Here is a 72,089-nt window from a genome sequence, read left to right as displayed (position 1 = left end):
CGCCAAGTTCAAATGTGCAGGCGCGCGGAACAGCAGGAGACCCGGATGGGGAACCAGCTCCTAAAGCCCGCCGGAGGGAGGGAGAAGGCTCAGGGGAATCAGCGGGAGAAGAGGCTAGAAAGGGCGGAACCCTGGCGGGCAGGCGGACCCAGAGGAGGAAGGAGCAGCGGAGAAGGTGGAGCAAGGCTAGAATCTTAAATTGGTGTCAAGGGGGAGGAGACTCAGACGGAGCATCAGCGGTCTGACACTTGAGACGTGGAGCTGCGCGCTGCGGGTCTGGAAGTGAAACTGAACTTCAATAAAGACTTTTATACTTAACAACGAAGCAGCGTTGGTCCTTTGTGAGCTGGGACCTAGGGTAGCTCTGACAGTTATGAATTTATTCCATTCCTTAATAAACTTTCTTTCTTTCTGATCTCTGATTTTTTGTGTTATTTTTACCAATTCTAAGTATTCGAATAATTTACTTTGCCAATCTCTTACCGTTGGGATACTTATTGACTTCCAATTTTGTGCTATTAATATTCTAGCAGCTGTTGTTGCATACTGGAATAAAGTCTGGTCCTCTTTCTTAATTTCATTACCAATCATCCCCAGAAGGAAGTTTTCCGGTTTTTAAACAAAAGTGTATTTGAACATTTTTTTAAATTCATTATAAACAAGCTCCCAAAACTTTTTAATTTTTTTGCAGGTCCACCACATGTGGTAGAAACTTCCTTCCTTATTTTTGCACTTCCATCACATTTTGTCTCCAGTCTTATAAATTTTTACTAATTTTACAGGGGTGATGTACCATCTGTACATCAGTTTTTCCATGTTTTCTCTTAGTGCGACACACGCTGTAAACTTCATATCTTTATTCCAGAGCTTTATCCAACTATCATATTCCAAATTGTATCCCAGGTCTATCACCCATTTCACCATGACTTCTTTTATCTCCTCGTCCTTAGTATCACATTCTAACAATTGGTTATACATTTTTGATAAAAGTTTTGAATTTCCTTCCAATATTTCTATCTGAAATCTGGATTTTTTTTCGTTCATCCCAATCTTTTTATCTTCTGTCCACAGTGCGTTAATTTGATGGAATTGTAACCAACTCGTTAATTTATCTCCTAATTCTTCATAAGGTTTGATTTTCCAACCTTTTTCTGTTCTAACCAACAAGTCTTCATATGTCCATCTTTCACCTTCTATATTTACTTTTTTGGTTGTTAAAATATCTATTGGTGACAGCCACCAGGGAGTGTTTCTTTCAAGTAAATTTTTGTTTCTTTCCCTTACCTCTATCAATGGTCCTCTGATAATATGATTGGAGAATCCCTTGTGTACTTTTACTTTGTTGTGCCACAAATATGCGTGCCATCCGAATCTGGTATTGAAGCCTTCTAGATCTAACAGGTCAGTATTTTTTATGACAATCCATTCTTTAATCCAACAGAGGCATATTAGGATATTTCCGTTCCACCTTAAAAGGGAGCAGGCTTTGTGAGTCACAGAGTCTGCGTATTTCCTGTTCACAGGATGTTTCTGTTGTGTCTTTGCTTTCGTTTCTCTCTCTCTCTGCCTGAGCAGACCGAAGCAGGCAGTCATGTTTTTTCTTTGTTCTGACCAACGCTGAATAAACTTGGAAAATGCTCTCCTGCGTGCATCTTTCGCTGTGCGAATTCTGCTGATAGAGCGTGCATCAGTTCTGGAATGTGGCAAGCTATTTTCTGGAGCTCGTGTCGCTAATTGCTGATACTGTATCTACGGGAGGTCGATGGATGTCCGGAGGCGATGTGGGGGCCATGATGGACTTTGTCTCTCTGGCAGTATCCCAACAACAGGTTTCGGGCCCAGATTCACAGCACTTACAGGAGAGTAAGACTGCGACAGACTGCTGAGGTATGTGTGGGAAAAGCGAAAGCAAATAAGGCTTTTCTGTTTGCCTCTGCAAGAGTCTCTGATGTCCGGCTGGCCTAATTGGCCTGGGAGCCAAGCCAAGCAGGCTTCATGATTTATGGGTGCCAAGATAAGGAGTCTCTGAAGTGAAAAAGACTCACGGCTCAAGTAAAGAGCTGGAATGGAGTTTTTACAAGCTTCTGAAGCTGCTGAGTTCCCAAAGTTAAATCGGCACAATTATGAGACCTGGGCAAAATGGTGTGAGAGTTTGCTGCGTCAGTTTGGAGTGTGGCATACTGTGTGTGAAGCCCCTCCAGTTCCTCTGACAGATAGATGGAAGGCCCGAGATTCGAAAGCCATAGACGTAATAGTCTTGTCCGTCTCTCTGGAGGAAATTGCTATGCTAGCTGGCAATGCAACAGCACGTCAGATGTGGAATGCTTTGAAAGTAGCCCATCTGCCAATCATCCAAGCCCAGAGTTTGACTGCGTCGGAGGTCCTGGCTGTTTCCCAGAATGCGAGTGAATGCAGGGATGCCGAGGGCACCAGTTGCAAGCTGCAGGGGGAGCTGACTGTGATGTCATCCCAGGCAGGATTCCAGTCTCCAGGGGGAGCCAAGGAGTCGGCAGCTGAGAGCTCTGTTTCTCATGAGAACCAAGGTCATCGTCTTTGCAGGGGCTGGAAGGCCAGAAGTAAACAGAGACAGATGCCTGCAGATGGCCCGAAGCAGAAGGGGGGTGAAAAGCCCACGCCAGTGGAAAACAAGGCTTTGTTTGCTGGCACAGCTTCACCAAAGGCTAAAGGCAAGTTTGATGGCCAGGAGCAGGGGGGCAAGCAGCAAAAGCCCATGCCGGTGGAAAACAAGGTTTTGCTTGCCAGAAAAGCTGCTCCAAAGGCCAAGGCCAGGTTTATTATTGACTCTGGAGCCACCCGCCATCTAACAAAGGATCGGCATCTTTTTATCTCCTTCACACCTCAAGAAGGAGAGATCCACCAGGCTGATGGAAAGACGTTGCGAATTGCAGGAGAAGGGACTGTGAAACTGGCAAGTCTGCACACTATCATCAGAGATGTACTTTATGTTCCAGGTGCTGCAGACAATTTGCTCAGTGTTCCACAGCTGACTGGGCGTGGCTTTGAGATTTCCTTCAAGAGGAGCGTCTGTGTCATCAGGAAAGGCAAAGAGGACATTTTGCATGCAAAGTTTATAAATGGTTTGTTCTGTATAACTTATGATGACAATGGTGCTGTTGTGTCTAATGTTGATTCTTGTTGTGTTGCACAAACTAACAAAGTTCTTCATGCAGGATGTATTCATGAAGCACATCAAAGATTTTGTCACATGTCTTGGCAAGCGCTGGCCAAGATGCCTGAGTTGGTTGAGGGTTTGAACATCAAACCCTGTAAGTTTCACATGAAATGTGTATCTTGTGCAGAGAACAAGGTGAAGGTTGCTCCAAAAGGCAAGGAGTCTAGCAGGCAGGCTTCCAAACCCTACCAGCTAGTGCACGCAGACCTGGTTGGTCCACTTGCGCCCTCTTTGGGTGGAGCAAGGTACTTCATGGTTCTAATTGATTCTTTTTCCAGGTACATTCATGTGTTTATGCTTGAGCAGAAATCGCAAGCGTTTCCTAGGTTCAAGGCATTCTGTGCTTGGTTGGAGAATGTTCACAGTAAACGTATCGGCTGTTTGTTTACTGATCGAGAAGCTGAATTCACTTCTCGGCAGTTTGAAGCTTTCCTGACTGAGAAGGGAATCCAGCATAGCCTCTCAAGTCCTGGATCCCCATGGGAGGTTTGTGAGCAAGCAAAGCAAACATTGCTTCAAGGCATGAAAACCTTCTTGCATGATGCCAATCTCCCTGAGAAGTTTTGGGGGGAGTCTTTGAACTCGTATGTTTACACTTTTAATCACAGACTGTCATCACCTATTGGTTGTACCCCCTATGAGAAGATGTTTGGTAAGAAACCTAACGTCAAGCACATGAGAATCTTTGGTTCTGACATGTGGGTACACACCCCACAGAGCAACAAGCTTGGGAAGCGTGGGGCACATGGTTTGTTCATGGGGTACGAAAAAGGTGCATACAGAGTATGGATGACTGACTCTAAGTCCATTAAGTTCACAAAGAGTGTTGAGTACAATCCTAAGTGGGGGGAAAATGTGGGAATTTTCCAGAGTTACCCAGAGGAGGATGAAGGTGATGTGAAAAAAGCAGATGATGTTGAGGAAGTTGAGGAAGCTGAGGATGATGATGATGATGATGATGATCAGAGTTCGGATTCCAGTTCAGTGGGCGGCGCTGCTGCTGATGTCAGCGACAGTGATGACACAGCAGACTACAAGAGCGCAAAGGCCTCAGTCAGACCATCTGATGCGTCTGACAATGAACTGGAAGAACCACTGTTCACCATTGGTCACTTTTCTCCTAAGAAAGAGGAGATGAGTCCAGAAGACTTGCGTCTAGTACGCAGGTCTGAAAGGGCGACCAAAGGCAGACCTCCAAAGAGATTTGCTGATGAGTTTGCTAAGACGGCAACTGCTGTTCTTAGTAGCTCAGAGAAGGTGTGGGAACCTTCAAGCTTCAAAGAGGTTCAGGAGTTAACCTCTAAAGATGCTGAGCCTTGGCTTAATGCCATGAAGGCTGAAGTTGATTCCTTGAACAGGAACCAAACTTGGGAGCTGGTACCGGTAGTTCCAGGAATAAGATTGGTTGGCAGCAAATGGGTCTTCAAGGCCAAGACAGACCAGAATGGCAGGGTTGTCAGACACAAAGCCAGATTAGTTGCCAGAGGTTTTTCACAGGTACCAGGACAGGATTACCACGAGACCTACTCTCCCACCGTCAAATATGAGAGCATTCGGCTGATGCTCAAGATAGCTGCAGAGGAGAAACTGCATGTTTCCCATCACGACATTAATACAGCTTTTTTGTACGAGATTTTGGGGGAGGAGCTGTACATGCTTCCACCTGATGGAATGCAGATACAGAAGGGAATGGTCTGTAAACTGCGGAAATCCTTATATGGTCTCAAGCAGAGTGCCAGGTGTTGGAACACAAAACTCACTGAGACGTTGCTTTCTCTAGGTTTTCACCAGGGCAAAGCTGATCTGTGTGTGTTTGTCAAGGAGGAGGGGCAAAACAAACTGTATTGTTTATGTTTTGTTGATGATCTTCTGATGTTTTGGAAGAATCAGGCTTTGTACCAAAGCACCCTAGCTCAGCTGAAGGAGCACTTTGACATGAAGGATCTTGGTGAGGTATCCAACTATCTTTCTCTGCAGGTGGAGAGGGACCAAGCAGGTAATTTTCTGGTACACCAAACACAGAAAATTGCTGATGTATTAACCAGGTTGAATTTGGTTGATGCAAACCCAGCAGACACACCGATGGTGACAGGTTACCAGGTAGATAGTACTGCTGAAGCGTTTTCTGACACTACGCTGTACAGATGCATTCTAGGCAAGTTGAATTTCATTGCTAGATGTTCAAGACCTGACATAGCTGTAAGCACTAACCTGCTTAGCAGACATGCTAATAATCCTACTGTTCAGGATTGGAAAGCTCTGAAGCGCATAGCCCGCTATTTGAAAGGGACTATGCACTACAGGCTGAGGTTCACCAGTCAGAAGACTGAAGGTCTTGAAATCTTTGCAGATGCTAGTTTTGGAAGTGACACCACGGATGGTACAAGCACTTCTGGAGTATGCTACATGTACAACCACTGTCTGTTTGACTGGTTGTGCAAAAAGCAGACGACAGTGAGCCTAAGTTCCTGTGAAGCAGAACTCAATGCTCTGTCATTTTCACTCATGGATTGTGAATGGTTGATGCAACTGCTTAAGGACATCAGAATTTCTGTGAAATGTCCTATACAAGTGTATCAAGACAATAGATCCTGTTTGGCTTTGCTGAACTCAGAGAGTTGCAAGCAAAGAACCAAGTACTTGCAGATTAAGCTACATCGTGCAAGAGAGTGTATTCAGAAAGGACTCATTCAGGTGTCCTACATGGCAGGAAATGAAATTCCTGCTGATCTGTTGTCTAAGGTTGTTAACAGAGAACAACTTAAGGTTTATGTACAGAGGTTGCAATTGGGTTGAACCACAGGTACTACAGGTTACACGGAAAGGGGGAGGATGTTAGGATATTTCCGTTCCACCTTAAAAGGGAGCAGGCTTTGTGAGTCACAGAGTCTGCGTATTTCCTGTTCACAGGATGTTTCTGTTGTGTCTTTGCTTTCGTTTCTCTCTCTCTCTGCCTGAGCAGACCGAAGCAGGCAGTCATGTTTTTTCTTTGTTCTGACCAACGCTGAATAAACTTGGAAAATGCTCTCCTGCGTGCATCTTTCGCTGTGCGAATTCTGCTGATAGAGCGTGTGTCAGAGCTGCCCAAGGTCCCAGCTCACAAAGGACCAACGCTGCTTTGTTGTTAAATACAAAAGTCTTTATTGAAGTTCAGTTTCACTTCCAGAGCCGCAGCACGCAGCCCCACGTCTCAAGCTTTAGACCGCTGATGACCCTTCTGAATCTCCTCCCCCTGTACACCAATTTAAGACCCTCGCCTTGCTCCACCTTTTCCGCTGCTCCTTCCTCCTCTGGGTCCGCCTGCCCGCCGGGGTCTCGCCCTTCCTAGCCTCTTCTGACGCTGATTCCCCTGAGCCTTCTCCCTCCCTCCGGCGGGCTTTAGGAGCTGGTTCCCCATCCGGGTCTCCTGCTGTCCCGCGCGCCTGTACATTTGAACTTGGCGCGCGGGCCCAGCCAGCAGTTTTCCTCCTAACCGTTTCACTGCTGCTGTCACTGCTTCCCCCTTCGGGTGGGCTAGCTGCAACTGACCTCCCCTCCATTCCCCCACTCTCCGATGGAGGCGTGGTCAGCCCAGACTCACCTTCCCTCCCCTCCGGAGGAGACGCTGGCCCTGACACATGTGACTCTTCCCCCCCACTATGCTCTGGTGGGGAAACTGGTCCCGATCCTCCACTGCTGCTTTGGGGTTCCCCTCTGGCTCCTTGTTTCTGGTGCGTCCCCCCTGGGACCCCCCTTGCCCTGACCATCGGAGCCCCCTTCTGGGAATCTTCTGATTCGCTGGGGAAGCTCATAGAATCTCTCGGGCCACTGTCATACTCCCCTACGCTGCCCTCGGATTCTTCCCCTTCGCTCTCCAATTCCTCTCTCCCCAGTGCTCCTGCTCCTGATTCCCTGACATCCATCCCCCCCCTCGAAGCCCCCCCTTCCCCCCTCCCCCTCTTCGGGTGTGGGTTCCGGGTGCTCCAGTGCTGTGGGTGTGAGTGCGGGATACCATTCTTCCCCCCTGGTGTGCAGCCCGTCCGCTGGATCCGGCCAAACCGCAACGGGCTCGTCGACGTCGATTTCCTCTGCTTCCATCTCTCTGCTGTTGTGCTCGAATCCAGGATCCTCCCCCAACACGTCCATGTCCTCCCCTCCCCCGGGTACCTCTGGTGAGATTGCGTGTAAAGGTCCCCGCAGCAGCTCCCTGCGCCACCCCACCTCCGGTTGAGTGTCCCACCAATAGGAGCGGTCTGTGGCAAACCCCGAGAGTGACCCCTCCGAGGAACTTGTTTCCGGCGGCGTCTGCTCAGCCGATGAAAAACCCTGGAACGTGCTGGCTGAAAGTGTGGGTGTGAAAAGCCAGTCGTCGAAATACTCTGCCGGGTTAGGTCTGTGTGGGAAGAGTGCATGGAACTCGTCTTTGAGGTAGTTCTCCTCCACGGCATAGCACGGTACCCACCTGTTGGCGCTGGCTGGGGTACCTTCCCTGGCGAGGAAATATTCCACTCCCTCTTCTCCCAACCTCGAGTCTAAAATCTCCGTGACCTCGTTGAGTGACGTGGCCCTCTGTGACCCCTCCCTCTTCGGAGATTCGTTAAGTGGGTCTGGCGCGTTCCCTGGCGCCTGAAACCTGTGGGGTGCCCTGTAGGGTGTGAGCACTGACCTATGAAAGACTGGGTGCATTCTGGAGCCCTCCGGGAGTGTCAACCGGAAGGCCACTGGATTGATTTGCGCCGCGACCTGGTAAGGCCCCAGCTGCTTGTGTTTGAGCTTCCTCTTAGCTAGCGTCCTGGCCGGCACTGCCTGGGCTGCTAACCAGACCCAGTCCCCCACCTGGATGTCCTCCCCGACTCTCCTGTGCTTGTCTGCCTGCATTTTGTAGGCGTGTTTCGCCAGCTCCAATTGCCTTCGGAGTTGCTCGTGGACCTCCTGTAACTCTGCTGCTAAGTGCTCTGCTCCCCTTGGCTCCCCCTCCCCCCTTGTCTCCAACCCTGGGAAGGTTCTGGGATGCCGCCCATTATTGGCGAAGAACGGTGTCACTCCTGTAGACCCGTGTTTCGTGTTGTTGTAGGCAAACTCGGCCAGCGGTAGGTAGTCCACCCAGGTCGAGGGTTGTTGATTGGCGTAGCATCGCAGGTACTGCTGCATGATGGCGTTGACCCTCTCCGCTTGTCCGTTGGTCTGCGGGTGTCGTGCCGACGCTAAGTTGATCTTGACATTCAGGATGCCCAGCAGCTTCTGCCAGAAGCTCGAGACGAATTGGCGACCCCGGTCGGACAGGATGGACCGCGGCAAGCCGTGAGCTTTGAACACGTGGTCTATGAACAGCTTGGCGGTCTGTTCCGCTGTGGCCACCTTTGCGCAAGGAATAAAGTGCGCCATCTTGGTGAACATGTATACGACCAAGAGTAACGCTGTTTTGCCTCGCGAACTGGGCAAATCTGTGACAAAGTCCAGGGCCACTTTCTCCCACGGTTCGAGCGGCGTCTGTAGGGGTTCTAGTAGACCCGCCGGCTTCCTGTGTACTGGCTTGGCCCTTTGGCAGGCGTCACACCTGGAGACGTAATCCGCGACTTCTCCCCTCACCTTGGGCCACCAAAAGTCTCTGGTTACTAATTCCGCCGTTTTGTCCTTGCCGAAGTGCCCAGCGCTGGGCGCGTCGTGTAACTGCTGCAGGACTTTCGCGCGGAGGTCGTCTCCGGGTATGTAGAGAGCCCCTTTGCGGATGAGCAGTCCGTCTCGTATCTGGAACTCGTCGTCCTTCGCTGTGCCTCTTCGCACCTCCTCCATCTTGGATTGTGCGAACGAATCCGTCTGCAACGCTCGACGCACCGCGTCCAGGTCCACGGCGGCTGAAGCGCACGTCCATGCTTTCGGTGCAAAAATGTGTTTGGCCGCCACCGGTGCCGCTTCCTCGAGATACTGCGGTTTCCTGGAGAGTGCATCCGCCATGACGTTGTTGTCTCCCGGGATGTATTCCATCCGGAAATCGAAATCCGCAAAAAACTCCGCCCAGCGGATGTGTCTCTGGTTCAGAAACCGCGCCGTGCGCCAGTACTCCAGGTTCTTATGGTCCGTGCGCACTTGCACTGTGTGTCTGGCTCCGACGAGGAAGTGCCGCCACGCCTTGAAAGCTGCATGAATGGCAAGCAACTCCCTGTCCCAGATGGTGTAGTTCTGTTCCGCCTTGCTGGGTTTTCTGGAGTAGAATGCGCACGGCCTCCAGTCCCCTTGCGGATCTTGCTGCAACAGGACGGCCCCCACCGCTCTGTCCGAGGCGTCCGTCTCAACCCTCATTGGTCTGCTGGGGTTTACATGTAGCAGCTGTTCTTCGGACGCGAAGAGACGCTTGAGTCTCCGAAAGGACTGCTCCGCCTGGTCCGTCCATATGAACTTCTTCTTCTTGGAGCTGAGGGTGTCCGTGATGGCCGCCGTCTCCTTCGCGAACCCTTTGATGAACTTGCGATAAAAGTTGGCGAAGCCGACGAACTTCTGGACCTCCTTCCGATTGCGCGGGCTCTTCCAGTCCAACACCGCGCGGACCTTGGCACTGTCCATGGCGAGTCCCTTGTCGGACAGCTTGTAGCCCAGGAAATCCACCTCCGTCATGTCGAACTGGCACTTCTCTAGTTTGGCGTAAAGTCTGTGCTCCCGTAGCCTCTGCAGGACCTCCTTGACGTCCCTCTCGTGAGCCTCCTGCGATTCCGAGAAGATCAGGATGTCGTCTTGGAAGCAGACCCACTTCTTGTAGAGGAGTCCCGTTAACACGTGATGCATGAAAGCTTGGAAGGTATGGGAGCCATTTTGCAGAGCAAAAGGCATTACGCGATATTCATAGGTGCCTAAAGGTGTAAACATGGCCGTCTTCCACTCATCGCCCTCCCGCATGCGTATAAGGTTGTACGCCCCTCGTAGATCCAACTTGGTGAAGAGTCATCCCTTCCTCACCGTCGCGAGCAGGTCGTCGATCTTGGGCATGGGGAATGCTGTGGGCTGTGTCCTGGAATTTATGAGCCTATAATCAACTATGAGTCTGCGTTGGGGCGTGTCCTTCTTCTTCACGAAAAACACGGGACTGCCCCCCACTGCTTTGGATTCTTGGATGAATCCCCGCTTCAAGTTGTGCTCTATGAACTCCCTGAGTTCTTGCAGTTCGTCCTCAGACATGGAATACAGTTTTCCAGTCGGCAGCGTCGCCCCCGGCAGGAGGTCAATCTTGCAGTCGTAAGGCCTGTGGGGAGGCAGCTTATCCGCTTCCCTCTCGCAGAAGACCTCCAAAAACTCCTTGTACTTGTTGGGTACCGCTTGCACAATGCCTAGGTGTAACTGCGCTTCATCCTCCTGCCCCTCGTCCTCCTGGCGAGTCCGGATGCAGTGTTCTGCGCAGTAGGAGGAGCAGAAGGTCAATTGCCGCTGGTACCATGCTAATGCCGGGCTGTGCCTATCCAGCCAACTCATACCCAACACTATGGGTGTGTCCGACAGGTGAGTGACGTTGAAGCTGATGACTTCGCGGTGGTTTCCAATTTGCATCACCATAGGCGGTGTTTGCTGTACCACCTCTCCTCCCAGTAGCTTCCTGCCATCGACCGTGACAACGTTTAGGGGCATGGTGGCTGGCAGGAGTGCTATGCGGTGTTGCTTAATGAAGTCCACTCCTACAAAGTCTGCGTTGCTCCCAGAGTCAATGGTAATTGGTACTTCCAGGGTGAGCCCATTGGGCAGCTGGAGCGATGCGGTGAGTTGCACCACTGGTTTGGGTGGGAGAGGGTCTGTGGGCTGTAAAATCTCTGGGGACTGCTTCACTGACTCGCCTGGTTGGGCCCCAGTGGCTCTGTTTCCAACCAGGCTTCTTCTTCCCCCTGCAGCTGTTCTGGCTGCTGACCTGTTCCCTTTACTGTTGCTGAGGCTGCAGTGTGCTTCTGGAGCCTCTGGGGACACTCTTTGGCCATGTGCTGTGCACTGTCGCAGATGTAAAACTTCCTGGTCCCTCTAGGAGCTTTCGCCTTGACTGCTCCCGGTGTTTGGGCTCTGCTGGCAGTCTGAGCCCTGTCACCACCTATCTCCATCAGCTCTTCCCCCCTCCCCAGTGGAGGCGTGGATAGCGCCCGCCCTGTCTCTCTGGTTAGGAAGGGGGTTGTCCTGGCTAGCGTGCTTGCCCTACGTCCTTCCTCCCTGCTCCAAGGGCGTTCTTCCAGGCGCACTCCAATCGCCAGCGCTCTTTGGGCAACTTCTTGGGTGCTTTTGGGTCTTTCTCCTCTTGCCAACTCATCTTTAACGGCCCCATTTAACCCCTCCCAGAACAGGTCTCTGACGGCAATGGAGTCCTTTTCCCAACCCAGCACGTTCACCAAAGCAAAAAAGCGTGAGTGATATTGTCTCACCGTGGCTTTCCCTTGTTGCAGCCCATGCATTTCCCTCCGCGCCACATCCACATCTACCGTTGATTTAAAACAAGCGTCCATAGCTTTGATAAATGCATCGGAATCTTGGAGGGCGGGGTCATTTTCACGCCACAAATTCCGCAGCCACGCTTTAGCTTCCCCATGCAGATGAGTAATTATGAATCCCACTTTCTCTTCCTCATCTCTAAAGTCTTTCCGAAGCAAATTGAGCGTGTAAACTATGTCGGCTCTAAAGTTAGGGTATTGCTGCAGGTTCCCGTCGAAGTGGGCTACTATGCTGCCCCCCCCTCTTCCCGAGGCCAACTCCCTCCGGCTTGGATCCTGGCAGCCCCTCTTTGCCCCAACGTTCCCACCTGGTCCGCAGATCCTGGCAGAGCTCTACTGCTTCTTCTTCTCTTTTCCTGGATGCTGCTACTTCTGCGTAAAGCGTCGTGACTGCTTTTTGCAGTTCTGTCACCTTCTCCTCTGTAGTCATCTTTGCCTATCTTCGTGAGCTCGCAAAACACCAAGTCTTTCCCCTCGCTGCACCAACTCACGCTGCGAGGTTTAATTCTGATTGTAGAGAAGGGTCATACTGTCAGAGCTGCCCAAGGTCCCAGCTCACAAAGGACCAACGCTGCTTTGTTGTTAAATACAAAAGTCTTTATTGAAGTTCAGTTTCACTTCCAGAGCCGCAGCGCGCAGCCCCACGTCTCAAGCTTCAGACCGCTGATGACCCTTCTGAATCTCCTCCCCCTGTACACCAATTTAAGACCCTCGCCTTGCTCCACCTTTTCCGCTGCTCCTTCCTCCTCTGGGTCCGCCTGCCCGCCGGGGTCTCGCCCTTCCTAGCCTCTTCTGACGCTGATTCCCCTGAGCCTTCTCCCTCCCTCCGGCGGGCTTTAGGAGCTGGTTCCCCATCCGGGTCTCCTGCTGTCCCGCGCGCCTGTACATTTGAACTTGGCGCGCGGGCCCAGCCAGCAGTTTTCCTCCTAACCGTTTCACTGCTGCTGTCACTGCTTCCCCCTTCAGGGGGGCTAGCTGCAACTGACCTCCCCTCCATTCCCCCACTCTCCGATGGAGGCGTGGTCAGCCCTGACTCACTCTCCCTCCCCTCCGGAGGAGACGCTGGCCCTGACACATGTGACTCTTCCCCCCCACTACGCTCTGGTGGGGAAACTGGTCCCGATCCTCCACTGCTGCTTTGGGGTTCCCCTCTGGCTCCTTGTTTCTGGTGCGTCCCCCCTGGGACCCCCCTTGCCCTGACCATCGGAGCCTCCTTCTGGGAATCTTCTGATTCGCTGGAGAAGCTCATAGAATCTCTCGGGCCACTGTCATACTCCCCTACGCTGCCCTCGGATTCTTCCCCTTCGCTCTCCAATTCCTCTCTCCCCAGTGCTCCTGCTCCTGATTCCCTGACAGCGTGCATCAGTTCTGGAATGTGGCAAGCTATTTTCTGGAGCTCGTGTCGCTAATTGCTGATACTGTATCTACGGGAGGTCGATGGATGTCCGGAGGCGATGTGGGGGCCATGATGGACTTTGTCTCCCTGGCAGTATCCCAACAGCCTCGTAGTACAGTTTCAAATTCGGTACCGCAAATCCTCCTCTTTCCCTTCTATCTGTAAGTAATTTGAATTTAATTCTAGGCCTTTTCCCCTGCCAAATGAATTTGGATAGAATTTTTTGCCAATCTTTAAAAACTGCGGTTCCCCTTTTCACCGGAATATTTTGGAACAAAAATAGCAGCTTTGGAAGTATGTTCATCTTAATTGCGGCCATTCTTCCTGACCATGATAATTTCATCCTGTTCCAGATATCTAGGTCCTTTTTGATTTCTTTCCAAGTAACTAAATGATTATCCGCCATTAAATTTATATTCTTCATAGTTAGCCAAATTCCTAAGTATTTTGCTTTTTTTACCGCCTTAATTCCAATTTGTACCTCTAACTGATTTTTCACAACTTCTTCGATGTTTTTAGTCATCATTTTAGTTTTTGATTTGTTTAACTTAAAACCCAATAACTTTCCAAATTCTTCTAATAATTCTATTACCCTGTGTACACTTTTTTGTGGATCTTCTAATGATAGCATCAAATCATCAGCATATGCTTTCAATTTATATTCTTTTCCCCCGCTTTTAATTCCACGTACTTCTGGTGTTGTTCTTATCTTATTCGCGATAATTTCTAATACCATTATAAATAGAAGAGGAGACAGAGGGCATCCCTGTCTCGTGCCCTTTGAAATTTCAAAAGAGTCAGTTAAGTCATTATTGATTATTAATTTTGCTCTTTGGCTTGAGTAGATAGCTGTTATACCCTCCAAAAAGGAGCCCTCTATCCCTACTGTTTCCAAACACCCCAAAAGGAATTGCCAGGATACATTATCAAAAGCCTTTTCAGCATCAATAAAGATTATTGCTGCAGGGATATCATTCTTGCAGTCTAGATATTCAATAATATTTATTATGTTTCTTATATTATCTTTTAGTTGTCTATTGGGTAAAAATCCAACTTGGTCTGTATGAATAAGGTTTGTTAAGCATTTCTTGAGACGATTGGCCATTACTTCTGCGAATATTTTATAATCATTATTTAATAATGATATTGGTCTATAATTTTTCATGTCCAACTTATCTGTATCTGGCTTAGACATCAATGTAATATAGGCTTCCTTCCATGAGTCTGGTGTTTTACCTCCTCTTAAGATGTTATTTGCTACTTCGCATAGTACCGGGGCTAAGTATTCCTCTAAAACTTTATAGTATTTAGCAGATAAGCCATCAGGCCCTGGAGCTTTTCCCAGTTTCATTTTTTTTATCGCCTCCTGGATTTCTTCCATTTTTATAGGTTTATTTAATTGTATTTTCTCCTCTTCTGTTAATCCTTCCATTCTATTTACTTCTAAGTACTTTATTCCAATTATGTCTTCTTTTTTCCTTTTATATAGTTTTTCATAAAATTTAATAAAATTTTCCTTTGTTCTCTTGGGGTCTTCCACAATTTGATCTTCTATTCTTATTTTATTGATCACATTGTGTTTTTTACTTTTTCGTAGTTGCCACGCTAATAGTTTCCCAGTTTTGTTTGCTGATTCAAAATATTTTTGTTTCCATACCTTAATTCTCCATTCTACTTCTTGACCTATTAAAACTGAATATTGTGTTTGAAGTATTCTGTAAGTTTGTTTGATCTGTTCCTCACTTGGGTTTATTATTAATTTTCTTTCGCATTCTCTTAATTGATTAAGTATTTCTTCTTTTTTTTTGTTCTCTTAACTTTTTCCTGTAGCTATTCTGATTAATTAGGAATCCTCTTAGCACTGCCTTACTGGCATCCCAGACTGTATTAATATTTGTTTCTTTGTTCATATTCATGTCAAAATAATCTTTTAAAGTTCTTTTGGCCTTCTCAATTATCTCCTCATTTTCAAAAAGGAATTCGTTCATTCTCCATCTGTATGTCCCTTGTATTCTACTTTTTAACTCCAAGGTTACTGAGCTGTGATCAGAAAGGGTTCTAGGTTGGATTTCACATTTCACTGCTCTTGTTGTTAATTCTCTTGAAACCCATATTTGGTCCAACCTAGCCCAGCTTTGGTGTAATTCTGAAAAGTGTGTAAATTGTTTTGTTATTGGATTTTTATGTCTCCAGATATCAATCAGATCTAAATTTTCCACCAGATTATTAAATGTTCTTGGTAATTTCCCTTGCTTGAATTTTCTTCTTTTCGTACTTCTATCTAATTCCGGTATTGGCACTGCGTTCAAGTCTCCGAGTAAGATCAACTTGTGATTCTCCAATTCTAATAACATTTGTTCCAATTTTTTAAAGAACTCTGCTTTATTTATATTTGGTGCGTAAACATTTATTACGTTAATCTTTTCTCCCTGGTGATTAATTTGTACTCCCAAAATTCTTCCTTCATCATCTCTACATGTTAATATTGGATCCCATTTCTCCTTCACATATATCACTACCCCTCTTTTTTTATTAGTATCTGAATTGACAAATTCTACCCCTAACTTTTTATTTGATAAAATATGTTTGTGTTTTTTGTTTTTTTTAATAATTTTTATTAACTGGCCAATCACATCAAATTAAATCACATCACATAAATTCCAAATTACAAAGCCAAATTTTTAAATTTTGTTGGGGGAACCCATACTTCAAGATCCAAAGGGGGATTCAAATCATCTTCTTATTACTGCGTTAGTGTCCAAATCAGTCCCAATCAGTCCAGACAAAGTTCATAATTCTATCCAGTCTTATCTTGGTGTTTCCACATCATATCTTGTTCATATAATTTCTCTTTTTCTTTTATGATCTCTTCTGTTAGTCTCCTTAAGCCGATAAGCAAATATAATAATCCTGTGTGAATTTCCCGTTCTTCCAATCTAAGTCCAGATGGTTTCCATATATCTCCTTCGTAGATAACATCACTCTTTCCATCATAAATCAGGCATTTTTCGCTCTTAAGTCCCACAGAGGAGTTAATCCACGATATGTAAACAGCTCTATTTCTCTCTTTCTCCTCCCAGACCCAAGAGCTCCAACAATGCCTCCCAAGATGGCGACGGCATTTTTAACTGCGTCATTCCAAAACTCTTAACTTTCCAGCTTCGTCTTGAAACATTGCTTTGGTTCGAAAGTTTATCTCCACACAGCCTTAAATCACAGCTTAAGTCCTTAAAGTTCTAACTCATTAGGGGAGGGGATTCTTGTTTAATCACATAAAGAGGAAAGGAAAGTTTTTTCCCCCTCCCCCCTCAGTCATTTGCAATACCGTATCTTGACGTATCTTCTCATATTTTGTTCTTGCCTTGTTATCAGAGATCTCTTCTGTCAGCAGTCTTTACTCCCCCTTTTTCCTTGAAGTATGTGCAATTTATCTCGTCCAAATTGTTTCTTTTGAAGATTCTTGCAAACTAGAGGCGCGGATCAGAGACAGCATCAAGGAGTGCCGGAATCCCACAGGAGGGCTTTGTGCCTAGTGCCCCCACCCCCACAAATTCGGGGGTGGTATAGGGCACAGCAGGCAAGGGCCGTCCCCCCCATAATCCTGGGGGGGTTAAGGAGGCTAATTACCCCCATCATAGCCTCCAAATTACCTCGTGTGGGTCGGAGAGATGTTATTGTCAGCCATCTTCCGATGCGCCACCTAGTGGCCCCCTCAATATGTTTGTGGTTTTTTTGCCACGTGTGTTTCCTGGTAACAAATCACATCATAATTTTTATTCTTTAACACCTTTTCAATTTTATTCCTTTTAGATTTTTCGTTCAGACCATTCACATTCCAAGACAGTACCTTTAGCGTCATTATACTGTTTAATTTTAATTTTATATTCTAGTCAACCTCTTCTCCGTTAATTCTTCCTCTTTCACCTCCTCTTCTTCTCCACCTACTGCTCCTTCCTCCTCCACATCCTCTTCTTCTTCCTCTCTCCCTCTCTTTTGTTTCTCTATGCTTTCTTCCTTCTTTTCCTTCTTTCCTTCTGTATATCTCCCTCCTCCCCCATACCTTTCTTCCACCTTTCCAAGATCTTTCTCATACCTTCTCAGGAATTTTTTCACTTCTTGTGTATCTGTCAGTCTGAATCTTTTATCTTTTTTTAATAGAAGGAGATTCCTTCGGGGAACTCCCATCTATATTGTATAGTATTTCTCTGTAAAACACTTACTATTTGTCTATATCCTTCTCTTTTGTGCAACAGCCTAATTGGTATTTCTTTGAATATAATAATTGGTCTATTTTCAATTATTAATTTTTTTCGGTAGCTCGTTCTTAGTATTGTATTTTTCATCTCAGTTGAATTAAAAATTACCAAGCAGTCGCCGGGAAGTTTTTTTGATTTAAGCTGTTGGGATTTCACCCTAATTCTGAATGCATTTTCTACCGTGCAAGCTACTTCTTCTTCTCTTACTTCCAACCATTTTCCTAGTTCTTTTATCATCTTTTCTTTTACATTCTCGTTGGTTTCTTCTCCTACTCCTCTGAATTTTAAGTTAAGTTGTTTCTGTCGCATTTCTGTCATGGCTAAACTATCTTCAATTTGTTCTTGTGTTTTATTCAATTCTCTTATTTCCTCCTTCATTTTTTCTGTCTCCTTCTTGTGTTCCTTCAATTCTTTTTGAATTTTCTTATTTGATTCCTCTATTACTTTTGACCTGACTGATAAATCTTGTAGTTTATTAGTAAGTTCTCCTACAGCTCCTTTGATTTTTTTTTTTATCTATCTGTTCCTGCACCTCTCCTAATTTGTTTTCCGTATGTAACTCACTCTGTTTGAATTCTTCTTTGATCTTTAGCCACAAAATGTCTAGGTCTTTAATTTCCTCCTGTCGTGAGGCCTTTCTGTCTCCAGGAGTCCCTCCTACCTTTTCTCTGATTTTCCCTGACATTTTGTGATTATTTACACAATAGTCTGTTAATTTTCTGTCTCTCCCCTGAGGGGCGCACAATCTTTTTTTGTTATTCTTATTTTTCTATGTCTTAACCACTCTCCTTTAATTTACCTTATTACACCCGTGCGATTTTGTTTTTCTTATTTTATATTCTTGCAATTTCTTTTATATCACTTACTATTGTATTTCCTTGTTTTCAAACAGAGTATTACCTTTAAAGTCAATTAATTCAACTGTATCCTAAAGTACAGCCATAATATCTCTGAGTACCACCAATGTCTGCTAGAAAATATGTACTATTATATATATATTTTTTTTAAATATTTATTGGTATTTTCGAAAAACACACAACAAACAAAAACAAAAAATAAACAAAATAAAAACAACACAAAAAAGCATATTCGAAACTAAACAGAAAAATAGAAAAAACACATACAGTTTCTGATACTTATTTTCCTCAACCTTGTTTCTCAGACCTCCTCACACCTCCCCTTCTTGTATTCCAATTTAAATTGTCAATTCAGCAAGTCCTTAACTTATTTCTTCACCTTAACTTAAACATTTATTCTAACATACTGTTATTTTACTTTACTTCTTTTTTCCATTTCCTCCATTTATTTTTAACAGCCTTATTTTCACTTAATTTTAAAAAAAAAAGAAAAAAAAAACCAATTTCACCTTATTAAAATTACACATCAATACTTATACCTCATTAATTTATTCTTAAACCTTTTTCCTAAGGTCGACCAAAATTTCCCTTCCACGGTTTACCCAATTTCCTTACCACTAACAAAATATAAAACAAACAAAGCAATGCAAATTATCCTTATGTACCCTTTGGATTCCCAACCTCCACCCACCCTTCTCCCGGTTCCAGTCCCCAACCAATATCCATCAGTCTTTATATTATTTATTTAGCCTGGAGATCTCAGGTCCGAGGCCCTTATGTCTCTCTCAGTTCCTTTCTGCCGGTCTCTTTGATAGACCTTGATGTTAAGCCCCAGGTCTCGGAGGGGCTCCGGCCCAACAGAATCGATGTTGCTTCTAGCCAGTCCTCCATACTTAAAAGCAAAAGCAAAGCCTATGGGGTATTCCAACTCTTGTTTCAAATTTCTTTCAAATCCAAATGTCCCCACAGCTCCAGCTTCCACCTTCAACAAATTTATAATCCTCAGGTCTTCAGATCTCCTCAAAAGAGGATCTCTCCATTTTCCAAACTCCCAATCAAACCAGGCTTTCCGCATCCAGTTTTTATTGTCCTTTTTTATCATCATGTCAGGCCTCATATTGTAGCTCTCCTTTGACTCCTGCAAACCTCCATCTCCTCCTTCGTTTTCTTCAAAAAGAACATATTGCTCCATCGTGTCTACGCTTTCGGTTTCATTTATTTGTTCAGTTGAATAGGCTTCCTGTTTCAAATCCTTATCAGACTCCAAGCTGTTGTTTACTGTCCAGTGTAATAGCGATACCTCTGTAGACAAAGCATCGTACTCATCTTGTAAGTTTCCCAAGAGAACAAGTGCTCTGTCCAATTCTGCTTGGAATTTAGACACTCCAGCCATTTTTGTAATGTAGTATCCTTGTTACCCCTCTAGGGGGATTTAATTCCTTGATCTTCCTTTCAGCTCAAAAACCAAAAGTCCAGTTATTTTGTATCAACCTTATTTTCAACAAGTTATCCCGAATAAACCAGCAAAAACAGCAGAAACAATGTTCTCTTTTTCCAGCTGACAACTAGCTGACTAGCAGCTCACTTGACAGCTGTCAAAATCTTCCATGCAACAGACTTTCTCATCGGACGTTCCCGGGTCTAGGGGGGGGTGTAGTTTCAGCTCCCAAAATTCTTTTTATCCTCCAGAATATCTTCTTATAATGTCCAGACCGTGAGGTCAGGATCTTTTATTAAAAAAAGCAAGAAACAGATTCTCTCGACCTTAGCTGCCCAGTCCTTTGCTTTAAGTTGTTTACAAAGAGGGGGGGTGGACTTCCTTTTTAGCCCCTTCCCGCTCATTCCAAATCCAAGATAAGAAATTTTTTTAAGTTCCAATCTCCGTATTACTCACGGGTTGATGTTTTAGAATCCAATCAATCTTAGAAGAAGTTGGCGCTCTCTGTCAATGGCTTGCGGCTTCACTCCGTAGACGAGGGAGTACTCTCAGCACCACGCCTTACCCTGCCTCCGTTCCGAAGCCTTTAAAAAGGCTCCGTCGCGGATTGGGGGGGCGCAAATGGTGCCCGCCGAGTCTCTGTGTTCACAGGCATCCGCGCCTGTGATTTTAAGGGTCCCCGCTTCGCCGCAGCGGCCAGACCCAGACGCTACGGAGCCGATTCCCTCCGGAGCTCGGAGGGAATCCGCCATTAAACAATGGCACCAACCCGGAAGTCGAAAATATGTACTATTATAATATACAGTTACAGATCCAGTTGGATAAGATAATGTTCAGAAATCAAAGAAAATAGCTTCACTTATAATCCCAGTATATCTCGACCTTGGTAATCTTAGAGTCTTGTTTATACACCTTAGTACCTTCCTTAGGCTCTTGTTTTTTTTTCAAATGATTCCCCCCTCCTAGGGTATTATTAATAGTATATGACAATATAGTTTGTGTTTTCCCAAACCGTCCCTTAAAACATTAACACCCTCTGAAAGTTTGGTAAGTTTCTCCAAGACTCAAATAATTATTACTTATGTATGAGTTATTCCTGTTAAAGTGGTTTTCTAAAGTCCACGTAGATTCTGATGGGAGAGCAGTAGTTCCTTTTTTAAATTAAATAATTAATTAATTAATGTTCAGTTCCGATTTCTTTTAATTTCTTTAATCTTCTGCCACTTGTCGGCTTAATCCATAACGTGTAAAGGATATTCTATAACTTAGTCCATGTGCTAATCCAAGGTCTAGTAAGGCTAATAATTCAGGCTTTAATCCACTATCTAAATCAGACCTGGAAACCAATTAAATCCCAATGTCACAAAATCACTGGTCCAGTCTCTATCACGAAATCACTGTTTCAGTCTCTGTCCTTGAAGAAAAAGAGATCACTGGTCCAATCTCTATCACCAAATCACTGTTTCAGTCTCTATCACAAAAAAGAAATCACTGGTCCAGTCTCTGTCACCAAATCACTGATCCGGATTCTGTCCCAATTTCCTGTTTATATTTTCAAGTCCATAAGAAATGTGAATGTCCAATTCAAAATGTTGTAAATATCCAATTATAGTCTACTGGGGTGTAAAACCCCCTGTTTTTAACACTTAAAGTTATTTTCCAAATTTTCCCAGGATTTATCGGGTGATATTTTCCGCATTCCAATTATTTCTGGTATTTTCTAGCTCCAACGCTTAAACGTAAACCTTTCCCAGAGAGAAAAAAACAATGGAAAAGAAAACGGGAAAGAGGGGGTTAACTTAAGTCCAGTTTTTCAGCAGTAAGGAGCGAATGAGTACCCAAGATCATTGCAGTCAAATATAACCTTTTTTCTTACGTAGTTCTTATGTAAAAGAGAAGAGACGTTTCTGCCAATCTTCCCTTATTCTTGTCTTTACTGTAACTTTGTTGTCTTTAATGCAGCTTCCAAGCTTTCCCGGTTTTCTTTTAAATTAAACTTCTACTAGTCGTCTCAAGCTGCTCTTTCAATCAGCTCTGTGGTTATTACGTTTCTAATTATTTCTCTCCCCGAAAGGGAACAACAAAGTTTCTGAATAGTCCTTAATCTGTTACTTTGTTTTACAAATTCAAAAGTCTATTTGCCTTGACAAAAGCTGCCGTGGGCTTTTGTTATGTACTCACACAGTCAGGCTAGAGGCTGCTTCCTTCCTTTACCCCTGCGACTTTGTTCCTGCGCCATTTTAACTCCGACACCGGGATGGATTCCTTGATTTAATCCTTCAACATCCAGCGTTCACTTAGTGTGTTCTTCAAAATTTTAATTTTAAAATGCTTCTCTCACACTAAGGGTACGTTCTTAAATTTTTGGAGTTTCGCCGCTTTCTCTAGCGAGAGCCAGAGACATCGCAACACAGGATCGGTGCCTACCTCCTGCGCTTGCGATCCCGTCGTCTTCAAGCTCTTCAAGAAAAAAACCCCGAAAAAATGGCCGGACCGCTTCCGCGCTGCTTGTTAGCCATCCCTCAAGGGTATCCCCCTTGAGATTTTTTGGGGGTGCAGTGACTTTACAACTCCCCCAAGCCCCTTTGTTGTTCGGAAAACCCCGACGAGGCTTTCCGCGCCCCCTTTCTGTACGCGGTGGAAATCGGAAGTCTCCACCCAAAGGGTTAGGGTGAATAAACACCGAAAGAACAATCTAAGCTTATACGTCCTCTTTCTATTGAGATGGAACCAAAACACCTATGCTTGATTTGGGCTGATAACAAACATGTCACTCTGAGATTTTTGAGTGAATGTGCATTCTAACCCCAAAAACACCAATTTGAAATAAGCCCAATCAGAGCTTTATCATCTTCTTTTTATGTAGATGCAACCCAAAACACCTTTTTGCTTTGGTTGGGGGTGATTCTGGTGCACACCCAAAAAACACCATGCGAATTGAAATAAGCCCAATCAAAGCTTATTCGTCGTCTTTCTACGCATATGGAAGCGAAAAGACGGTGTTGTGTTATTTTGGTCTCATTACACACACTTTGCGATTTCTGGGTCAATGTGCATTAACACCAAAGAACACGACTTGAAATACGCGAAATACAAGAATCTTCTTTCTATGTAGCTGAAACCCAAAACAACCTGTTAGGGTTAGGGTTAGGGTTAGGGTTAGGCTGAATGAACACTGAAAGAACAATCCAAGCTTATTCGTCCTCTTTCTATTGAGATGGAACCAAAACACCTATGCTTGATTTGGGCTGATAACAAACATGTCACTCTGCGATTTTTGGGTGAATGTGCATTCTAACCTCAAAAACACCAATTTGAAATATGCCCAATCAGAGCTTTATCGTCTTCTTTTTATGTAGATGGAACCCAAAACACCTTTTCGCTTTGGTTGGGTTTAATTCTGGTGCACACCCAAAAAACACCATGCGAATTGAAATAAGCCCAATCAAAGCTTATTTGTCTTCTTTCTTCGCATATGGAAGTAAAAAGACGGTATTGCGTTGTTTTGCTCTCATTACACACACTGCGATTTCTGCGTCAATGTGCATAAACACCAAAGAACATGATTTGAAATTAGCGAATTCCAAGATTCTTCTTTCTATGTAGCTGGAACAAAAAAAAACTGTTTATCTTTGTTTAGGCCTAATAGACTTCGCTTTGCAAGGGTTAGGGTTAGGGTTAGGGTTAGGGTTAGGGTTAGGGTTAGGGTGAATGAACACTGAAAGAACAATCCAAGCTTATTCGTCCTCTTTCAATTGAGATGGAACCAAAACACCTATGCTTGATTTGGGCTGATAACAAACATTTCACTCTTCGATTTTTGGGTGAATGTGCATTCTAACCCCAAAAACATCAATTTGAAATAAGCCCAATAAGAGCTTGATCATCTTCTTTTTAGGTAGATGGAACCCAAAACACCTTTTTGCTTTGGTTGGGGGTGATTCTGGTGCACACCCAAAAACAACAACAACATGTGAATTGAAGTAAGCCCAATCAAAGCTTTTTCGTGATCTCAGAACCACTGGCAGTCATCTTTGAGAACTCCTGGAGAACAGGCGAAGTCCCGGCAGACTGGAGGAGGGCAAATGTTGTCCCTATTTTCAAAAAGGGGAAAAGAGAGGACCCAAATAATTACCGCCCAGTCAGTCTGACATCAATACCAGGGAAGATTCTGGAGCAGATCATTAAGCAAACAGTCTGTGAGCACCTAGAAAGGAATGCTGTGATCACCAATAGTCAGCATGGATTTCTGAAAAATAAGTCATGTCAGACTAACCTGATCTCGTTTTTTGACAGAATTAGAAGCCTGGTAGATGAAGGGAACGCAGTGGATGTAGCCTACCTTGATTTCAGCAAGGCATTTGACAAGGTGCGCCATGATATTCTTGTAAAGAAGCTGGTAAAATGCGGTCTTGACTATGCTACCACTCAGTGGATTTGTAACTGGCTGACTGACCGAACCCAAAGGGTGCTCATCAATGGTTCCTCTTCATCCTGGAGAAGAGTGACTAGTGGGGTGCCACAGGGTTCTGTCTTGGGCCCGGTCTTATTCAACATCTTTATCAACGACTTGGACGATGGACTCAAGGGCATCCTGATCAAATTTGCAGATGACACCTGTCAGGGAATCAGGAGCAGGAGCACTGGGGAGAGAGGATTGGGAGAGCGAAGGGGAAGAATCCGAGGGCAGCGTAGGGGAGTATGACAGTGGCCCGAGAGATTCCATGAGCTTCTCCAGCGAATCAGAAGATTCCCAGAAGGGGGCGCCGATGGTCAGGGCAAGGGGGGTCCCAGGGGGGACGCACCAGAAACAAGGAGCCAGAGGGGAACCCCAAAGCAGCAGTGGAGGATCGGGACCAGTTTCCCCACCAGAGCGTAGTGGGGGGGAGGAGTCACATGTGTCAGGGGCAGTGTCTCCTCCAGAGAGGGAGTCAGGGCTGACCACGCCTCCAACGGAGGGGAGGTCGGTTGCAGCTAGCCCCCCCGATGGGGGAAGCAGTGACAGCAGCAGTGGAACGGTCAGGAGGAAAGCTGCTGGCTGGGCGCGCGCGCCAAGTTCAAATGTGCAGGCGCGCGGAACAGCAGGAGACCCGGATGGGGAACCAGCTCCTAAAGCCTGCCGGAGGGAGGGAGAAGGCTCAGGGGAATCAGCGGGAGAAGAGGCTAGAAAGGGCGGAACCCCGGCGGGCAGGCGGACCCAGAGGAGGAAGGAGCAGCGGAGAAGGTGGAGCAAGGCTAGAATCTTAAATTGGTGTCAAGGGGGAGGAGACTCAGACGGAGCATCAGTGGTCTGACACTTTAGACGTGGGGCTGCGCGCTGCGGCTCTGGAAGTAAAACTAAACTTCAATAAAGACTTTTATACTTAACAACGAAGCAGCGTTGGTCCTTTGTGAGCTGGGACCTAGGGTAGCTCTGACAACACCAAACTGGGAGGGGTGGCTAACACCCCAGAGGACAGGATCACACTTCAAAACGACCTTGACAGATTAGAGAACTGGGCCAAAACAAACAAGATGAATTTTAACAGGGAGAAATGTAAAGTATTGCACTTGGGCAAAAAAAATGAGAGGCACAAATACAAGATGGGTGACACCTCGCTTGAGAGCACTACATGTGAAAAGGATCTAGGAGTCTTGGTTGACCACAAACTTGACATGAGCCAACAGTGTGACGCGGCAGCTAAAAAAGCCAATGCAATTCTGGGCTGCATCAATAGGAGTATAGCATCTAGATCAAGGGAAGTAATAGTGCCACTGTATTCTGCTCTGGTCAGACTTCAACTGGAGTACTGTGTCCAGTTCTGGGCACCACAGTTCAAGAAGGACACTGACAAACTGGAACGTGTCCAGGGGAGGACAACCAAAATGGTCAAAGGTCTGGAAATGATTCCTTATGAGGAACGGCTAAGGGAGCTGGGCATGTTTAGCCTGGAGAAGAGGAGGTTAAGGGGTGATATGATAGCCATGTTCAAATATATAAAAGGATGTCACATAGAGGAGAGAGAAAGGTTGTTTTCTGCTGCTCCAGAGAAGCGGACACGGAGCAATGGATCCAAACTACAAGAAAGAAGATTCCACCTAAACATTAGGAAGAACTTCCTGACAGTAAGAGCTGTTCGACAGTGGAATTTGCTGCCAAGGAGTGTGGTGGAGTCTCCTTCTTTGGAGGTCTTTAAGCAGAGGCTTGACAACCATATGTCAGGAGTGCTCTGATGGTGTTTCCTGCTTGGCAGGGGGTTGGACTCGATGGCCCTTGTGGTCTCTTCCAACTCTATGATTCAATGATTCTCTGACTGGGCTTATTTCAAATTGGTGTTTTTGTGGTTAAAATCCACATTCACCCAAATATCGCAGTGTGAAATGTTTGTTATCAGCCTAAATCAAGCATAGATGTTTTGGTTCCATCTCAATAGAAAGAGGACGAATAAGCTTGGATTGTTCTTTCGGTGTTCATTCACCCTAAAACTAACCCTTACCCTAACACTAACCCTAGCAATGCGAAGTGTAATAAGACTAAAAAAAGCCAAACAGGTTGTTTTGGGTTCCAGCTACATAGAAAGAAGAATCTTGTATTTCGCTTATTTCAAGTCGTGTTCTTTGGTGTTAATGCACATTGACCCAGAAATCGCAAAGTCTGTGTAATTAGACCAAAATAAGTCAACACCGTCTTTTCCATTCCATATGCGTAGAAAGAAGACAAATAAGTTTTGATTGGGCTTATTTCAAATCGTATGGGGTTTTTTTGGGTGTGCACCAGAATCACCCCCAACCAAAGAAAAAAGGTGTTGTGGGTTCCATCTACATAAAAAGAAGATGATAAAGCTCTGATTGGGCTTATTTCAAATTGGTGTTTTTGGGGTTAGAATGCACATTCCCCCAAAAATCGCAGAGTGACATGTTTGTTATCATACCAAATCAAGCATAGGTGTTTTGGCTCCATCTCAATAGAAAGTGGACGAATAAGGTTGGATTGTTCTTTCGTTGTTCATTCACCCTAACCCTAACCCTAATCCTAACCCTAGCAAAGCAAAGTGTAATAAGCTTAAAGAAAGCCGAACAGGTTGTTTTGGGTTCCAGCAACATAGAAAGAAGATTCTTGCTTTTCGCCAATTTCAAGTTGTGTTCTTTGGTGTTAATGCACATTGACCCAGAAATCACAAATGTGTGTAATTAGACCAAAATAACACAACACTGTCTTTTCACTTCCATATGCGTAGAAAGACAACGAATAAGCTTCAATTGGGTTTATTTCAATTCGCATGGTATTTTTTGGGTGTGCACCAGAATCACCCCCAACCAAAGCAAAAAGGTCTTTTGGGTTCCATCTACATAAAAAGAAGATGATAAAGCTCTGATTGGGCTTATTTCAAATTGGTGTTTTGGTGGTTAGAATGCACATTCCCCCAAAAATCGCAGAGTGACATGTTTGTTATCAGCCCATATCAAGCATAGGTGTTTTGGTTCCATCTCAATAGAAAGAGGACGAATAAGGTTGGATTGTACTTTTGGTGTCCATTCACACTAACCCTAACCCTAACCCTAACCTTAACCCTAACCCTAAACCTAAAGCTAACCCTAGCAAAGCGAAGTATAATCAGCCTAAACAAAGCCAAACAGGTTGTTTTGGGTTCCAGCTACATAGAAAGAAGAATCTTGGATTTCACTTTTTTCAAGTCGTGTTCTTTGGTGTTAATGCACATTGACCCAGAAATCGCAAAGTGTGTGTAATGAGACCAAAATAACACAACACCATCTTTTGCTTCCATACGCATAGAAAGAAGACAAATAAGCTTTGATTGGGCTTATTTCAATTCGTATGGTGTTTTGTGGGTGTGCACCAGAATCACCCGCAACTAAAGCAAAAAGGTGTTTTGGGTTCCATCTACATTAAAAAGAAGATGATAAAGGGGTGGCTAATACCCCAGAGGACAGGATCACACTTCAAAACGACCTTGACAGATTAGAGAACTGGGCCAGAACAAACAAGATGAATTTTAACAGGGAGAAATGTAAAGTATTGCTCTTGGGCAAAAAAAAAAATGAGAGGCACAAATACAAGACGGGTGCTTGAGAGCACTACATGTGAAAAGGATCTAGGAGTCTTGGTTGACCACAAACTTGACATGAGCCAACAGTGTGACGCGGCAGCTAAAAAAGCCAATGCAATTCTGGGCTGCATCAATAGGAGTATAGCATCTAGATCAAGGGAAGTAATAGTGCCACTGTATTCTGCTCTGGTCAGACTTCAACTGGAGTACTGTGTCCAGTTCTGGGCACCACAGTTCAAGAAGGACACTGACAAACTGGAACGTGTCCAGGGGAGGACAACCAAAATGGTCAAAGGTCTGGAAACGATGCCTTATGAGGAACGGCTAAGGGAGCTGGGCATGTTTAGCCTGGAGAAGAGGCGGTTAAGGAGTGATATGATCGCCATGTTCAAATATATAAAAGGATGTCACATAGAGGAGGGAGAAAGGTTGTTTTCTGCTGCTCCAGAGAAGCGGACACGGAGCAATGGATCCAAACTACAAGAAAGAAGATTCCACCTAAACATTAGGAAGAACTTCCTGACAGTAAGAGCTGTTCAACAGTGGAATTTGCTGCCAAGGAGTGTGGTGGAGTCTCCTTCTTTGGAGGTCTTTAAGCAGAGGCTTGACAACCATATGTCAGGAGTGCTCTGATGGTGTTTCCTGCTTGGCAGGGGGTTGGACTCGATGGCCCTTGTGGTCTCTTCCAACTCTATGATTCAATGATTCTCTGACTGGGCTTATTTCAAATTGGTGTTTTTGTGGTTAAAATCCACATTCATCCAAATATCGCAGTGTGAAATGTTTGTTATCAGCCTAAATCAAGCATAGGTGTATTGGTTCCATCTCAATAGAAAGAGGACGTATAAGCTTGGATTGTTCTTTCGGTGTTCATTCACCCTAAAACTAACCCTTACCCTAACACTAACCCTAGCAATGCGAAGTGTAATAAGCCTAAAAAAAGCCAAACAGGTTGTTTTGGGTTCCAGCAACATAGAAAGAAGATTCTTGCTTTTCGCCTATTTCAAGTCGTGTTCTTTGGTGTTAATGCACATTGACCCAGAAATCACAAATGTGTGTAATTAGACCAAAATAACACAACACCGTCTTTTCACTTCCATATGCGTAGAAAGACAACGAATAAGCTTCAATTGGGTTTATTTCAATTCGCATGGTATTTTTTGGGTGTGCACCAGAATCACCCCCAACCAAAGCAAAAAGGTGTTGTGGGTTCCATCTACATAAAAAGAAGATGATAAAGCTCTGATTGGGCTTATTTCAAATTGGTGTTTTGGGGGTTAGAATGCACATTCCCCCAAAAATCGCAGAGTGACATGTTTGTTATCAGCCCAAACTAAGCATAGGTGTTTTGGTTCCATCTCAATAGAAAGAGGACGAAGAAGGTTGGATTGCACTTTCGGTATCCATTCACCCTAACGCTAACGCTAACGCTAACGCTAACGCTAACGCTAACGCTAACGCTAACCCTAACCCTAACCCTAACCCTAACCCTAACCCTAGCAAAGCGAAGTGTAATCAGCCTAAACAAAGCCAAACAGGTTGTTTTGGGTTCCAGCTACATAGAAAGAAGAATCTTGGATTTCACTTTTTTCAAGTCGTGTTCTTTGGTGTTAATGCACATTGACCCAGAAAGCGCAAAGTGTGTGTAATTAGACCAAAATAACACAACACCATCTTTTGCTTCCATACGCATAGAAAGAAGACAAATAAGCTTTGATTGGGCTTATTTCAATTCGTATGGTGTTTTGTGGGTGTGCACCAGAATCACCCGCAACTAAAGCAAAAAGGTGTTTTGGGTTCCATCTACATTAAAAAGAAGATGATAAAGGGGTGGCTAATACCCCAGAGGACAGGATCACACTTCAAAACGACCTTGACAGATTAGAGAACTGGGCCAAAACAAACAAGATGAATTTTAACAGGGAGAAATGTAAATTATTGCACTTGGGCAAAAAAAAAAATGAGAGGCACAAATACAAGATGGGTGACACCTGGCTTGAGAGCACTACATGTGAAAAGGATCTAGGAGTCTTGGTTGACCACAAACTTGACATGAGCCAACAGTGTGACGCGGCAGCTAAAAAAGCCAATGCAATTCTGGGCTGCATCAATAGGAGTATAGCATCTAGATCAAGGGAAGTAATAGTGCCACTGTATTCTGCTCTGGTCAGACCTCACCTGGAGTACTGTGTCCAGTTCTGGGCACCACAGTTCAAGAAGGACACTGACAAACTGGAACGTGTCCAGATGAGGGCAACCAAAATGGTCAAAGGTCTGGAAACGATGCCTTATGAGGAACGGCTAAGGGAGCTGGGCATGTTTAGCCTGGAGAAGAGGAGGTTAAGGGGTGATATGATAGCCATGTTCAAATATATAAAAAGATGTCACATAGAGGAGGGAGAAAGGCTGTTTTCTGCTGCTCCAGAGAAGCAGACACGGAGCAATGGATCCAAACTACAAGAAAGAAGATTCCACCTAAACATTAGGAAGAACTTCCTGACAGTAAGAGCTGTTCGACAGTGGAATTTGCTGCCAAGGAGTGTGGTGGAGTCTCCTTCTTTGGAGGTCTTCAAGCAGAGGCTTGAGAACCATATGTCAGGAGTGCTCTGATGGTGTTTCCTGCTTGGCAGGGGGTTGGACTCGATGGCCCTTGCGGTCTCTTCCAACTCTATGATTCACTGATTCTCTGATTGGGCTTATTTCAGGACTTCCGGAGGCGGCGCCAACGGCAATGGCGGTCTCCTTCTAACTACGAGGGAGAGGCTCCACAGAAATCGGGTCTATCCGCTACGGCGCAGCGGAGACCCTTTAAAAAACCGCAGGCGGGGGAAGCCTGCGGCCGTGGGACTCGGCGGGTGCCAAAAGCGCCCCCCCCGATTGGCAAAGGGACCCCGCAAGGGGCTCCGGAGCGGAACGGGGGTGGCGTGGTACTGAGAGTTGATCGCTACTTCTGTGGAGTGAAGCCGCTGCAGCTGTTGCCGGAGAGTGCTGTCCTTTCTTCCTTGAAATTCGGCTTTTAAACTACAACCCGTGAGTAAGACTTTTTAAAAGTTGGAAAGATCAAAGGACTTGTTTCTCTGATCGGAATAAAGAATTTGAATCTGGCTCTGAAGTGGGGAAGACGTACAAAGGAAGTCCGTCTTCCGGTTTTGTAGACACTATTAAAGCAAAGACTATTGGAACTAATGAACTGTGAAAGTTGATTTAAAAAGACTTAATTTCAATATCAGATCAAAGAACCCCCCTTTAGAGCGGGGGGGGGGGGGGAGAAGAAACCTACTTCTGAAGGGAAAAGTGGGAGGAAAGAAGAGACCACCACTCAATCCCTGATATTGGACTGCCAGGAAAGTGGAAAGTATTGCACCGTTTAGAGACATTGTAATTTTATGTGCTTAACCTGCATTTGAACTGTTTGAAGGACCCCCTTTGCAACTGTTGCCATCTTATGGGAAAAGTGGAAAGTTAAAAAGAGATACTGCTGCCTTTAGATAAAGTTGCTTTGAAAAGAACATTGTTGCCATTGTGCTCCCCTAGAGGAGGATTGGGATATAACTGGGGAATTTCCACTGCAGCTGGCTTGGAGATCTTCCCATAACAAAACAAGTTAAGCTGTGAGAACGACCTTGGGACTTTAAGATAAAGTTATGGATCAGGATAAACCCCAGAAAAAATCTACAAGAATAAAAACTAGGCAGCAGCAACGAAGACAATCGATAGTAGCTCCAGCTCTCCCAGAAAAGGAGGATACTGGGCAGACAGGAACAAAGGGAGTAGGCCCTGATGAGACATTAAATGCATCACTTGACAGAATATTTGGAGCTTTGGAAAAATTGTCAGCTAAAATTGATGTAAACACTACAACCATTAGCTCCAATACACGGGCTATTGACCGGCTGCTCCAGGAATCCAAAGAGACAAGGAAAATTGCTGAAGAAGCGAAAGAGAAGGTGACGGAGATAGAGGAAAAGATACCTCCAATTAATAAGCAACTGGAAGACCACAAGGCCCAACTATCTCTAATTGAACTTAGAGACAAACAGAATAATCTAAGAATCAGGGCAGTACCGGACGGGGAAGGAAGTAATTTGTGTGACTTCCTTACTTAGGAGTTTGAGGATTTTTGGGGCCTTGAGTCAGATAAAGACTTTAAAATAGTGAGCGCCTTCAGAATTGGCAAAGGGGGAAGAAAGAACAAAGTGAGAGACTGCTTGATTTCACTCAGATCTAAGGAAGAGAGAGATAAAGTATTGAGCCTCCATTGGAAGAATCCATTGGAGATAGGAGATTCGAGAGCAGAAATCTTTAAAGACATACCAAAGTATATATTGGATCTGAGAGCTAACTACGGTGATTTGGTCAACTGTTAAGAAGAAATAACATTATTTTTAGGTGGGAGTTCCCCCAGGGTTTGTCCTTCAATTACAAAGGGAAAAAAGTGAAGATAAGAACAGAGGAAGATAAAGTGAGATTTTTGAACTATCACGAGGAAGACCTACAGAAAGAGGTGGAAAAGGAGCAGAAGATACCAAGATCAGGAGCCCTGGATATAGGGAACCCATTATCAGGCTTGGAAAAAACAGAGAAAGCAACAACACCCACTGACCAAGAACAATTGACGGGAGCAGTCGGAGGGACTACAGAATAACAACACAATGTCTCTGCAAGCATTAAGTTGGAACATTCGGGGTTTGAACTCCCCTGACAAGAGGAAAAGAATTTTTCATTTGTTGAAAAAAGAAAATTTGGACTTGATTTGCCTGCAAGAAACCCACGTGATTAGAACACACAGGAAAGTATTGACTAACAAAAGATTGGGCTAAGAATTTATTTCATCAGACAAAGTTAAGAAGAGAGGAGTGGTGATCTATGCGAAAGAAAGTTTATCTCCAAAATTTGTTTTTAAAGATGAACAAGGAAGATTTGTGGCAATTGAAATACAGGCCCAAGGAGAGACATTCTTGATAGTAGGTGTTTACGCACCAAACGAGGGGAAATCAGAATTTTTTAAGAAATTGCATGAGACGTTGTTGGACTTTATGGACTATAATATCATTATGCTTGGAGATATGAATGGTGTGGTATCGACAAATATGGACAAATCAGATAGACAAATAATTACAAAAGATGGAAGACTACCGAAATCTTTCTTTGAAATGACAGACAATATGGATTTAATTGATACTTGGAGAACTAAGAACCCCCTAAGTAAAGAAGGGACTTTCTTTTCTGAAGCCAATAAGACCTGGACAAGAATTGACCAAATCTGGATAACCAGAGGAATGGCTCCAAAGATTCGAAAGGTGGAAATCTGCCCTAAAACTTGCTCTGACCACAACCCTGTGAAACTGGAAATGAAACTAACACCGACTGGCTCCTTCAGATGGAGGATGAATGACACCTTGTTTAGAGATCCAGAAATTATCAGGAAGGCCCAAAATAGGGTGAAAGACTATTTTGAGATAAACTTGAAGACATCAGTGGAAAAAAGGGTAATCTGGGATGCAAGTAAAGCCGTTATGAGAGGATTCTTGATTCAACAGAATGCAATAAAAAAGAGAACTCAAGAAGAGAAAAAGGGAAAGATCCTGGAAAAAATAAAAGAAGGAGAGAAGAAACTTAGAGTTAAACCAAAGTCGCAGGAAATTTTGAGGGAGATTAAATTTTACCAAGCACAATATATGAAAATGACAAATCAGGAGATAGAATGGAAAATTAAACAGATGAGACAGAAGACTTTTGAATCTGCTAATAAATGTGGAAAATTGTTAGCATGGCAATTGAAGAAAAGACATAAGTTAAATACTGTGACTGACCTTGAAATGAATGGTAAGATCATACAAAACCCACAGGAGATTAGAAATTGCTTCCAGAGCTACTTCAAACAACTTTATACACAAGGGCCACAGTCAGAGACTAAAATCGATCAATTTTTGAAAACTAATGGATTACAAGAAATTTCTCAAGAAAATAAATTATTGTTGAACTCTAAAATATCAGAACAAGAGGTTGAAGGTGCCATACAGTCTATGCAATTGGGAAAATCTCCAGGGCCAGATGGATTAACCTCCAAATATTACAGAACTTTGAAGGACTACTTGATTCAACCACTAAAGGAGGTTTGCAATGAAATTATGGAGGGGGAAAAGGCGCCGGAGTCGTGGAAAGAAGCCTTCATCACACTTATACCTAAAACTGAGTCTGAGAAGACACAGCTTAAGAACTACCGCCCCATATCCCTGCTTAATGTGGATTACAAAATTTTTGCTGATATTTTGGCTAGAAGACTTAAAAAAGTTTTAGCAGAAATGATACATAAGGACCAGGCCGGCTTTCTCCCTGGTAGACATTTATCGGATAATATGAGAAATGTAATTGACATTTTGGAAAAGTTACAAGTTAATATTAATACAAAAGCGGTGTTGATATTTGTAGATGCGGAGAAAGCCTTTGACAACATCTCTTGGCTTTTTATGAAGAAAAATTTGCAGGGGATGGGGGTTGGACAAAACTTTGAAAATGGTATAGGTGCGATTTATTCTGAACAAAAGGCTAAACTTATAGTCAACAACATAGTGACAGAAGAATTTAATATTGAGAAAGGGACACGACAAGGATGCCCAATTTCCCCATTGCTTTTTATTTCGGTCCTGGAGGTTTTGCTAACTATGATAAGAAGGGACCAGCTGATTCATGGTATTCAGGTCAGAGCAAAACAATATAAACTTAAAGCCTTTGCAGATGACCTTGTATTGACATTACAAGAGCCAGTACCTAGTACCAAGAGGGCTTTAGAATTAATCCAGGAGTTTGGTCATGTGGCAGGCTTTAAGTTAAATAAGTTAAAAACTAAAGTTTTGGAGAAAAATTTGACGCCAATGGAGAGAGAGAGGTTTTAGAAAGAGACAGATCTGACATTAGTTAAGAAGGTAAAATACTTGGGGGTGAATATGACAGCTAAGAATGCAAATTTATTTAAAGATAATTATGAGAAATGTTGGTCAGAAGTGAAGAAAGATTTAGAGATCTGGTCGAATTTGAAGCTTTCCTTGCTGGGTCGGATTGCTGTCATCAAGATGAATGTATTGCCGAGAATGTTGTTTTTGTTTCAATCATTACAAATCATTGACAAGATGGACTGTTTCAAGAGGTGGCAAAGAGATATTTCTAGATTTGTCTGGCAGGGCAAAAAGCCCAGAATAAAATTTAAGATACTTACTGATGCTAAAAATAGAGGGGGGTATGCCCTGCCGGACTTCAAACTTTATTATGAATCAGCAGCTTTTTGCTGGTTGAAGGAATGGCTACTTCTTGAGAACACTGACATCTTAGATCTTGAAGGTTACGATAATGTATTTGGGTGGCATGCATATTTGTGGTATGGCAAGGTTAAAGCGCATAAAGCATTTAAAAACCATATTGTCAGGAAAGCACTATTTAATGTCTGGACAAGATATAAAGATTTTTTAGAGAATAAAACCCCAAGGTGGTTATCACCTATGGAAGCGAAAGCTATGAAAAAACTTAACATGGAGGCAAAATGGCCAAAGTATTGTGAAATCTTGGAACAGGAAGGTGACAAGTTGAAATTGCAAGCTCAAAGGGAAGGTGCGAGACTGGTTACATTATTTTCAAATAAGAGAGGTTTACAATCAAGATAAGAAAATTGGCTTTCAGGTGGAAAAATCAAAATTGGAAACAGAACTGTTAGAACCCAATGCTAAGATATTATCAAGAATGTATAATCTGCTGTTGAAATGGAGTACTGAAGAAGAAACGGTAAAATCTGCTATGATTAAATGGGCACAAGATATAGGACATAACATTATGTTTGCTGACTGGGAACAGTTGTGGACCACTGGGATTAAATTTACGGCATGTAATGCCTTAAGAGAGAATATTATGAAAATGATGTATAGGTGGTACATGACCCCAGTCAAGCTTGCAAAAATCTACCATTTGCCCGAGAATAAATGTTGGAAATGTAATGAAATTGAAGGTACATTCTTTCACCTTTGGTGGACATGTCCGAGGATTAAGGCTTTCTGGGAAATGATTTATAATGAAATGAAAAAGGTGCTGAAATGAAAAAGGTGCTTAAATGCACATTTGTGAAGAAACCAGAGGCCTTTCTCCTAGGCATAGTTGACCAATTGGTGCCAAAGAAGGACAGAACTTTCTTTATGTATGCTACAGCAGCAGCAAGAATACTTATTGCGAAGCATTGGAAGACGCAAGATCTACCCACCTTGGAAGAATGGCAGATGCAAGTAATTGACTATATGGAACTGGCTGAGATGACTGGCAGAATCCGAGACCAGGGAGAAGAGTTGGTGGAAGAAGATTGGATGAAATTTAAAATTTATTTACAGAAGCACTGTAAAATGTATGAATGTGGATGATATTGAAATAAAAACAAGAGGTTCTAGTAACAAGAGATAAAAATTGGAAACTATAAATTTGGGAGGTAAAATATTTAAGGACAAAGTAGTACGATATGAATTTGCTGAGCTAACTGTTAAAGAGGGATACAAAAAAGGGAGGTGTGAGGAAGTCAGGAAAACAAGTTAATCAAAGATGAATAACTAGAAAAGAGTGGTTTGTGTTTGCCTTATGTTATTTATGCTATTTGTGGTGTGTTGATTGTTCTTTTCTTTTATGTGAAAGATTGCATTGTTGTGTTTTTTATTTTTGTGTGTGTTTATTGTACTATGTCTGGATGTATTTTTTTATTGTTAAACCTAATAAAATATTATTATAAAAAAAAAAATTTCAAATTGGTGTTTTTGTGGTTAAAATCCACATTCACCCAAATATCGCAGTGTGAAATGTTTGTTATCAGCCTAAATCAAGCATAGGTGTTTTGGTTCCATCTCAATAGAAAGAGGACGAATAAGCTTGGATTGTTCTTTCGGTGTTCATTCACCCTAACCCTAACCCTTACCCTAACACTAACCCTAGCAATGCGAAGTGTAATAAGCCTAAAAAAAGCCAAGCAGGCTGTTTTGGGTTCCAGCTACATAGAAAGAAGAATCCTGTATTTCGCTTATTTCAAATCGTGTTCTTTGGTGTTAAGCACATTGACCCAGAAATCGCAAAGTCTGTGTAATAAGACCAAAATAAGACAACACCGTCTTTTCCATTCCATATGCGTAGAAAGAAGACGAATAAGTTTTGATTGGGCTTATTTCAAATCGTATGGGGGTTTTTTGGGTGTGCACCAGAATCACCCCCAACCAAAGCAAAAAGGTGTTGTGGGTTCCATCTACATAAAAAGAAGATGATAAAGCTCTGATTGGGCTTATTTCAAATTGGTGTTTTGGGGGTTAGAATGCACATTCACCCAAAAATCGCATTGTCAAATGTTTGTTATCAGCCTAAATCAAGCATAGGTGTTTTGGTTCCATCTCAATAGAAAGAGGACGAATAAACTTGGATTGTTCTTTCGGTGTTCATTCACCCTAACCCTAACCCTTACCCTAACCCTAGCAAAGCAAAGTGTAATAAGCCTAAAGAAAGCCGAACAGGTTGTTTTGGGTTCCAGCTACATAGAAAGAAGATTCTTGTTTTTCGTCTATTTCAAGTAGTGTTCTTTGGTGTTAATGCACATTGAACCAGAAATCGCAAAGTCTGTGTAATGAGACCAAAATAACACAACACCGTCTTTTCGCTTCCATATGCGTAGAAAGAAGACAAATAAGCTTTGATTAGGCTTATTTCAATTTGCATGGTGTTTTTTGGGTGTGCACCAGAATCACCCCCAACCAAACCAAAAAGGTGTTTGGAGTTTCATCTACAATCAAAGAAGATGATAAAGCTCTGATTGGGCTTAATTGAAATTGGTGTTTTTTGGGTTAGAATGCACATTCACCCAAAAATCGCAGAGTGACATGTTTGTTATCAGCCCAAATCAAGAATAGGTGTTTTGGTTCCATCTCAATAGAAAGAGGACGAATAAGCTTGGATTGTTCTTTCGGTGTTCATTCACCCTAACCCTAACCCTAACCCTAACCCTAACCCTAACCCTAACCCTAACCCTAACCCTAACCCTAACCCTAACCCTAACCCTAGCAAAGCGAAGTCTAATAAGCCTAAACAAAGCCAAACAGGTTGTTTTGGGTTCCAGCTACATAGAAAGAAGAATCTTGGATTTCACTTATTTCAAGTCGTGTTCTTTGGTGTTAATGCACATTGAACCAGAAATCGCAAATGTGTGTGGAATGAGACCAAAATAACACAACACCGACTTTTCGCTTCCATATGCGTAGAAAGACAAAAAATAAGCTTTTATTGGGCTTATTTCAATTCGGATGGTGTTTTTTGGGTGTGCACCAGAATCACCCCCAACCAAAGCAAAAAGTTGTTTTGGGTTCCATCTACATAAAAAGAAGATGATCAAGCTCTGATTGGGCTTATTTCAAATTGGTGTTTTGGGGGTTGGAATGCACATTCACCCAAAAATCTCAGAGTGACATGTTTGTTATCAGCCCAAATCAAGCATAGGTGTTTTGGATCCATCTCAAAAGAAAGAGGATGAATAAGCTTGGATTGTTGTTTCGGTGTTGTCAGGGAATCAGGAGCAGGAGCACTGGGGAGAGAGAAATTGGAGAGCGAAGGGAAGAATCCGAGGGCAGCGTAGTGGAGTATGACAGTGGCCCGAGAGATTCCATGAGCTTCTCCAGCGAATCAGAAGATTCCCAGAAGGGGGCGCCGATGGTCAGGGCAAGGGGGGTCCCAGGGGGGACGCACCAGAAACAAGGAGCCAGAGGGAAAACCCAAAGCAGCAGTGGAGGATCGGGACCAGTTTCCCCACCAGAGCGTAGTGGGGGGGAAGAGTCACATGTGTCAGGGCCAGCGTCTCCTCCAGCGGGGAGAGAGAGTGAGTCAGGGCTGACCACGCCTCCATCGGAGAGTGGGGGAACGGAAGGGAGGTCAGTTGCAGCTAGCCCCCCCGAAGGGGGAAGCAGTGACAGCAGCAGTGAAACGGTCAGGAGGAAAGCTGCTGGCTGGGCGCGCGCGCCAAGTTCAAATGTGCAGGCGCGCGGAACAGCGGGAGACCCGGATGGGGAACCAGCTCCTAAAGCCCGCCGGAGGGAGGGAGAAGGCTCAGGGGAATCAGCGGGAGAAGAGGCTAGAAAGGGCGGAACCCCGGCGGGCAGGCGGACCCATAGGAGGAAGGAGCAGCGGAGAAGGTGGAGCAAGGCTAGAATCTTAAATTGGTGTCAAGGGGGAGGAGACTCAGACGGAGCATCAGCGGTCTGACAGTTGAGACGTAGAGCTGCGCGCTGCGGCTCTGGAAGTGAAACTGAACTTCAATAAAGACTTTTATACTTAACAACGAAGCAGCGTTGGTCCTTTGTGAGCTGGGACCTAGGGTAGCTCTGACAGGTGTTCATTCACCCTAACCCTAACCCTAACCCTAGCAAAGCGAACTCTAATAAGCCTAAACAAAGCCAAACAGGTTTTTTTCGGTTCCAGCTACATAGAAAGAATAATCTTGGATTTCGCTTACTTCAAGTCGTGTTCTTTGGTGTTAATGCACATTGAACCAGAAATCGCAAAGGTGTGTAATGAGACCAAAATAACACAACACCGTCTTTTCGCTTCCATATGCGTAGAAAGAAGACAAATAAGCTTTGATTAGGCTTATTTCAATTTGCATGGTGTTTTTTGGGTGTGCACCAGAATCACCCCCAACCAAACCAAAAAGGTGTTTGGAGTTTCATCTACAATCAAAGAAGATGACAAAGCTCTGATTGGGCTTAATTGAAATTGGTGTTTTTTGGGTTAGAATGCACATTCACCCAAAAATCGCAGAGTGACATGTTTGTTATCAGCCCAAATCAAGAATAGGTGTTTTGGTTCCATCTCAATAGAAAGAGGACGAATAAGCTTGGATTGTTCTTTCGGTGTTCATTCACCCTAACCCTAACCCTAACCCTAACCCTAACCCTAACCCTAACCCTAACCCTAACCCTAACCCTATCCCTAACCCTAACCCTAACCCTAACCCTAACCCTAACCCTAACCCTAACCCTAGCAAAGCGAAGTCTAATAAGCCTAAACAAAGCGAAACAGGTTGTTTTGGGTTCCAGCTACATAGAAAGAATAATCTTGGCTTTCGCTTATTTCAAGTCGTGTTCTTTGGTGTTAATGCACATTGAACCAGAAATCGCAAAGGTGTGTAATGAGACCAAAATAACACAACACCGTCTTTTCGCTTCCATATGCGTAGAAAGACGAAGAATAAGCTTTGATTGGGCTTATTTCAATTCGGATGGTGTTTTTTGGGTGTGCACCAGAATCACCCCCAACCAAAGCAAAAAGTTGTTTTGGGTTCCATCTACATAAAAAGAACATGATCAAGCTGTGATTGGGCTTATTTCAAATTGGTGTTTTGGGGGTTGGAATGCACATTCACCCAAAAATCTCAGAGTGACATGTTTGTTATCAGCCCAAATCAAGCATAGGTCTTTTGGATCCATCTCAAAAGAAAGAGGACGAATAAGCTTGGATTGTTGTTTCGGTGTTCATTCACCCTAACCCTAACCCTAACCCTAACCCTAACCCTAACCCTAACCCTAACCCTAACCCTAACCCTAACCCTAACCCTAACCCTAACCCTAACCCTAACCCTAGCAAAGCGAAATGTAATAAGCCTAAACAAAGCCATACAGGTTGTTTTGGGTTCCAGCTACATAGAAAGAAGAATCTTGGATTTCACTTTTTTCAAGTCGTGTTCTTTGGTGTTAATGCACATTGACCTAGAAATCGCAAATGTGTGTGTAATGAGACCAAAATAACACAACACCGTCTTTTCGCTTCCATATGCATAGAAAGACGACGAATAAGCTTTGATTGGGCTTATTTCAATTCGCATGATGTTTTTTGTGTGTGCACAAGAATCAACCCCAACCAAAGAAAAAAGCTGCTTTGGGTTCCATCTACATAAAAAGAAGATGATCAAGCTCTGATTGGGCTTATTTCAAATGGATGTTTTTGGGGTTAGAATGCACATTTACCCAAAAATCCCAGAGTCAAATGTTTGTTATGAGCCCAAATCAAGCATAGGTGTTTTGGTTCCCTCTCAATAGAAAGAGTACAAATAAGCTTGGATTGTTCTTTCGGTGTTCATTCACCCTAACCCTACGCCTAACCCTAGCAAAGGGAAGTGTAATAAGCCTAAACAAAGCCAAACAGGTTGTTTTGGGTTCCAGCTACATAGAAAGAAGAATCTTGGATTTCGCTTATTTCAAGTCGTGTTCTTTGGTATTAATGCACATTGACCCAGAAATCGCAAAGTGTGTGTAATGAGACCAAAATAACACAACACCGTCTTTTCGCTTCCATATGCGTAGAAAGAAGACGAATAAGCTATGACTGGGCTTATTTCAATTCGCATGGTGTTTTTTGGGTGTGCACCAGAATCAACCCCAACCAAAGCAAAAAGGTGCTTTGGTTTCCATCTACATAATAAGATGATGATAAAGCTCTGATTGGGCTTATTTCAAACTGGTGTTTTTGGGGTTAGAATGCAAATTCACCCAAAAATCGCAGAGTGACATGTTTGTTATCAGCCAAAATCAAGCATAGGTGTTTTGGTTCCATCTCAATAGAAAGAGGACGAATAAGCTTGGATTGTTCTTTCGGTGTTCATTCACCCTAACCCTAACATTAACACTAACCCTAGCAAAGCGAAGTGTATTAAGCCTAAACAAAGCTGTCAGGGAATCAGGAGCAGGAGCACTGGGGAGAGAGGATTGGGAGAGCGAAGGGGAAGAATCCGAGGGCAGCGTAGTGGAGTATGACAGTGGCCCGAGAGATTCCATGAGCTTCTCCAGCGAATCAGAAGATTCCCAGAAGGGGGCGCCGATGGTCAGGGCAAGGGGGGTCCCAGGGGGGACACCCCAGAAACAAGGAGTCAGAGGGAAACCCCAAAGCAGCAGTGGAGGATCGGGACCAGTTTCCCCACCAGAGCGTAGTGGGGGGGAAGAGTCACATGTGTCAGGGGCAGTGTCTCCTCCAGAGAGGGAGTCAGGGCTGACCACGCCTCCAACGGAGGGGAGGTCAGTTGCAGCTAGCCCCCCCGAAGGGGGAAGCAGTGACAGCAGCAGTGGAACGGTCAGGAGGAAAGCTGCTGGCTGGACGCGCGCGCCAAGTTCAAATGTGCAGGCGCGCGGAACAGCAGGAGACCCGGATGGGGAACCAGCTCCTAAAGCCCGCCGGAGGGAGGGAGAAGGCTCAGGGGAATCAGCGGGAGAAGAGGCTAGAAAGGGCGGAACCCCGGCGGGCAGGCGGACCCATAGGAGGAAGGAGCAGCGGAGAAGGTGGAGCAAGGCTAGAATCTTAAATTGGTGTCAAGGGGGAGGAGACTCAGACGGAGCATCAGCGGTCTGACACTTGAGACGTGGAGCTGCGCGCTGCGGCTCTGGAAGTGAAACCGAACTTCAATAAAGACTTTTATACTTAACAACGAAGCAGCGTTGGTCCTTTGTGAGCTGGGACCTAGGGTAGCTCTGACAAAAGCCAACCAGTTTCTTTTGGGTTCCAGCTACATAGAAAGAAAAATCTTGGATTTTGCTTATTTCAAGTCGTGTTCTTTGGTGTTAATGCACATTGGCCCAGAAATCAAAAATGTGTGTAATGAGACCAACATAACACAAAACCGTCCTTTCGCTTCCATAAGCGTAGAAAGAAGACGAATAAGCTTTGATTGTCCTTATTTCAATTCGCATAGTGTTTTTTGGGTGTGCACCAGAATCACCCCCACCAAAGCAAAAAGGTGTTTTGGCTTCCATCTACATAAAAAGTAGATGGTAAAGCTCTGACTGAGCTTGTTTCAAATTGAGGTTTTTGGGGTTTGATTGCACAGACATGCATAAATCACACAGTGAAATGTTTGTTATCAACCCAAATCAAGCATAGGTGTTTGGGTTCCATCACAATAGAAAGAGGACGAATAAGCTTGAATTGCTGTTTCAGTGTTCATTCACCCACAAATAGAAAAGTGAAGTGTAATAAGCCTAAACAAAGCCAAACAGGTTATACTGGGTTCCAGCAACATAGAAAGAAGAATCCTGGATTTCGCTTATTTCAAGTCATGTTATTTGATGTTAATGCACATTGATCCAGGAATCGCAAATGTGTGTAATGAGACCAAAATAACACAACACCGTTTTTTCGCTTCCATATGCGTAGAAAGAAGAGGAATAGGCTTTGATTGGGCTTACTTCAATTCGCATGGTGTTTTTTGGATGTGCACCAGAATCACCCCCAACTAAACCAAAAAGGTGTTTGGGGTTTCATCTACATACAAAGAAGATGATAAAGCTCTGATTGGGCTTATTTCAAATTGGTGTTTTTGGGGTTAGAATGCACATTCACCCAAAAATCGCAGCGTGACATGTTTGTTATCAGCCCAAATCAAGAATAGGTGTTTTCGTTCCATCTCAATAGAAAGAGGACAAATAAGCTTGGATTGTTCTTTCGGTGTTCATTCACCCTAACCCTAACCCTAACCCTAACCCTAACCCTAACCCTAACCCTAACCCTAACCCTAACCCTAACCCTAACCCTAACCCTAAAACCCTAACCCTAACCCTAACCCTAACCCTAACCCTAAACCTAACCCTAACAATACCCGAACCCGAATCCGAACGCGAACCCTAACCCTAACCCTAGCCAAGCGAAGTCTAATAAACCTAAACAAAGTCAAACAGATTGTTATGCTTTCTATCTTCATAGAAAGAATAATCTTGGCTTTCGCTTATTTCAAGTCGTGTTCTTTGGTGTTAATGCACATTGACCCAGAAATCGCAAATTGTGTGTAATGAGACCAAAATAACACAACACCGTCTTTTTGCTTCCATATGTGTAGAAAGAAGTCGAATAAGCTTTGATTGGGCTTATTTTAATTCGTATGTTTTTTTTTTGGGTGTTCACCAGAATCACCCCCAACCAAAGCAAAAAGGGGTTTTGGGTTCCATCTACATAAAAAGAAGATGATTAAGCTCTGATTGGGCTTATTTCAAATTGTTATTTTGGGGCTTAGAATGCACGTTCACCCAAAAATCGAAGAGTGACATGTTTGTTATCACCCCAAATCAAGCATAGGTGTTTTGGTTCCCTCTCAATAAAAAGAGGACGAATAAGCTTGGATTGTTTTTTCAGTGTTCATTCACCCTAACCCTAAAACCCTAACCCTAACCCTAACCCTAACCCTAACCCAAACCCAAACCCAAACCCTAACCCTAACCCTACCCCTAACCCTACCCCTACCCCTACCCCTAACCCTAACCCTAACCCTAACCCTCACCCTAACCCTAACCCTAACCCTAACCCTAACCCTAACCCTAACCCTCACCCTCACCCTCACCCTAACCCTAACCCTAGCAAAGCGAAGTCTAATAAGCCTAAACAAAGCCAAACAGGTTGTTTTGGGTTCCAGCTACATAGAAAGAAGAATCTTTTTTTCCGCTTATTTCATGTCGTGTTCTTTGGTGTTAATGCACATTGAACCAGAAATCGCAGTGTGTGTGTAATGAGACCAAAATAGCACAACACCGTCTTTTCGCTTCCATATGCGTAGAAAGGCGACGAATAAGCTTTGATTGGACTTATTTCAATTCGCATGGTGTTTTTTGGGTGTGCACCAGAATCACCCCCAACTAAACCAAAAAGGTGTTTGGGGTTTCATCTACATACAAAGAAGATGATAAAGCTCTGATTGGGCTTATTTCAAATTGGTGTTTTTGGGGTTAGAATGCACATTCACCCAAAAATCGCAGAGTGACATGTTTGTTATCAGCCCAAATCAAGAATAGGTGTTTTGGTTCCATCTCAATATAAAGAGGACCAATAAGCTTGGATTGTTCTTTCGGTGTTCATTCACCCAACCCCTAACCCGAACCCGAACCCGAACCCGAACCCGAACCATAACCCTAACCTTTATTTCAAAGGGGACAACAGGTTAAACATGTTTGCAATCATCTTGTTCGTACCATGTCAGTCATGGGCAAGCCCCATTCTTTAAAAACTGACAATGCCCCAGCGTATTGCGCAAAAAACTTTGCTCAGTTCTGTGAAACTTGGAATATTCACCATTTATTTGGCATCCCTTACAATTCCCAAGGCCAAGCTATCGTTGAACGTGCTAACCACACTTTAAAAACTGCCTTAATTCGGCAGGAAAAAAAGGCCGGAGTCCCAGCCTCACTTTCGGAAAAAGAAGGCTGGTTAGCTAGTGTTCTCTTTACTCTCAATCATTTAAATGTTTCCATACAGGATTATGAATCCTTTACTCGCCTGGAAAGGCATTTTCAGCAAAAAGAGATACTTCCAGCCCCGCTGGTCCGTTATAAAATATTACCCTCCAACGAATGGAGTGAACCAGTAAAACTGATTACCTGGGGGAAGGGTTACGCTGCAGTTTCTACTCCACAGGGTGCTCGCTGGGTTTCCGCACGCTGCATCCACCTCTACCATGGCATGGCAACAGGCCCTACAGAATCCAGTACCGCAGTTCGACCGTCAACTCCAGATCGCCCGGGATGCGGCGTCCAGCCCCCCCAGGACTCGCAAGTGGGGAAATCGTAATGCACCAGTAACGTGGGGCCAAATAAAATGGCTCTCACTTCAAGCTGAACAGTTTAGAAAGGAACAGCCGCTGGAAGCAAGCCCTGATAATTTGCTTCTGTGCCTCATTTCGTGCCTTAATATAAATTCCATGATAGTGCTCATTTTCAGTGTTTTGTTTTTGCCCCTTTCTGCTTCCGCTCCTAATAGCGGTGATTCCACACCAATAAATGTGTGGGAATCTTTTGCAAAAACCCTCAATGTTTCATCTTTTTGCCTCACTCAGCAGGTATCAATAGGTGAAATCCTTGGCTCCTGCCTTATCCCTGTTTGCCATGACCCTCTTGATTTGCAAAATGATACCTGGTTTTATTCATCCTTGCCCCAAAATGATTCTCTCCGCGCCCTTGGTTATTCCGGTTACCATAACTGGGGTAACCAAGTGTGCAGACGCCCATCTCTAGCCATTGATTTGTTGACCCCATACGTGGCCTCTTTTAATATCACTTGCGCCCGTATGGTCAATTGCACAAAAACCAACTGTGTGAGAATGGGCAAGGATAATTTTAACTGCTCTGATTATTTAAATATTTCCTATGTATATAAATATACAGAGCTGCCTGAAGGCTGGTTCTGGTCGTGTCCAGGCTACACATTCAATTATATTCCAGCAAATATTAGTCATGGCACACCTTGCTGCTTAAGCCGCTTGTCTATCATATTATCCAAAAAGCATCATTTGTCCCGCTCTCGATATCGTCGCTCTGTGGAATTGACTAATGATTGTGATGATTCTGTTTCTCTCCCTAGCAGATCTGAATATATTTCTCTAGCTGTCTCTCTTTTAGGAGTCCCTGGATTGGCTGTACGGAATAGTATGAACATTAACTCTTTAGCTTGCTCCGCAGCAAAAGCTCTGAACTTTACTTCACAAGCCCTTCACCTTTTGAATAAAGAGCAGAATGAACTCCAGCATGGACTCCTGCAAAATCGTGCAGCAATAGATTACTTGCTGATGCTTCATCATTATGGTTGCGAACAAGTGGCTGACATGTGCTGTTTTAATATTACTGACAATTCCAAAGCTATTCAAAAGCAAATCTCTCATTTGCGAAATCTCACACATCACATCAAACAGGACGTTGGATTTTCTGGCCTCTGGAATTCATTCACCCAGTGGCTCACTGGCTGGTTGCCGAACCTGAATTGGCTTCGTAATCTTTTTCAATATGCTATTGTCATAATATGTATATTAATTTTGCTATGCTGCTTCATCCAATGCATTCCTGGTCTCATACGTCTCTGCTCTCAGCTTTTCTGTCCCCCTCAACCACCTAATAAAATTATTGCTGCCGACTCTGCAAAGTGGCAGCACCAGCTGTAAAAGATAGGGGAGACATAGGCGAACTTATTTCAGGCATGCGCTGGCATACCACGTATCCTGAAGTATTTTTGTCCAATCCACCCTGGCGAACTTATTTCGGCCATACGCTGGCATACCATGTATTTTTGTCCCAGTTACCCCGTCCTATTTACCCTTAAAACACCTCGCACATAAGAAAAGAAAGGGGGAGATGATTAGTAGCTATCTTTCAGTACATTCCTTTCTCACCACCCTGGCACCGGCCTGTAATGTTCAGTTCGTATTAAGTTCAGTTTACATGTCCTGACCTGCTCTTATCTATCTGTATACATTCTTTTCTTATCACCCTGGAATATTAAGTGCACATTTAGTTCCTGACCTGTACCTATCTGCACGTTCTCTAAGTCTCGCTATATCAATCATGATAGGAGGCCTTTATGCCTGTCCAATTCTGTGTTCCTTTTATCCCTTGATGATTAATGTCTTATATGCAATCCTTGTAATGCATTTGTGTTAACCAATCAGCAACAAGCACATATGTGGCAATGCTGTAATATTCAATAAAAGGGACTCCCCGACACATGTTCGGGAGATGCCTCCCAGATGACACTCGCTACCTGTCTGTCGTTATTTCAACCCAACATCTAAGTCTCCAGATATCAATCAAATTACAATTCTTAGTCATTGAGAAAAAAGTCCTCGGTAATTTCCCTTCTTTATTTGATCCTTCTCTTAATCTATCCATTTCCAATGAAACCACTCCATTCATATCTCCCATTATTATGATTTTCTGATCCATGTATTCAAATAGTTTTTCTTCCAAAGCTTTATAAAAGTCAGTCTTATTTCCATTAGGTGCATAGATCCCAACAATTATTAAATTTTCGCCTTGCCATTTGATCTGAACTGCTATAATTCTTCCTTCTTCGTCTTTGAAAATTTGTTGAGATTCAATTTTATTTTTAATATATAAAACAACCCCCCTTTTTTTCTCTTTGTCCGAAGATATAAATTCATTCCCTAGTGTCAGGGGCTCAGGAGCAGGAGCGCTGGGGAGAGAGGAAATGGAGAGCGAAGGGGAGGAATCAGAGGGCAGCGTAGGGGAGTATGACAGTGGCCCGAGAGATTCCATGAGCTTCTCCAGCGAATCAGAAGATTCCCAGAAGGGGGCGCCGATGGTCAGGGCAAAGGGGGTCCCAGGGGGGACGCACCAGAAACAAGGAGCCAGAGGGGAACCCCAAAGCAGCAGCAGGGGATCAGGACCAGTTTCCCCACCAGAGCGTAGTGGGGGGGAAGAGTCACATGTGTCAGGGCCAGCGTCTCCTCCAGCGGGGAGAGAAAGTGAGTCAGGGCTGACCACGCCTCCAACGGAGGGGAGGTCAGTTGCAGCTAGCCCCCCCCAGAGGGGGAAGCAGTGACAGCAGCAGTGAAACGGTCAGGAGGAAAGTTACTGGCTGGGCGCGCGCGCCAAGTTCAAATGTACAGGCGCGGGGGACAGCAGGAGACCCGGATGGGGAACCAGCTCCTAAAGCCCGCCGGAGGGAGGGGGAAGGCTCAGGGGATTCAGCGTCAGAAGAGTCTAGAAAGGGCGAGACCCCAACGGACAGGTGGAACCGGAGGCGGAAAGAACAGAGGAAGAGGTGGAGTAAGGCTAGAGTCTTAAACTGGTGTCTGGGGGGAGGAGACTCAGACGGAGCATCAGCGGTCTGATAGTTGAGACGTAGAGCTGCACGCTGCGGCTCTGGAAGTGAAACTGAACTTCAATAAAGACTTTTGTACTTAACAACGAAGCAGCGTTGGTCCTTTGTGAGCTGGGACCTAGGGTAGCTCTGACACCTAGTCTTTTATTAATCAAATTTTTTCTATGTCTCCTTGCCACATGTGTTTCCTGTAGGCATATAATGTCCAGATTTTTCTTTCTTAAGAATTGTTCAATTTTATTTCGTTTCTTTTTATCGTTCATCCCATTAATGTTCCAATTCCATAATTTTAAAGCCATGATAAAATCCAATTAAATAAATTTACTTTAATTTACTTATAACCTGTCTTCTTTTTCTCCTTCTTCTTCTTCTCCTCCTCCTCCTCCTTCTTCTTCTTCTTCTTCTTACCTCTTTCCTTGATCTTCTTCCTCTTCCGCCGATTCTGACTTATCCTTGGATCCTGCTCCCCCTCCTGCGCCTTTAACTTCTTCTTCTTCCACTTGCAATTCCTTATATCTTCTCGTAAATTTCCCTATTTCTTCTGGGCTTGTCAACCTGCGTTTCTTAGTTTTGTAGAAAAAGGAAATTCCTTCTGGAAATTCCCATCTGAAATCAATCTTGTTTTTCTTCAGAATCTGCACCAGTGGCTTGTATGGGTCTCCTCGTTTCAACAGCCTTATCGGTATATCTTTAAAGATGATTATGTAATTTCCATCTATATATAGTCTTTTCTCTCTGTTCTTCTGTAATATCAAATTTCTCATCTCTCGATCTTTAAATGTGATTAAACAGTCACCTGGAAATTTCCTTGCCTTTGTTGTTCTTACTCTCATCCTGAATGCATTTTGTACTGTTTTTGCAACTTCCTCTACTGATAACTCCAGCCACTGCACAATTTCTGCTATCAATCTCTCTTTAATATTCTCATTCTGTATTTCCGGCACTGATCTCAGCCTCAGGTTGACTTCCCTCTGTCTCAGTTCATTCATAGCAATTGCATCTTTAATTTCCTCCTGAGATTTATTTATTTCTATCATCTCCACCTTCAATCTTTCTTCCTCTCGCTTCACTTCCCTCATCTCCAATTTTGTCTTTTTCAACCCCTCTTCTACTGATTGTGTTCTTTTGGAGACCTCTTTTATTTGCCCTTTCAATTCATTAACTGTCTCATCGATTTTTTTATCCATTTTCCCAATTTTATTATCCACTTGTTCCATTTTGTTATCCACTTGTTCTAATTTTGTTTCCAAATTCTTTTCACTTTCTTTAATTTCTGCAAACATTTTCAATATTTCTGCTCTAAAATCTGATTCTTGCTTAGATGCTCTCCTATCTGTTGGTGTCCCCCCTTCCAACCCTTTCTTTTGTTGTTGTGCCATTTTCAGAAGTATCCTTTAATACTTCCCCACCTGTTCAAAACACGGCAATGTAACCAATTTACAAATTTTAAATTCAAAAAGATAACAAAGATGTAAAACCAAAGTCTTTTTGCAAATAAAAGTATCTTATAAATCCAAAAATAGAAATTAAACAAAGATATTTGATCCCCCTATAATTTGGGGGGAATAAAGGGCTAGCCACAATCACGTCCACAGTTGAAAACAATCTTCTTGCCCCCAATTGGGCTAATCCTTAATTGGGTTCTTCCTTCTATATTTATACTTGCATCAATTGTAATCCAAATGGAATATTACAATTGCATCAGTTGTAATCCAGACTATATAGAATTATAATCCAAATAAAGTTTAAGTCCAAAAGATCAAAGTTTATTGAGATAAATGGGGAACTTGACTCCAAATTCAAATTATGTTATAATCCAATTGAAATTAAATAATCCTTCCACGATGTCAATGGGGAGAGCCAGTTGAGAATTAAATTTAATGTCTAAATTTCTTTTAATAACCCAAAAGATTGATAAAATAATGGTAATAAATGTCTGCAGTTGATAACCAAAAATATCCAGAGAAGAAAGTTCCACAAAAAAGGCAGTATGGAGCAGGAGAGGAGCCAAGGTCACATCAAAAAAAAATTTCCACTGGCTTAAGAAGGAGCACAGAAAAACAAGTTGTACTGACTTATTCCGTCCACTAGGGAGTCGATGGCCAAATCTAAAAAATATAAATTAGTAAACCCAAATAACCAAGTTGCAACTATGACTTTGGTACGCCAAAATTTTAGGTCCGATTAATAAAGAAAATGAGAGGGGGAAAAGGGGTATGCTAAATCCTGCACGTTGCAACTGTAGCCTTTTCAGATTGCACTTCCCTGTTATTAACAATAGAGTCAGGAGCTCCCTGGTTCTCTTCCTTTGTCTTTGAAAGCGAAAGTGGAAAGACAAAGAACTTCGCTCTTTGTGTGTCCTCCGTTCCATCAAAGATCTCTATTCACCACCATAATTACTTTCTGTTCTCCCTTTTAGTCCAATACTTCTTTCACTTCTTTAAACTCCCACAAAGTTACTTTTAACTTCTTTATTTTGGTTCTAAAAGTTACGGGGGAAATGGAAACAATAGCCACTAGCAGCAACTTACTTTCGTTTTCCAGCTCTGCATAAATCGCTGCGTCAAAGCTGATTCCAGATGACAGCTGAACTCAAAAAGTAATCCTTATTAATCCGGAGCCTTCCTTAGTCCCACATCTTGCAATTTGTACTTTAAATTGGGTCCAAATTTCTTAATATTGAGAGCGGAGCGCTATTCTTTGCAAACTCGGGGCTTCGCTATTCGGATGCAGCAATGGCTTCCCGATAGCCCGCTAACACTTTCCGCCGTACTCTTCACCCTTTTGGGGGTTACCTGACGGCCGGACAGGCAGTTTTTTTGGAGAAATTTATGGCAGCTTCGCTTGCCCTCCGTGGAGCCCACACGCTTCCGCTGCGTGTGTCTGCTTCTCCGGGCTTCCAGCTGCAGTTAGCAGAGCTCAAGCACAGCGACAGAAGTAAGAGCCAATGATAGCCTTGTGTGCTCAATAAATCAGGCAGACGCTCGGTGTCTTCCTTATCTTACAAAGAGCTTTAATCTCGTACAAATCAACAGATCGTAAATCCCGGTGACACGCAACTCATGTCGACCCTCTCCGTGAGCGGCTAGACTCACACTGTGTCTCTCTCTCTCTCTCTCTCAGAGATACTGAACACTCCCAGTGTTCTAAACACGCCTCCAAGAATGTGAGGCGTCACTCAGAACTTCTTAACCCTGTAAGTTCTGACTCTCTCAATAGTTTTTAGGGCACTGCAAAGAACCTGATGCCCTGGACACCCTCCAGAGGCTAATAGGGGGCTACTGCGCCCTGTAGCACCCCCTTTTCCATCCGAAATAGCTGGGATTCCTCGCTCGGAAAAATCCCTCACTTGCGGCAAGATTGCGCTACACCGGAAGTCCAGTCCGTGCTCTTTGGTGTTAATGCACATTGACCCAGAAATAGCAAAGTGTGTGTAATGAGACCAAAATAACACAACACCGTCTTTTCGCTTCCCTATGCGTAGAAAGAAGACGAATAAGCTTTGATTGGGCTTATTTCAATTCGCATGGTGTTTTTTGGGTGTGCAGCAGAATCATCTCCAACCAAAGAAAAAAGGTGTTTTGGGTTCCATCTACATAAAAAGAAGATGATAAAGCTCTGAGTGGGCTTATTTCAAATTGGTGTTTTGGAAGTTAGAATGCACATTCACCCAAAAATCGCAGTGTGAAACGTTTCTTATCAGCCCAAATCAAGCATCGGTGTTTTGGTTCCATATCAATAGAAAGAGGACGAATAACCTTGGATTGTTCTTTCGGTGTTCATTCACCCTAACCCTAATCCTAACCCTAACCCTAGCAAAGCGAACTCTAATAAGCCTAAACAAAGCCAAACAGGTTATTTTGGCTTCCAGCTACATAGAAAGAAGAATCTTGTTTTTCGCTTATTTCAAGTCGTGTTCTTTAGTTTTAATGCACATTGACCCAGAAATCGCAAAGTTTGTGTAATGAGACCAAAATAACACAACACCGTCTTATCGCTTCCATATACGTAGAAAGACGACAAATAAGCTCTGATTTTGCTTATTTCAATTCGCATGCTGTTTTTTGGGTGTGCACCAGAATCACCCCCAACCAAAGCAAAAAGGTGTTTTGGGTTCCATCTACATAAAAAGAAGACGATAAAGCTCTGATTGGGCTTATTTCAAATTGGTGTTTTGGGGGTTAGAATGCACATTCACCCAAAAATCGCAGAGTGACATGTTTGTTATCAGCCCAAATCAAGCATAGGTGTTTTGGTTCCATCTCAATAGAAAGAGGTCGAATAAGCTTGGATTGTTCTTTCGGTCTTCATTCACCCTAACCCTAACCCTAACCCTAACCCTAACCCTAACCCTAACCCTAACCCTAACCCTAATCCTAATACCCTAACCCTAACCCTAACCCTAACCCTAGCAAAGCGAAGTGTAATAAGCCTAAACAAAGCCAACCAGGTTGTTTTGGGTTTCAGCTACATAGAAAGAAGAATCTTGTTTTTCACTTATTTCAAGCCGTGTTCTTTGGTGTTAATGCACATTTACCCAGAAATCTTTTCTTTTTCAAAATAATATTTATTACTTTTCCAACAATTTAAACACTACAAAAAATAAAAAAGAACAATACCATACAATACAAAAACACTACATAACACTAACACATTAACAAAACAAAACAAAAACAATTTAAAACACATCAAACAATTTCAATATCTTATCTTTCATTCACTTATTTCAACGACCTCCTCTCACCTCCCTTTTTGTATTCCACTTCTGTTAATTGTTTCAGTAATTCCTTTCCATCTTCCTCTGTTTTCTATCCTATAATTATCTTAACATATTCTAACCTTATTTTTCCTTTAGTACTCGAATAATCTATTTATACTTAATTCCTTATAAAATTTCTACTAAAGCCATATAACTTCATTCCCACGTTTTTCTAACATTCATTAATTTTACAGTATTTATGTAAATAATCTTTAAATTTTTTCCAGTCTTCTTCCACCGACTCTTCTCCCTGGTCTCGGATTCTGCCAGTCATTTCCGCCAGTTTCATATAGTCCATCAACTTCATCTGCCATTCTTCCCGGGTGGGTTAATCTTGTGTCTTCCAATACTTCGCAATAAGTATTCTTGCTGCTGTTGTTGCATACATAAAAAAAGTTCTATCCTTCTTTGGCACCAATTGGCCGACCATGCCCAGGAGAAAGGCCTCTGGTTTCTTCAAGAAGGTATATTTGAATACCTTTTTCATTTCGTTATAAATCATCTCCCAGAATGTCTTAATCCTTGGGCATGTCCACCAAAGGTGAAAAAATATACCTTCATTATCTTTACATTTCCAACGTTTATTATCGGGCAAATGGTAAATTTTTGCAAGCTTGACTGGTGTCATGTACCACCTATAAATCATTTTCATTAAATTTTCTCTTAGGGCATTACATGCCGTGAATTTCATACCTGTGGTCCATAACTGTTCCCAGTCAGCCATCATTATATTATGTCCAACGTCTTGTGCCCATTTAATCATAGCTGATTTCACCATTTCATCCTGAGTGTTCCATTTCAACAGCAAGTTATACATTCTGGACAAATTCTTGATTTTTGAATCTAACAATTCTGTTTCCAATTTCGATTTTTCCACCTGGAAACCAACTTTTTGCCCAAATTGTATGCCTCCATTATTTGGTAATAATGGAGCCAATCTCGCACTTTGTTTTTCAATTTTTCAAAGCTCTGCAGTTTTATTCTGTCTCCATCTTGTTCCAGAATTTCCCAATATTTCGGCCATTTGGCCTCCATATTGAGTTTTTTCTGTGCCTTCGCTTCCATTGGTGACAACCATCTTGGGGTTTTCTTTTCTAACAAATCCTTATATCTTATCCAAACATTAAACAATGCTTTTCTAACAATATGATTTTTAAATGCTTTATGTGCTTTTACCTTATCGTACCACAAATATGCATGCCAGCCGAAAGCATTATTGAAACGTTCTAGATCCAACACGTCAGTGTTTTCAAGAAGCAGCCATTCTCTCAGCCAGCAAAAAGCAGCCGATTCATAATAAAGTTTAAGGTCTGGCAGGGCAAATCCACCTCTTTCTTTGGCATCGGTTAATATCTTAAATTTTATTTGAGGCTTCTTGCCCTGCCAAACAAATCTGGAAATAACTTTCTGCCACTACTTGAAACAATCCATCTTGTCCAAAATTTGCAGTGTTTGAAACAAAAACAACATCCTTGGCAACACATTCATTTTTATCACAGCAATTCGGCCTAACAATGATAACTTCAAATTTGTCCATATTTCTAAATCCTTTTTCACTTCTATCCAACATTTTTCATAATTATCCTTAAATAAATTCACATTTTTGGCAGTCATGTTAACCCCTAAATATTTCACTTTCTTAACCAATGTTAGTCCTGTCTCCTCCTGAAACTTCTCTCTCCCATTCCCAGTTAAGTTTTTCTCTAAAACTTTAGTTTTCATCTTGTTCAACTTAAAACCTGCTACCTGTCCAAATTCTTGAATCAGTTCCAATACCCTTTTAGTACTAGATTCTGGCTCCTGTAAAGTCAATACTAAATCATCAGCAAATGCTTTCAGTTTGTACTGTTTAGCTCCCACTTGTATACCTTTAACTTCTTGGTCCTTTCTAATCATATTTAACAAAACTTCAAGGACCGATATAAAGAGCAATGGAGAAATTGGGCAACCTTGTTGTGTCCCTTTCTCAATCTTAAACTCTTCTGTCACTACATTGTTCACAATTAATTTTGTCTTTTGTTCTGAATAAATTGCACCTATACCATTTTCAAAACCTTGACCTACCCCCATCCCCTGTAGATTCTTCTTCATAAAACTCCAAGAAATGTTGTCAAAGGCTTTCTCTGCGTCCACAAATATCAAGACTGCCTTAGTATTGATATTCACTTGTAGTTTTTCCAAGATATTAATTATATTCCTCATGTTGTCAGACAAATGTCTGCCCGGGAGAAAGCCCGCTTGGTCTTTATGAATTTCTTCTACTAACACTGTCAGGGAATCAGGAGCAGGAGCACTGGGGAGAGAGGAATTGGAGAGCGAAGGGGAAGAATCCGAGGGCAGCGTAGGGGAGTATGACAGTGGCCCGAGAGATTCCATGAGCTTCTCCAGCGAATCAGAAGATTCCCAGAAGGGGGCGCCGATGGTCAGGGCAAGGGGGGTCCCAGGGGGGACGCACCAGAAACAAGGAGCCAGAGGGGAACCCCAAAGCAGCAGTGGAGGATCGGGACCAGTTTCCCCACCAGAGCGTAGTGGGGGGGAAGAGTCACATGTGTCAGGGCCAGCGTCTCCTCCAGCGGGGAGAGAGAGTGAGTCAGGGCTGACCACGCCTCCATCGGAGAGTGGGGGAACGGAAGGGAGGTCAGTTGCAGCTAGCCCCCCCGAAGGGGGAAGCAGTGACAGCAGCAGTGAAACGGTCAGGAGGAAAGCTGCTGGCTGGGCGCGCTCGCCAAGTTCAAATGTGCAGGCGCGCGGAACAGCGGGAGACCCGGATGGGGAACCAGCTCCTAAAGCCCGCCGGAGGGAGGGAGAAGGCTCAGGGGAATCAGCGGGAGAAGAGGCTAGAAAGGGCGGAACCCCGGCGGGCAGGCGGACCCAGAGGAGGAAGGAGCAGCGGAGAAGGTGGAGCAAGGCTAGAATCTTAAAATGGTGTCAAGGGGGAGGAGACTCAGACGGAGCATCAGCGGTCTGACAGTTGAGACGTAGAGCTGTGCGCTGCGGCTCTGGAAGTGAAACTGAACTTCAATAAAGACTTTTATACTTAACAACGAAGCAGCGTTGGTCCTTTGTGAGCTGGGACCTAGGGTAGCTCTGACAGTATGCTCCGTCTCCATAAAAACCTCGCAGCGTGAGTTGGTGCAGCGAGGGGCAAGACTTGGTGTTTTGCGAGCTCACGAAGATAGGCAAAGATGACTACAGAGAGCCAGGTGAAAGAACTGCAAGAAGCAGTCACGACGCTTTACGCAGAAGTAGCAGCATCCAGGAAAAGAGAAGAAGAAGCAGTAGCGCTCTGCCGGGATCTGCAGGCCAGGTGGGACCGTTGGGGGAAAGAGGGGCTGCCAGGACCCAAACCGGAGGGAGTTGGCCTCGGGAAGAGGGGGGGCAGCCTAGTAGCCCACTTCGATGGGAACCTGCAGCAATACCCTAACTTCAGAGCTGATGTGGTTTACGCGCTCAATTTGCTTCGGAAAGACTTTAGAGATGAGGAAGAGAAAGTGGGCTTCATAATCACTCATTTGCATGGGGAAGCAAAAGCGTGGCTGCGGAATTTGTGGCGCGAAAAAGACCCCGCCCTCAAAGATTCCGATGCATTTATCAAAGCTATGGACGCTTGCTTTAAATCTACGGTAGATGTAGATGTTGCTCGGAGGGAAATGCATGGACTACAGCAAGGGAAAGCGACGGTGAGGCAATATCACTCACGCTTTTTTGCCTTACTGAACGTGCTGGGCTGGGAGAAGGACTCTATTGCTGTCAGAGACCTGTTCTGGGAGGGGCTAAGTGGAGAGGTGAAAGATGAGCTGGCAAGAGGGGAATGACCACAAAGTACCCAAGAAGTTGCCCAAAGAGCGTTGGCGATTGGTGTGCGCCTGGAAGGACGCCCTTGGAGCAGGGAGGAAGGACGTAAGGCAAGCACCCCAGCCAGGACAACCCCTTTCTTACCCAGAGAGGCGGGGCGGGCGCTGTCCATGCCTCCTTTGGGAAGGGGAGAAGAGCCGATGGAGATTGGTGGTGCCAGGGCTCAGACTGCCAGCAGAGCCCAAACACCGGGAGCAGTCAAGGCGAAGGCTCCTAGAGGGACCAGGAAGTGCTACATCTGCGACAGTGCTCAGCACATGGCCAAAGAGTGTCCCCAGAGGCTCCAGAAGCACACTGTAGCCTCAGCAACAGTAAAAAGAACAGGTCAGCAGCCAGAACATTTGCAGGGGGAAGAAGAAGCCTGGTTGGAAACAGAGCCACTGGGGCCCAACCAGGCAAGTCAGTGAAGCAGTCCCCAGAGATTTTACAGCCCACAGACCCCCTCCCACCCAAACCAGTGGTGCAACTCACCGCATCGCTCCAGTTGCCCAATGGGCACACCCTGCAAGTACCAATAACCATTGACTCTGGGAGCAACGCAGACTTTATAGGAGTGGACTTTATCAAGCAACATCGCATAGCACTCATGCCAGCCACGATGCCCCTAAATGTCGTCACGGTCGATGGCAGGAAGCTACTGGGAGGAGAGGTGGTACAGCAAACACCACCGATGGTGATGCAAATTGGAAACCACCGCGAAGTCATCAGCTTCAACGTCACCCACCTGTCAGACACACCCATAGTGTTGGGTATGAGTTGGCTGGATAGGCACAGCCCGGCATTAGCATGGTACCAGCGGCAATTGACCTTCTGCTCCTCCTACTGCGCAGAACACTGCATCCAGACCCGCCAGGAGGAGGAGGGGCAGGAGGATGAAGCGCAGTTACACCTAGGCATGGTGCAAGCGGTACCCAACAAGTACAAGGAGTTTTTGGAGGTCTTCTGCGAGAGGGAAGCGGATAACCTGCCTCCCCACAGGCCTTACGACTGCAAGATTGACCTCCTGCCGGGAGCGACGCTGCCGACTGGGAAACTGTATTCCATGTCTGAAGACGAACTGCAAGAACTCAGGGAGTTCATAGATCACAACTTGAAGCGGGGGTTCATCCAAGAACCTAAAGCAGTGGGGGGCAGTCCCGTGTTTTTCGTGAAGAAGAAGGACACGCCCCAACGCAGGCTCATAGTTGATTATAGGATCATAAATTCCAAAACAAAGCCCGCAGCATTCCCCATGCCCAAGATCGACGACCTGCTCGCGACGGTGAGGAAGGGACGGATCTTCACCAAGTTGGATCTACGAGGGGCGTACAACCTTATACGCATGCGGGAGGGCGATGAGTGGAAGACAGCCATGTTTACACCTTTAGGCACCTATGAATATCGCGTAATGCCTTTTGGTCTGCAAAATGGCTCCCATACCTTCCAAGCTTTCATGCATCACGTGTTAGCGGGACTCCTCTACAAGAAGTGCGTCTGCTTCCTGGACGACATCCTGGTCTTCTCGGAATCGCAGGAGGCTCACGAGAGGGACGTCAAGGAGGTCCTGCAGAGGCTACGGGAGCACAGACTTTACGCCAAACTAGAGAAGTGCCAGTTCGACATGACGGAGGTGGATTTCCTGGGCTACAAGCTGTCCGACAAGGGACTCGCCATGGACAGCACCAAGGTCCGCGCGGTGTTGGACTGGAAGAGCCCGCGCAATCGGAAGTAGGTCCAGAAGTTCGTCGGCTTCGCCAACTTTTATCGCAAGTTCATCAAAGGGTTCGCGAAGGAGACGGCGGCCATCACGGACACTCTCAGCTCCAAGAAGAAGAAGTTCACCTGGACGGACCAGGCGGAGCAGTCCTTTCGGAGACTCAAGCGTCTCTTCGCGTCCGAAGAACAGCTGCTACATGTAAACCCCAGCAGACCAATGAGGGTTGAGACGGACGCCTCGGACAGAGCGGTGGGGGCCGTCCTGTTGCAGCAAGATCCGCAAGGGGAATGGAGGCCGTGCGCATTCTACTCCAGGAAACTCAGCTAGGCGGAACAGAACTACACCATCTGGGACAGGGAGTTGCTGGCCATTCATGCAGCTTTCAAGGCGTGGCGGCACTTCCTCGTTGGAGCCAGGCACACAGTGCAAGTCCGCACGGACCATAAGAACCTGGAGTACTGGCGCACGGCGCGGTTCCTGAACCAGAGACACATTCGCTGGGCGGAGTTCTTTGCGGATTTCGATTTCCGGATAGAATACATCCCGGGAGACAACAACGTCATGGCGGATGCACTATCCAGGAAGCCGCAGTATCTCGAGGAAGCGGCGCCGGTGGCGGCCAAGCACATTTTTGCACCGAAAGCGTGGGCGTGCGCTTCAGCTGCCATGGACCTGGACGCGGTGCGTCGAGCGCTGCAGATGGATTCGTTCGCACAATCCAAGATGGAGGAGGTGCGAAAAGGCACAGCGAAGGACGACGAGTTCCAGATACGAGACGGACTGCTCATCCGCAAAGGGGCTCTCTACGTCCCCGGAGACGACCTCCGCGCGAAAGTCTTGCAGCAGCTACACGACGCGCCCAGCGCTGGGCACTTCGGCAAGGACAAAACAGCGGAATTAGTAAACAGAGACTTTTGGTGGCCCAAGGTGATGGGAGAAGTCGCGGATTACGTCTCCAGGTGTGACACCTGCCAAAGGGCCAAGCCAGTACACAGGAAGCCGGCGGGTCTACTAGAACCCCTACAGACGCCGCTCGAACCGTGGGAGAAAGTGGCCCTGGACTTTGTCACAGATCTGCCCAGCTCGCGAGGCAAAACAGCGGTGCTCGTGTTCGTAGACATGTTCACCAAGATGGCGCACTTTATTCCGTGCGCGAAGGTGGCCACAGCGGAACAGACCGCTAAGCTATTCATAGACCACGTGTTCAAAGCTCACGGCTTGCCGCGGTCCATCCTGTCCGACCGGGGTCGCCAATTCGTCTCGAGCTTCTGGCAGAAGCTGCTGGGCATCCTGAATGTCAAGATCAACTTAGCGTCGGCACGACACCCGCAGACCAACGGACAAGCGGAGAGGGTCAACGCCATCATGCAGCAGTACCTGCGATGCTACGCCAATCAACAACCCTCGACCTGGGTGGACTACCTACCGCTGGCCGAGTTTGCCTACAACAACACGAAGCACGGGTCTACAGGAGTGACACCGTTCTTCGCCAATAATGGGCGGCATCCCAGAACTTTCCCGGGGTTAGAGACGAAGGGGGAGGGGGAGCCAAGGGGAGCAGAGCACTTAGCAGCAGAGTTACAGGAGGTCCACGAGCAACTCCGAAGGCACTTGGAACTGGCGAAACACGCCTACAAAATGCAGGCAGACAAGCACAGGAGGGTCGGGGAGGACATCCAAGTGGGGGACTGGGTCTGGTTAGCAGCCCAGGCAGTGCCGGCCAGGACGCTAGCTAAGAGGAAGCTCAAACACAAGCAGCTGGGACCTTACCAGGTCGCGGCGCAAATCAATCCAGTGGCCTTCTGGTTGACACTCCCGGAGGGCTCCAGAATGCACCCAGTCTTTCATAGGTCAGTGCTCACACCCTACAGGGAACCCCACAGGTTTCAGGCGACAGGGAACGCGCCAGACCCACTTAACGAATCTCCGAAGAGGGAGGGGTCACGGAGGGCGACGCCACTCAACGAGGTCACGGAGATTTTGGACTCGAGGTGGGGGGAAGAGGGGGTGGAATACCTCCTCGCCAGGGAAGGTACCCCAGCCAGTACCAACAGGTGGGTACCGTGCTATGCCGTGGAGGAGCACTATCTTAAAGACGAGTTCCATGCACTCTTCCCACACAGACCTATGCCGGCAGAGTATTTCGACGACTGGCTCTTCACACCCACACTGTCAGCCAGTACGTTCCAGGGTTTTTCATCAGCTGAAGAGACGACGCCGGACACTAGCTCCTCGGAGGGGTCTCTCTCGGGGTTTGCCACAGACCGCTCCTATTGGTGGGACACTCAACCGGAGGTGGGGTGGCGCAGGGAGCTGCTGCGGGGACCTTTGCAAGCAGTCTCACCAGAGGTACCCGGGGGAGGGGAGGACATGGACGTGTTGGGGGAGGATCCTGGATTCGAGCACATCAGCAGAGAGATGGAAGCAGAGGAAATCGACGTCGATTTCCCAGGGGGGGAAGAATGGTATCCCGCACTCACACCCACAGGACTGGAGCACCCGGAACCCACACCCGAAGAGGGAGAGGGGGGAAGGGGAGGCTTCGAGGGGGGATGGATGTCAGGGAATCAGGAGCAGGAGCACTGGGGAGAGAGGAATTGGAGAGCGAAGGGGAAGAATCCGAGGGCAGCGTAGGGGAGTATGACAGTGGCCCGAGAGATTCCATGAGCTTCTCCAGCGAATCAGAAGATTCCCAGAAGGGGGCGCCGATGGTCAGGGCAAGGGGGGTCCCAGGGGGGACACCCCAGAAACAAGGAGCCAGAGGGAAACCCCAAAGCAGCAGTGGAGGATCGGGACCAGTTTCCCCACCAGAGCGTAGTGGGGGGGAAGAGTCACATGTGTCAGGGCCAGCGTCTCCTCCAGCGGGGAGAGAGAGTGAGTCAGGGCTGACCACGCCTCCATCGGAGAGTGGGGGAACGGAAGGGAGGTCAGTTGCAGCTAGCCCCCCCGAAGGGGGAAGCAGTGACAGCAGCAGTGAAACGGTTAGGAGGAAAGCTGCTGGCTGGGCGCGCGCGCCAAGTTCAAATGTGCAGGCGCGCGGAACAGCGGGAGACCCGGATGGGGAACCAGCTCCTAAAGCCCGCCGGAGGGAGGGAGAAGGCTCAGGGGAATCAGCGGGAGAAGAGGCTAGAAAGGGCGGAACCCCGGCGGGCAGGCGGACCCAGAGGAGGAAGGAGCAGCGGAGAAGGTGGAGCAAGGCTAGAATCTTAAATTGGTGTCAAGGGGGAGGAGACTCAGACGGAGCATCAGCGGTCTGACAGTTGAGACGTAGAGCTGCGCGCTGCGGCTCTGGAAGTGAAACTGAACTTCTATAAAGACTTTTATACTTAACAACGAAGCAGCGTTGGTCCTTTGTGAGCTGGGACCTAGGGTAGCTCTGACAAACACCTTTTTTAATCTTTTAGCCAAAATGTCTGCAAAAATTCTGTAATCCACATTAAGCAGCGATATGGGGCGGTAATTTTTGAGCTGTGTCTTTTCAGTCTCTGTTTTCGGTAGAAGTGTAATGTAAGCTTCCTTCCACAACTCTGGTGCCCTTCTCCCTTCCAATATTTCATTGCAGACTTCCTTCAATGGTTGTATTAACCATTCTTTCAAAGATCTGTAGTATCTTGAAGTCAAAACATCTGGTCCTGGAGATTTACCTAATTGCATGTTCTGGATGGCCCCTTCCACCTCCTGATCCGTTATTTTGTAGTTCAACATTAGCTGTTTTTCCTGAGAAATTTTGTGTAGTCCATTTATTTTCAAATATCGATCGATGTCCATTTCTTTCTGCTTCTCCTGTGTATAAAGTTGTTTAAAATACCTCTGAAAACACTTCCTGATCTCCACTGGGTTCTGTATATTCTTTCCTTCCACTTCCAAATTCGTAATAGTATTGAGTTTTTGTCTTTAGTTCATTTGCCAGGCCAACAATTTTCCACACTTATTTGCCGATTCAAATGACTTTTGCCTCATCTGTTTAATCTTCCATTCTATTTCCTGATTCATCAGCTTCGTATATTGTACTTGATATAACTTTATCTCTTTCAGGATCTCCTGTGACTTTGGTTTTGCTCTCAGTTTCTTCTCTCCTTCCTTTATTTTCCCCAGGATTTTATCCTTTTTTTCATTCTGAGTTCTCTTCTTAATTGCATTCTGTTGTATTAAGAATCCTCTCATAACCGCTTTACTTGCGTCCCAAATTACTCTTTTTTCCACTGTAGTATTCATATTTATCTCAAAATAGTCTCTTAGAGTTTTTTGGGCCTTCTTGGTCACCTCTTCATTCCTGAACAAAGTATCGTTCATCCTCCATCTAAAGGAACCAATTGGCGTCAATTTCATTTCCATCTTCACAGCATTATGATCAGAACAAGTTCTGGGGCAAATCTCCACTTTGCTGATTTTTGGAGCCAATCCCCTGGCTACCCAGATTTGGTCAATTCTTGTCCATGTCGTTTTAGCCTCAGAGAAGAAAGTTCCCTTTCTTCCCAGAGGGTTCTTCATTCTCCAAATGTCAACTAAGTCCATATTTTCAGTCATATCAAAAAAGGTTTTTGGTAGTCTACCATCTTTGGTGACTACCTGTCTCTGTGCCTTGTCCATATTTGTAGATACCACTCCATTCATATCTCCCATCAAGATCATATTATAGTCCATGTAATCCATCAGAGTCTCGTGTAGCTTCTTAAAAAACTCCGATTTTCCTTCATTTGGTGCATAAATACCTACAATCAAGAATTTCTCTCCTTGTGATTGAATTTCAATTGCAACAAATCTTCCTTGGTCATCTTTAAATATGAATTTCAGTGATAGGCTCTCCTTTGCATAAAGGACCACTCCTCTTTTTTTTTAAAAGTTACCGGCTGGGCGCGCGCGCCAAGTTCAGATGTACAGGCGCGGGGGACAGCAGGAGACCCGGATGGGGAACCAGCTCCTAAAGCCCGCCGGAGGGAGGGGGAAGGCTCAGGGGACTCAGCGTCAGAAGAGTCTAGAAAGGGCGAGACCCCAACGGCCAGGCGGAACCAGAGGCGGAAGGAACAGAGGAAGAGGTGGAGTAAGGCTAGAGTCTTAAATTGGTGTCTGGGGGGAGGAGACTCAGACGGAGCATCAGCGGTCTGACAGTTGAGACGTAGAGCTGCGCGCTGCGGCTCTGGAAGTGAAACTGAACTTCAATAAAGACTTTTGTACTTAACAACGAAGCAGCGTTGGTCCTTTGTGAGCTGGGACCTTGGGCAGCTCTGACAGTAGCCTTATCACATGTGTTTCTTGCAAACAAATCAAGTCCAAATGTTCTTTTTTCAATAAATGAAAGACTCTCCGCCTTTTTTCTGGGGAATTTAGTCCATTAACATTCCAGCTCGAAACCTGCAACGCCATCGTATAATTACGCTGATGTTCCTCCAACTGCACCCAATGCTTGCTCTTCTTCTGTTGGTGGTGGTGGTGAAACGTTCACTGGGGGATCCAATCCAAAAGATAATGCTGATATATCCAATATTCCCCTGTTTGGTGATCTTCTATCCGATGCTCTTTGCTCTAGTCCTCTATCTGGTGATCTTCTATCCGATGCTCTTGGCTCTTTTCCAAGTCCCTTCTGCAGGTCTTCTTCGTATTTATACAAAAACTTTACTTTATCTTCTACTGATCTTATTTTTATTTTCCTTCCTTTGAAACTGAAGGATAGACCTTGGGGAAACTCCCAACTAAAAATAATTTTATTCCTTCTCAGCAGGGCAACCAAATCTCTGTAGTCAGGCCTAAGATCCAAAAGATATTTTGGGATGTCTTTAAAAATTTCCACTCTTGACTGTTGTACTTCTATGTTCTTCTGGTAATGCCAACCCAATATTCTGTCTCTCTCTTCTTTAGTTCAAAGGGTGATCAAACAGTCTCTTATTCTATTCTTCTCTTTTTTCCCTCCTCTTCCAAGTCTGAAGGCCCTCACAATTCTAAACTCTTCTTGACCCAAGTCCAGGTCCCAAAAGTTAGCAATTTCCTGTGTGAGAAAGTCTATCAAGCTTTCCTTCTCCAATTCAGGTAGGGCTCTGATCCTCAAATTCGTCTGTTTTTCTTTGGGCTCAATCATAGAAAGCGTCAACTTGTGATCATCAAGTTGCCTCTGTAGGGCTGGGACTCTCTCTCTCTCCAGTTGTGTTACTTTACATTCAGCAGCAACGGCTTTCTCCTTGGCTTCCTCCGCAATCTGTCATATCAAAGTAGATTCCTGTATCAATTTCTGAATAGTTTCAGTATTGGTATTCAACTTTTGTCCCAGATTATTTATACTTTCTGTACTTAAGTCAATTTTAGTAGTAGCGGCATCCACTTTCTTGTTAAGCTGTTCCAGTGAATCATTTATCTTATTTAATGCAACCGCTAAGGCCTCTTCTGTCGACATTCCTCTTGGTTTGGAGTGTACTGGTGCAGAAGCAGCAGCAGAAGAAGCAGGGGGGGCCTGATGTTGAGCCTCTCCTGGATTGCTGCCAAGTCCTCCCTGTCAGGGAACTGACATCGGAGCGAGAGGCGGAGGCAAGGCTCCCAAGCGATGCTGGAGAAGGGCCCAGCAGGGAGAGAGGCAACTCATCGGCTGGGGAAGGAAATCAGCGTAACACCAGGGGTGAAGGGGGGCAGATGGGGGAATCGGCAAGGGGGCTCCAGGACTCCTCGCCGGAGACCAGCGGGGAGAGCACAGGTCCTCCACTACCCACACCCACCCTGTGCAGAAGACTTCCACACAGGGAAAGTAGGCGTAGACTTGGCGTCAAAGAAATTCTTTGCTGGAAGAAGTTCAAGAAACGCCCACTGACGGATTCTGCTAGCGACTGAACAGCCACGAAGTGAATGGCTGTCCAGACAGAAAAGGTTTAACCAGGCAACCTAGCCTAGAGTGGCGGCAACTTACGCACGAGCAACCCCTAAAACCATTACACTCCCAGACCTTAATGTTTTTTCAACAGTTGACTGGTCTTTTTTTCCTTTCCATTTGCCATAACATTTAAAAGATTCAAGGTCAGTCCCAGAGTCTCACAGTTCTTTATCTTGCAGCTGGAAATTCCCCTAGCCCAGCTCTTGTAAAGCAACCAGTTTCAAAGGCTTCCACGAGGGGGAAACAGTTTCTATTTGTGTTAATCAGTAATGTCCTCTTTTAAACACAGTTCAAACAATCCAAAGTTAGTTTCAATTTTCAGTTACTTTTACTCCTTTTATAAAAAGCAGCCGGAGACAGTAAAAACAATGTATTTCTCTTATTTAGCTAGCTGTCAATGAACGTTCTAAACGCTGTCAATGAACATTCCAAAAGACATCAGTCCTGCTAGCAGCCCGTTTCCAGAGTCAGAGCGGCGGTATTTTAGCTCTCTTCGCTCTCTCCTGCAGGCAAACTCAGTCCACAAATTCCCCCCCTCTTCTCCTGCCTCCAAGGGGGGGGGGGTTTAATGTTCTTTACCAATAGAAAATCAGTCTTTTACAATAGGCTTTCCAAGACTTCAGCTTGCAGCCTCATTGCTTCAGTCTATTTACAAAAGGGGAAGGCGGACTTCCTGTATTGAACCTCCCCGTTACAATACCAAATTAAACGTTTTAAAATCCAATTCTCCCGTTTCAGCTCTACTCACAGGTAATTACTTTAAAATCAAATTGTCCACAGGAAAAAGTCAGCGCTCTCCGGCAACAGCTATGCGGCTTCGCGCCGTTGAAGAAGCAGACGATTCAAAGCACCGCGCCACTCACCCCACGTCGCTCCGGACCCCCGAAACCGGGTTTCCCCGAGAGTAGGGGAGGCGCAAAAGGTGCCCGCCGAATCCCATGCTCACAGGCTTCTCCCGCCTGTGATTTTTTGCGGGTCTCCGCCTTCGCCATGGCGGCCAGACCCAAATTCCCATGGGGCAAATTCCTCCCGATCAAATCGTGTTCTTTGGTCTTAATGCACATTGAACCAGAAATCGCAAAGTGTGTGGAATGAGACCAAAATAACACAACACCGTCTTTTCGCTTCCATATGCGTAGAAAGACGACGAATAAGCTTTGATTGGGCTTATTTCAACTCGCATGGTATTTTTTGGGTGTGCACCAGAATCACCCCCAACCAAAGCAAAAAGGTCTTTTGGTTTCCATCTACATAAAAAGAAGATGATAAAGCTCTGATTGGGCTTATTTTAAATTGGTGTTTTTGGGGTTAGAATGCACATTCACCCAAAAATCGGAGAGTGACATGTTTGTAATCAGCCCAAATCAAACATAGGTGTTTTGGTTCCATCTCAATAGAAAGAGGACGAATAAGCTTCAATTGTTCTTTCGGTGTTCATTCACCCTAACCCTAACCCTAAACCTAAACCTAACCCAAACCCTAGCAAAGCAAAGTGTAATAAGCCTAAACAATTCCAAACAGGTTGTTTTGGGTTCCAGCTACATAGAAAGAAGAATCTTGTTTTTCGCTTATTTCAAGTCGTGGTCTTTGGTGTTTATGCACATTGAACCAGAAATCGCAAAGTGTGTGTAATGAGACCAAAATAACACAACACCGTCTTTTCGCTTCCATATGCGTAGAAAGACGACGAATAAGCCTTGATTGGGCTTATTTCAATTGCATGGTGTTTTTTGGGTGTGCACCAGAATCACCCCCAACCAAAGCAAAAAGGTGTTTTGGGTTCCATCTACATAAATAGAAAATGATAAAGCTCTGATTGAGCTTGTTTCAAATTGGTTTTTTGGGGGTTAGAATGCACATTCACCCAATAATCGCAGAGTGACATGTTTGTTATAAGCCCAAATCAAGCATAGGTGTTTTGGTTCCATCTCAATAGAAAGAGGACGAATAAGCTTGGATTGTTCTTTTGGTGTTCATTCACCCTAACCCTAACCCTAACCCTAACCCTAACCCTATCCCTATCCCTATCCCTATCCCTATCCCTATCCCTATCCCTATCCCTATCCCTATCCCTATCCCTAACCCTAACCCTAACCCTAACCCTAACCCTAACCCTAACCCTAACCCAAACCCAAACCCAAACCCTAGCAAAGCGAAGTGTAATAAGCCTAAACAGTTCCAAACAGGTTGTTTTGGGTTCCAGCTTTTATGTTGGAAGAAGTTCAGGAAACACCCACTGACGGATTCTGCCAGTGACTGACACAGCCATGGAGAAAGGGCTGTCCAGCCAGGGAAAGGTTCAGCCAGGCAACGTTGCCTAGAGCGGCACCCCCCCCCCTTTACGCACAAGCAACCCCCAATTCCCTTTACAGCAATCCGTCAGTCCTTGACGTTGCTTGTGCACAACAACAAGACAGGCAGCATCATGAGTCAAACCGGAGGAGCAGGCACCGGAGTGGGAGCAGCGGCAGCACCAAATCTGGAGGAGAGAAACCGAGATTTGGAACAGCAGGTGGCTCTGTTAGCGGCACAGCTAGATGAAAGGAGGACTCAGGATGCCCAGGGGAAGTCCACCCCCATCGCAAGGAAGGTGCACAAGTTTGGGGGAGACCCCAGGGATTATAATGCATTCAGGACTGAGGTACAGTACGCACTGGAACTGCAGTATGATGACTTTGCTGATGATGGGGAGAGGGTCGCTTATGTTATCGGGCATCTTCAAGACGCTGCCAGGGAATGGATCCGGCCATTAATGGCAACGCAGAATGCTGCCCTAAAGGACCTTAGGAAATTTTTTGGAGCCATGGACGCCATGTTCTCAAGTGGAGTGGAGCAGAGTGTGGTTCGCAGGGAACTGATGGCGTGCAAGCAAGGGGGCCAGTCAGTTAGAGAGTACTGGTCGCGTTTTGCTATGCTTATCCATAGACTTGGGTGGGAACTGGGCTCGGAACCAGTGCAAATGTTGTTTGAGGAAGGCTTATCCCCCTCAGTGAAGGACGAACTCTCCCGCGCGCCCCGCCCTCAATCGATGGATCAGCTGACTAAGGCTGTACTTGCGATTGGAGCGCGCCAGGAAGCGCACGCTTTAGAGAAGCGGGAGGGGAAAGGAGAGCGTTGGCATGACAACCGCATTCCTGAAATACCGGACCAACCTTCCCAGCCAGTGGAACCAATGGAGATTGGGGGAGCGCGCGCGCGCGGGGTTTCAAACTCCAGCGAAGTTCGAAAGAAGGAGGGAAAGGAGGGGAAAACAGTCAAGAAGTGTTTCCTCTGCCAACAGCCAGGACATTTTGCCAGGGTCTGCCCTCAAAGGAAAGCATGGCAAGGAATGGTGGGGGCTGCTGGCTGTGAGGAGGGGGGAGAAGAGGAGCAGGGAAAAGCCAACGCTTGGCTGCCGATCAGCGGGCACAGCAGCCAGGCCAGCAACCAGTAAAAGTGCCCAAGCCAGACCCCCCCCCCAAGCAGCCATAGCCATAGAGGTGGTGCTAGAACTCCCCAATGGGCACCCAATCAAGGTTAAGGCACTGCTGGATTCAGGTAGTTCCTGTAATTTTTTCAGCAAGGATTTCGCCCTGGAGCACCAGCTGTACCTCCTGCCTCTAGACTGTCCCTTACAAGTAAGGACCATTGATGGCAGAGAACTCCTGGGAGGGGAAGTGACGCACCAGACTCCCCCCATGAGAATGAGGGTTTCCAGACACACAGAGACCATTGCCTTTCACATAGCCACACTGGCAGGACCACCCATCATACTGGGAATGAGCTGGTTGGCACTACATGATCCAGTAGTGGCATGGCACCAGCGGACAGTTTCTTTTGGGTCAGCTCACTGCTTGGAACACTGTCACGGGGGGGAAACCCCGAGGATGGCTGTAGCCAGGGTGGCAGGGATGGCGGTGGGGGAAAAGGGGAAGGTACCGCCACAATACGCTGACCTGCAGGATGTCTTCAGCAAGAAGGAAGTGGATAAACTACCCCCCCATAGACCCTTCGACTGTCAAATCAACCTACTCCCAGGGGCTCAGCTACCAGTGGGTAAACTGTATGCCATGTCGGACAGGGAGATGCAGGAGTTGCGGGAGTTTATTGACAAGAACCTGAAAAGAGGTTTCATAAGAGAATCAAGGGCGGTGGGAGGCAGTCCGGTGTTCTTTGTGGACAAAAAAGACACCAAACAGCCCAGATTGGTCGTAGATTTTAGGGCCCTGAACCTTGTATCGGAACCAGTGACCTTCCCGATGCCCAGGATTGACGATATTTTAACCAGGGTGAGGAAGGGGAAAATTTTTACTAAGCTGGACCTTCGGGGTGCGTACAATTTGATTAGGATGAGGGAGGGGGATGAATGGAAAACCACCATGTTCACCCCTCTGGGGGCCTTTGAATACCTCGTTATGCCTTTTGGATTACAATCAGGCTCCGCCTGTTTTCAATCTTTCATGCACCATGTGTTGGGATCCCTGCTGTACAAGAATTGCGTGGCCTTTTTAGATGACGTGTTAATCTATTCGGACAACGAGGAGCAGCATGTCAGAGACGTCCGGGAAGTGCTAAAGAGGCTACAGGAACATCAGTTGTGGGTCAAACTGGAGAAGTGCCAGTTCCACACCCGAGAGGTCGAGTTCCTGGGATACAGGTTGTCGGACAAGGGCCTAGCTATGGACCCAGGCAAGGTGCAGGCGGTGCTGGAATGGAAGACCCCCAAGACCCGGAAGGACATGCAGAGGTTCCTGGGGTTTGGGAACTTCTACCGGAAGTTCATCAAGAACTTCGCCCACTTAACCGCACCCATCACCGATTGTCTCAGTAGCAAAAAGAAATTCGTCTGGACAGAAGATGCACAGCAGGCCTTTGAAAGGCTGAAGAAGGCCTTCGCTTCGGAAGAGCAGTTCTTGCATGTGGATCTGCAGAAGCCAATGAGGCTGGAGACAGATGCGTCAGACCAAGCCGTAGGGGCGGTGCTACTCCAGCCGGGAGACCAGTCCAGCTGGAGGCCGTGCGCGTTCTTCTCGAGGAAGCTGAGCAAGTCGGAGCAAAATTACACGGTGTATGACCGGGAACTGCTTGCAATTTATGAAGCCTTTCGACGCTGGAGACATTTGCGTGGCAAGACCCCTCCCCCATGTGAAATGAAGACACTGGACACAGTATTTAAGGTTAATGGGCATAAAAAGGCCACAACTTTATTGATTACAGAATTGGAAGGTATTGGCCTTAGGCATTGGCTCCTATCGACTACCCGGCATGGGAACTGGGAAGGGTTGCCCACAAACCGTGGGGGTCCTGTTGAAGTACGCCAACTAGGATCCCACGGGTGTCACCGCTCTGGGGCGTGCCGGAGGCCCTTACCTCCCTAGGTTTCGGACAAGGCAACGCCCCCCGGAGTCCTCTACCGGACTACCCTTTCCTCTTGGGGAAGGTGATGGCGCTTCCTTCCCCCCTTCATTTGCATAACAATTGACCCCTGCCAATGCCTAACCGCCACTCGAGCAAAGCTCGCCGCCAATACCTTCAAGCCTGTAACCAATTCCTAATCCCTGCTATGATGTCCCCCAACCAAATATCGTTTCCCGCCTCTGACAGATGCACGCCATCCCATCTGTAGAGGGCCTCGTTGCTGTACTGGATGCTTGGGTGGCCAATGATGCCCCCGCCCAGAGCTGCCACTCTACGCTCCACAGCCCGCTGCAAGACCTTTCTTGCTTTATTGATTCCGACCGGACTCACACAATCCCTCCATGTCCTCCTCTCAAGCAACGAGGACCACAGGATAGTAATGTTTGGGTAAACCGCCATCAGGCCAGCAAAATCGTCATAGATGTTCCATCTCAAATCAATAGCTTTGCGGTATGCTAGGTCATTTTCCCCCAACTGGATGATCAAGGCATCCGGTGGGCCCTCGGAGGCGGCCCTCACCATCACGGTTGGCTTAAATTCGCTCCAGCGCATCCCTCTTCGCGCTATCCACGTCAGCTCAACATTTTCCGGTAAGTTCAAGTTTTGCCCCAGCACGATCCCTGGCCCAATGCACAATGCTATGGCCCACCAACCAAATGCGTACCTTTCGGAATTCTGAAAAGCAAATAGATAGAGAAACCGAGATCAGACGTGCGCCCGCTAGTCATAGATTCTTTCTTACGTAAGCTCTGTATGCATTAGATTTCCACCGGCCCAGATCCTTTATCCTCTCCGTGGAGAGCCCGAGGTGCACAGCGGTGGTTGCAGCACCGATCCGAAATGAGTGAGCCGCAAATTCAGCCGCGGGCAGCCTGCATGCCGCCAAAGCCCTGCGCAACACCCGTGTAAACTGGTGTCTAGCCAAAGGCGATCCGTCGGCATGAATCAACAGGGGGCCTGGGCTAATGGGTCTTTTTTTTTTTTTTAAATTATAAATTTTTATTCATATTTGCACATATATCCAGAAAAAACATAAACAAAAAAATCCACCACATACCTTATACAAATTATATCCACTTCACAAATCATAAATAAAATACATAACTGAACTAGTCTCAACTGAGCCTTGGACTTCCCTCCACTCCTTTGGTAAGTATCGAATAAATTATATAGTCGCGTACTTTTTAACTCTTTTACATAGGCCTTTCCCGCTGTTAGAGTTATTTCAACCCCGCCAGTGTCACCTGAGATTTAGATTCCATATACATTAAATAT

Source organism: Podarcis filfolensis (assembly GCF_964270895.1).
Source record: "Podarcis filfolensis genome assembly, chromosome: W".
In the NCBI taxonomy this organism is placed as follows: Eukaryota; Metazoa; Chordata; class Lepidosauria; order Squamata; family Lacertidae; genus Podarcis; species Podarcis filfolensis.
This window is presented reverse-complemented; position numbering follows the sequence as displayed.